The following is a 72,089-nucleotide window of genomic DNA, read 5'->3' as shown; positions in this document are numbered from 1 at the left end:
TTCAGCAACAAATATAGCGTGTTGTCAAATTATGTGTGCAATGGCTCAAGTCCATTGGAAGCTGACCATTTGCCCTCCAGAGAGCATAAGGATGCATCTGTTGTGTTTCTGGTGCAGCAGGTATGTTTTCTTTCCATCTGTGCATCTACCGCAACCCAGATGGTTCTCTACCACTTGTCAGCTGCTGTAAAGTCTTGCCCTGAAGAAAACCAGAAGTAAAGCTAAGCAGTGTAGTCCTTTCTCAGGAAAAGTACCATAAGACTACTGTTCATGTAGGAATTAGCAGAGGTCTTTATCACCGAAAAAGGGAGTAGGCTGTTGATCTGTTTCTGCAGCAGATTGTCAGCAGTAATATATCAACTACTCACCTGTCCTTATGCTTTTTCCTACTCTTACCATGCTCTTTTCTGTTAATCACACATGCTTCTGGAATCTGAGACTTTTTTGAGATAGAATTCATTCAGGACAGAATGGAAGAGGGGGCTGTTACCCTTAATGAACAAACCAAGCAGCAATAATGACTGGGACCTTGAACTCAATTTAATTTCTGTCTTAACTACAGAATTTTTAGGAATATGTGTATTTTTTTCTTCCCCCATCTCCCCCCTCGCCTTTTTCCCTTTTTTAACTTATACAGTCTCTAAACTTCCAGTGGTAAAACAGTAAAAAAAAAAAAGAAAAAGAAAACAACAAACAAACACAGAAACGAAAGACAAAATCAACAGTGAGCCTATTAGTATGCAGTTTGTAATACAGGATGAGTAAAACTTCTAAAAGTTATGGGAGTTTTTTCTACATTTTGGTAACAGTATCAGCCTTGCTGGGCTACAATGGTTGTGAGATTAGCAAGGTTGCAGTCTCAAGGATGAAACAGGACAAAGACTGTGTGCTTGTACAATGATGAGCCCCATGCTGCTCTGGTAAATTACTCCTTGTACTCCAGCTGATTAAGTGAAAGCAGCAACAATAGAACAGCATTGACCAGTTCAGTGCTCCCAGCTTCATAGTCCCTTCTATCAGTGAGGTGGCCCATTGACTTATTAGCCTCATGTATTAAGCCCATTTACCTTTAATATGCTTAGAGTGTCAAATAATTCATGAACAGCTCCATCCCCAGTGCAGCGGGGACAGGATAATTGGAGGCAGTAACTTATTTAACTGTCATAAGCCACGCTGCATTCAGCTCTGGGGTGTCCAACATAAAAAGGATGTGGACCTGCTGGAGCAAGTCCAGAGGAGGCCACAAAGATGATGAGAGGGCTGGAGCACCTCTCCTATGAATAAGGATGAGAGAGTTAGGGCTGTTCAGCTGGGAGAAGAGAAGGCTCCAGGGAGACATTCTAGGAGCCTTCCAGTACCTAAAGGGTCCTACAAGGAGAGAGAGGAACATTTTACAGCAGAATGTGGTGACTGGAAAAGAGATAATGGTTTTAATCTGAGAGAGAGTAATAGGAAGAAATTCTTTACTATGGGGGGGGTGAGGCACTGGCACAGCTTGCCCAGAGAACCTGTGGACTCCCCATCCCTGGAAATGTTCAAGGCCAGGTTAGACAGGGCTTTGAGCAATCTGATCTGGTGGAAGGTATCCCTGCCTATGGCAAGGATGTTGGAACAAGATGATCCTTGAGGTTCCTTCCAGCCCAAACTATTCTATGATACTCCTTCCCTTCCTTTAGGACCTTTCAGTAGGTGCAAGGACAGTCAAGAGAACACACATAGAAAAATGTTTCAGACACCTGAATCTCATTAATATGTTTGCTGCCCATAAAACAATTCACAGGATTGCAGATCTAAATGCATTTAGCTCACAAATGGTTTTATACAAAATGTGGGAAGCTTTACAATGTTATAGACTGTGACTCTGACTGTGACTGTGACTATCAAAGGTGACTGTGACGTCATGAGTGCCATCAGAAGGGCTTCTTCCTTTATAAACAGGCACATTTTGGAAAAGAAATGGTTAACATTCATTTTTTCATAGTATCAAAAACTATGACCCATAATGACTCATGTTGACAAGTAGTTATGTCGTTCTCCAGAGCACTGATTTTTATGCAGCTTTGAAAGCTGTCATAATTTGCAAATTTTGCACTAATGTGAAATAAAGTAACCAAATCACTCCTAACTACAGACACTAATACTAAGCTGAGTTAATGCAATTAACCTTACAACAGTAATTTTTTTGGATTCAGAGTATGATGAAGCATAGGTCAGGGATTTACGGCCTTTGCCCAACCAGAACAGGTCAAGATTTTATTTAAAAAACCTATTAATAATTAATATTAATGTACTGGGCATTAATTTGTTGTATTAAACTTTAAAATCAGGGTAAATTTAGCAGATGCTCTCACAAACATCTGTAGGTCTTGTTAAAATAATAAAACAAAATTGGTTTTCTTGGAAGGTCAGCCTAAATGTCACCTTCTGTCTGCCTTATCCTTAAGGACAGAATTTATTTAGAGAAACAATTCATATGAAACTGTTTAGTGTCATAAATTCCCAGTCCCAAAGCTACCAAGAGTGTCTCCTGGCTGAATATTTTACCTGGCTCTCTTACAGCTTTTCTGGTTTGTCTTATTCTTTAGAAGGAGCTCAGTGATTGTTACTTTCAATGTCTAAAAAAACCCCATCAATACTTCTTTTTTTAAAAAAGTGAAGGGTGTGCTACTTTGAAAAAGAAGCACTTATACTGTGCTCTGCTTAAATGTATTGTGTCTAATGAAAAAACACAATGTGCAAAAAGAACAGCTTGGGTAAGGCTATATATACAAAAGTGATTTTCTTGTGGCAGCATAACAGTTTATTGCCTGTTAGTCATAAAACTAAAGCAATTTACTTCTCAGCTGAAGACATCTAGCACTGGTTATCACCACCCTTCAGCAGGCAGGTAGAAACAATAACAACCAATAATTTTTAACCGTACAACCAGACTTTCAAGAATCTCGGCACAAATTCTGAGGCAAGGATTTCTGTGATCTCAGCATCACACCTGCATTGCACTTCTCCACTGAGTGTAGAGAAAACAAGACATCTTGCCTGCAAGAAGCAGTCTTGTCACAGTAAATCAGAGCTTGACACAGGGTTATTCTTCCTGTGGAGAATCTGAATACAGCCTTAGAAACAAAAGAAGCAGTGAAAGTTCAGATCTCTTGTCTAAATAACACTGGATGTTTTGAGGATCCAGACATACGGGGTAGGTCTAGAAAAGTGAATCTGTACAAAGGATAGTCACAACCCTTTGGATGCCAGCAAGTACTTTTTTATTTTCATTCTTTATTTCATTGTTTTAATTCTCCCATCCTGACTATGATGTTAGTTTCTGTTTGATTTATAGTGTTTTTAAAATGTCTTTTCATATAAAGTATTTTAAAATACTTCAGATTATGCCAATGGGACAGTACAAGAGGAAAAAAAATTCTATTTTGGTTCTTACTTATGTTGTCAGCTTGACGGGGAAGAAGGAAGCATAGTACCAAGCCAATAGGGATCCTGAGCTAATCAGAGGTTAGTAAGCATTATTGATGTACAAATAATGTCTGAATGTCTTTGAAATTTTGTAATGGCTATTAGTTATTTTGTATAATAAAAGTCTTAAAAGACCAAATTGACCAAACTGACCAAACTCAGCTATTTTAGTGTCATTGGTAAATGGAAGAATGCAACCATGGATCCATTACCAGTCCTGTTGTAGTTCACTGCTGCAGCATTCCTACTGAAATTCACAACTGTTCAAAGACCTCAAATATATATTCCATTTCTGTCATAGTTTGTAAATCAAAATATTTCTAGCACTTTCATGTAACCTTTTGAACGGAGCTTACAAAAAGGAAATGCAGTTCCAAAAACATCTTTTGTCCCCAGTACAGAGCACATGCTTGGGAAACACCTTCAGAATTCACTTTGAGCAGTCTTTTTAAATACATAACTCCCAGCTAATACCATGATGGAAGCAAAACTGTCAGTGTGAAGCATTCTGAGATAATGACTTAATTAAATACTTCAATTTCAACACAAAAAAAATACTTTAATAACTATTCATATCAAATAGTGATGTATAAATCAGGGCATATAGGACAAGGGTCTTATAAGCATTAGAAATACATAAATAAAACACCATATCTGTTTCTCAGTTGGTATAACACACAACGAAATATGCAGAGAAAACAGAAATAAGGATATTTACTAATATAAAGTAAGTGAGCCAAACAACAGTTCTTTATCAACTTCATTATTTATTTCATTGCAACCTACTAATACTCATCTCAAGTGCTATATATCTACAACACAAAGTCTAGATTTGGAGTAAGAATGAGAGCTCTATTTTAAGGCTTGATAGTGGTATGATCCCTTGTTTTGGGCCTTCTGTGTTTAAGGGGTCTGGATCCCTTTCCCCCCGTGGTGTGGGGCGGCCCAGTTCTAGTTCCATTTCCATCTGAGGAACCATTCCGACGTCTTGAAGGATAGGGAAAGGGAACTCCAGCATCAGGGGTTTCTTCAGGCCCTGAGCCTGGAGGGGAGAAGTGCCCTCCCCTCCTTCCACCCACGTGGTTCCATGGCCGGCACGGAGACAGCACACCGGGCGTGGAGAGGAGGCAAGAGAGAGTTATTGTTGGGGATGTTACATTTATAGGGTTAGGAAGATTCACAGGGTAACCAATTACAGGTCGCAGGAAGGGGTTAACAACCAATAGGAAGGGGTTAAAAGGGGCCAATGAGAACACCTCAGGATATCTTCTCAGGACATTCCTGCATGGGATAACACTTGTGGGGGGTGTTGGGGAGAAGAAGCATGTGTTGCAAAGAGACCACCAAAAGCCATTTTAAGACATGTTTAAACAACAGTTTTCCCATATAATGCAGGTTTAGTGCCACAAAGGGGTAGTATTTTCTTTGGCTATAACATCAAATAACCAAAAATTAGTCCTCTGGCTTGAAATACAAGCATCACCATCAGTGCTAGCATTTACTTTGCAAAAAAAGGAATGGAGGTAAAAGTGATAAGAAGTACAAATCTGACTTTAGGGTGATGTGGCACGTTTACTTCGTGCCCTTCACAATCCTCACTATGGAGAAGAGCCAACACAAAGCATTCTCAGAGTATAATTCAGCAGAGGCTTTTATACAGCTGCTTATTTCTGGCATGGTAGGTTGAGTAGTATGTCAAACTAGCTAGCTGCAATTCACTTCTATGGGCTCTAGGTGATAAATTATCATCCACTGGTATTATTCCAACTCAGTGTGAACAACTTTGCCCAGAACTTCTTCTCCCCTCTGCCCACGAATGCATCCTAAATCATCATGAGATTATCTATCCTTAATGGGCAATCTGTTGACCTAAGCAGGCAGCATGCAATTTGTCTGCATAATATTCTTACCCCATCTGTGTGACTAATAACATGAGCTCTTCAGATTTTTCCAGTCTTTTCTTGAGTTGTTTCATTAAAAAGATTCAATGATTACAAAGAAGTAGAATTTAAGACACATACACTATCTTGCTGCCTTTGTTAGGTGAGGAAAATTTAAAGTTTAGAAGGTTTATCTGTTGAGTATATAAATGACATTTTACTTGGCATATAAAATATAATGCAAGTTTGTAAAAGGACTAAAAATATTTGTAATTATATTAACAGAGGCTGATGATATTCAGTGTCCAGGCAGTCGCTTATCCTTTTAAAGTTCTTATTCAGAAGGCATCTTTTAATGGACAGCTTCCTAAGCATATTAGAAAGAATAAATCCAACATAAAATCCTATAGGTAATTTGTGCTTCCTTGGAGATGTGAGATTGGCACTGAACCTTGAATTCATGAAAAAGATCATATAAACCCAATAATGATTAATGGTCTATTTGTCTTTTTATTTTTTTCTTCATTGATCAAAGTCAGTCCTTTTTGCAACTCAGAACAGCATGGATTTTGACAGGTTCACAACAGAAAGTTTGATCTGTGAGGTTTTCATAAACTCTGCTTGACATGACCTAGTGAAACAATCCTTTTCAACTGTGGTACCACTAGTCAAATGTGCAAATAAAAGGACAGCTGTGGATACAGTTCCAGTTTAAATAAGATGGAACCAAACCAAATATCTGAGCTCTAAAATCAAATAGGAGCTAACCAGTACAGCTTAATTCATGGAATATTTAGCCTGCAAAGATCCATGATCTCCCTCAAATCTTGAGAGAATTCTGATTTCACCTCCTGAGCATACTGCAGATGAGTCCTTCTGGGGCCAGAATCACCAAACACAGATATTATTTCTAGCAGAAACTTGGAAACGCTGGTTCCTTAGTTCTGTGTAATTATTTAATGTTTTTGCATAAGATGTTTTTGGTTCAGTCTCTGAGATGTCAGTGCATATCATGGTAGTCATGCATTCAGTGTAATGGAAAATGAAGTTAGGGTCAAACAGAATACCTCTGTAGTACCTGTTTGATTAATTCAGAGAGGACAAGTGAAAAAAGGGCCCGAGTGTTAAGTAGCTAACTGCCCAAAACACATCAACTTATCCATTTTTGTTTTGAGGGTGATTTATGGCTGTGATTCTTGCATACCGAGTAAGAGCAATACTAGTGCCCTAGGCACTATGTTATGAGATATAAAGAAAACAAACCTATCCAATAGTTGTATTCCACTATGTTGCACCACAGATGTGAATTCTATAGCAAGATAAAATACATATTAAGACATACAGACTTAGCTATCTCATCTCCCCTCCTCCTTTTGGCCTGCTACTCTTGTTTCTACTCTAACACTTTTTTCTACATTAAAATATGGAAGATGCTCAGCATCCAGAATAGACAAGAATCAAACCCAGAATAAGTGGCGTCTCTTTCATCCTTGATGCCTTTTCCCTGAAAAACAATTCCCTGTGCAATTGCAAATGAGAAACTATCTAGCCATACCATGGGAAAAATGGTGATGTCCAGCTTGCATCAAATACGGGAAGTGAGTCCCTCAGTCTAGAAGGTCCTGGAGGGGACTTGAGAATTTAAGTGGGTTGTGGAGGTGTTAAGAGCCCTCAAACAGATCAGGCTTCCCATTGTGGTAGGTGCCATTTGCATGGCAAGCATATATCTCTGCTGGAAAGAGTCTACAGTATTAAAGCAATATGTGGCAGACATCCTGTTCACATCTGCTTTCCTTCCTCTGTAACCCCAAGAGAGCAGAGTGGGGAAAAAGCAGGAACTTTCAAGGCAACCATAAGCATTTCGGACAGCGGTTGTAAATCTTTATCTTTTATGTGCTTTAAATGGATGGAGTTTAAGTTGACTACTGTGTGGGATGCGCAGAGTGAATCCCTCTTCACAGAGTACAAATGTAGATTCCAAACAAACATACTTAAAATTATGCATTATAAAACTCAGTAGGAGTGTGTTTGACTGACCTCATACAGCCCTTTTCCTAATATGGGACATGGAGCCTTAGCTCAGCAATTACAGTGTGGAGGCGTAAGTGATACGGGAAATATTTATAAGGTTTATGAAGTGACATTTACTTCTGTTGTATCTCTGCTGTGGATGAGATTGCGGTTAACTTATTTGGTTTTCTTGGTTAGTTAAGCTGCCAAGAAAAAACAGTAACATCAAAGTCCTTCAGCACCTTGTTTAAAGATGGCTTAATGACTCAGGAAGGATACCAAACTGTTCAGCAGACTAATGGCAACAGGGTATGTTCCTATTTAAATGAATTTCTATTGCACTATCTAAGTTTTCTTGAGAGCCTTATTCTGCTCTTCCTATATACAAATACATTTATACAGACAGATAATTTCTACAAAATTTGTCCACGCACAGCCAGGTTAGAAATCACTAGAATTACTGGGAGACTTGCTTTCTTGCTCTATGCATATGGTACAAAAATTATAATCAACATTGGATGTGTTAGGCATCTTCAAAGGGCTCCATAAGCTCTTTTCATAAAACCACTAACATTCTGTCTAAAATGATAAAATTAAGAAAACTGTCACTGCCTGCTATGGATCAAGAAGTCACCTGATGACACGAGACACGGTACCTGAAAAGATACCATCAGCGTGTAATACTTGTACTGAATGTGCAAAAAACCTATATATATATATTTACCTATAAATAATATGACTTCTCAATTTCACTTCCTTACAACATTCTCTAGTTATGATATATAATAATGACTGGAATATTAGATGCTTCCCTGGCCTTTGCAGAAGGATCACTGGGTTACACTGCTATAAATCAAGGGCACAGCTGAAGTGGTAAGTGGGAGGAAAACACAGCAGGTGCAGAAGACAGCAGAGCAAGAGGTCTAGGACTAAAGAAAGCTGTCCTTGTCCAGAGAAAGGAAGCAATTATTTTCAGCACTCCGCAGACAGACAAAGCACTGTTACAGTGTTGGTAAGGCTCGTTTCCAGTTCCCTAGAGATAAAGATTCATTGCTCAGTAGAGACAAGGCTATTGAAACTGGTTTATTTGTAAAAGTAACACTTTTAAACTGGAAACAGTAGAAAAGCTAGGTAGCTAAAATACACTCAACATAATAGAAAACAGATGTTTCCTATTACAAGACCCAGCTGTGAGATCAGGGGACATCACCTACAGTCAGCACTGCCAAGTTCATGTAGTTTCATGTATTATCTTTAAATTGAATAGTCAACCAGCTGTCTCTATTGTGCTTAGATTTCTAAAAATTATAATTTGGTAGATAATATTAATTCTTAAAATAATAATTCAAGCTGGAACTACTTGTATGTCCGTAACACGGAGCCGAAATAACAACAATAAAGGCAAACACCAAGAGATGCTGTTCTGTCTTTTATTCTTATTGCTGGTGTCCCTCACTGCAAGGGAGATTCAGTGAATGTCTTCCAGGTGTCCAAGCTCCACAGTCTCAGCTACTTTCAGTACACAGTTATTAGTTGGTTCTTCCTTGAGTCTGTTACCCTAAAACATGATTCTGTATGCACTATAAAGAGAAGTTACCTCCCTTTTTTTTTAGCTAAATGGTGTGCAAAGGCTTCATTATTTCTTTCATCTGAGAAATAGATTTCCAAACGTATCAGTATGAACCATGACTCAGAGATTTACTTTCATTTATTGTTCTAAAGAAACAAAAATAATGTAGGAAGTTTGCTTACGTTCTTCTAAAATACTTATAGAAATTGTTTAATGTATACAATAGCCAAATTTTGAGACAGCAGCTGACCACTATTTCATAGAGCCCTAAGCTATTTAGTTCTGATGCACAGTGTTGATTTTGCAGCAGATCCACAGATCACCTTTGTACTTCATGGGTTTCAGAAAGCTAGTAATGATCCCAGCTCTGTGAATCCATGATTCACTAATATAAACACAGGTTTATATTAGTTCAAGCAGTAGCTTTCTTCTCTCAAACTGATGAGAGTAACCCATCAGTTACAAGATACAACAGTTATATCAAAATAAGTTCTGTCATCAAAGGAAAAGACTTTCAGCTTTGGAAAGTGAGAACAACACACAGCTGGAGACATACCCAGATTCCCTTAGCAGAAATTTAAAAAATAATTTCCCAGACAGCCTTTTTCCAGTAACCAAGTATGACTTGGAAAGTGGGCAGTTCTTCTGGTAAAGAGCCCCTTCATCTCATCATCTCATCTCATCTCATCTCATCTCATCTCATCTCATCTCATCTCATCTCATCTCATCTCATCTCATCTCATCTCATCTCATCTCATCTCATCTTATCTCATCTCATCTCATCTCATCTCACTATTTTGAACCATCACCTCCCTCATTGTTCTGGGGTTGGGAGGTATCCTTTGGAGTGATATGCCATGCACAGCCAAGGGTATTTTTTTTGTCCCAAGCACACGAGCCAAGTGGTGAATTGCATTTAACAGATTCCAGCCCTTTGCCATTTCATTTGAAAACACATGGGAGTTAAGAATGGAAGTCCAGATTTTTCTGAATTGCTTTGGACTACAGCAACACTAGGGAGCTGCAACTTGGAATCATATTCTGTTTGTGTACTATACAAAATTATCATCGCTCGCATTCAAGTATTTTATGAGGTGTGCAATCCATAGGTGTCTTCACAAACCAGAAAGTTGGAGGAAAACTATAGGTTTCATTTCTTTTAATTAGCATTCATTGCAAATCAGTAATCCTTCAGAGACTCCAGTCTAGCTGTCTTAGAGCGAAAAGAAAGTTCACCGTTTCCTTTAGTTCCCCTTTATACTAACTTTACTTTTACTTAAGTTCTGTCCTAAGCACAGTCACCCCTGGGATCTGCTACTCCTCTGGAGAAAGGTGACAGCTCTGACAGTGATGAGATACTTCATACAAAACCTCAACATCAGAAGAACATCTAGGACCTGGAGGTGTGGCTGCTAGAGAAGGAATCTGGGAACTCTACCATGTCTTGTCTATTTTCACATCCAGGTAGTTTCACAGAACCCCAGAATATTCTGAGTTGGAATGGACCCGCAGGGATCATTGAGTCCAACCCTTAACTCTGCACAGGATCATTCCTAAGAGTCACATCATGCGCCTGAGAGGCTTAATGCTGTGACCACTTCCCTGGGGAACCTGTTCCAGTGCCCAGCCACCCTCTGGAGGAAGAACCTTTTTCTAAAACTCCCCTGACACAACTTCAGGCCATTCCCTTGGGTCCTGTCACTGGTGACCAGAGAGAAGAGATCAGTGCCTGCCCCTCCCTTTCCCATGCATCATTTCTCCAAGACTATCACCCAGTCAAAGAGAAGAAGAGTTTATATATCCTAAATACTAAAATAAACCCCCACAAGAGGAACTCTGACCTTCAGGAAGATATGTTATAACCTGAAATTCAGAGCTAAAACTAGCATCCAGAAATTCAGTAGTTGTTCAGTTTTTCTTGTTAAGCTAAACATATTAATAAGTAAATATTTAAATCAAAAAACCAGCCTCGGAATATGTTTCAGACCAGGGAACTGCTGAGATAAATGAAGTAAAGAAAACTAATTNTGAAATAGTCTAGGTTTGCACCAGAGATTAATTCCACAGTAGTTAACTTATGACCATGGCAAAAAGCAGTTTCAAACTCTGCCAAGAAATTTCAGAAATTACTGACATCCAACTCTTTCTATCCTATTTAGCAAGAAACCAGTTTTAACCTTGTTTTGTTGTATAAAATGTTCTTTTCCTAGTTTAAGGGTTATAATAATATTTTTATTTTACCTTTGGACGACAATTCAGCTAGTAGGTGATTGCCAAACTCAAGCATTAAAATAGCTCTATAAGTCAGCTCCAAAGAATGTAATGGGAGAAAAAATTAATTTAAAAAGGAACATTTTTATATTGAAACATCTAAGCTATTTTGAACACACTTTTGAGATTTAATCTAGAAACATGGAGTACAGTCACTTTTTTTCTTTTTAAGGGAAAGCTACATTAGAATTGGGAATTTTACACTGAGCAAAATTATATTTGTTTAATCAAATTCAACAGCTGACAAATGGTTAGTATCAAATTCCATGTAGACTTTCCACGGCCAACCATTTCTACCATCACAGGTCATTTAAGTCTTAATATATTTATCCTCTCAGTTTCCCCTTTGAGGCAGGGCAGTGATTACATCTGAGTTTCCCAATGTCTCAGAAGTCTAGGAACAGAAATCTGGCACTGTTTGCTCTGTCGTAGTAATTTCTTTGCGAGAACAGTTTTTCACATTATACAGTTATTTTGTTTTCAGTCCCAAAGCACTGATAGAGCCAGACCTTGTTTACAGTTTATTCATCAGAACTGTTGAAACCAAGACACAGGAATAACTATTCAGACAAAACAGTCAGAACCAGATCCCAAGGACCTTGCCTTCCATACGTGCATTTTATCTTCAAATCTAGCATCCTTCTTGCCATAAGAGGTAATAGAAACCTCCCAAAGCAAGATATGCCTTACTAAAATACCTGTTTGTAAATAATATCACTAAATAAATGAGATGATTTCCAGCTGAAGAGCCTGTTGATATTACTCTGTATAGAAATAACTGAGAAAATGGAAGGTATTTAGGGAGATGAGCAGATATCTAAGAGACATTGGCTATAGTCCTATGTCCTGTACTAGTGTAGCAAAGCATGCTGACTTCTTGGTGTTTCAATTGTCTCTCCCAAAACAACAGGAATTGAAAAAGTTGTCTGGCATTATGAAGTTCTTTGGAAGCTGAAATTAAAAAGTGTCATACAAAGAAGACCAGTGTTTTCAATTAGGAAGCACTTCCAAGAAAGAAATGTACTGAATTTGGAGATGGGAAATACATATTTTAAATCAGTCAGTCCACTTGCATTGTCCTGAATTTCCCCACATCTCAAGCAACTTTTCTAATCTCCAGATGAACAACTTTATCCATAGCATTATTATTTAAATTGAATTCTGGAAATGAGAAAAGACAGTTTTATTGAAGCTAGTTTTTCAGAAAAGTACTAGTTTCAGACAATAAATATTTCTGGTTCTTTCTCTTTTTACACTTTTATTACCTTTACTGTCAAAAAGAGCAAACCTTACCCCATTGTATAGCAACAGCAAGTGACTAATTTCTAATGATGACAAGGGGAAATACCTCTTCTCAGAAGGCCACTCGGGCAGACACCAAAGTTTAAGTTAGTAATACTAACGATAACACTAACTTCACTCTCGGACACCTGGAAGGGTTTGATTCCATCCTCATGCAGTTTCTTAACAACTAGTTTTCTGACAATGTTTGAGGATGAAACTTTAGAGCTGTACTTCAAAAGCAAAAGTCAAAAAAAAAAAAGTTTCACTGTAAGTAGCTGCTTTCAAGAGCAGGGTATCAAATTTATCAGTAAGAGAACTTCCAAATCACACCTACAGACCTTGAAAGTCTTTCACTTCTACTTCAGTAACTCAAACATACACAGGAACCAAAGCAGAGATAGCCCCAAACTGCTGCCTGAATTTCTAAGCATACATGTGTCCAGAATAGACATGCAGGGAATGCATCCTCAACTTCTGATGAACAAGAGTATTCCATGATTGTCTGTATGCTTTCCCCTCGGAAACATCTACACAATGCAGAAAGTTAAGGAACTATTGATTCACATCAGCCCCTGCTGTTACACAATCTAGTTCATGTCTGCACTATTAACATATGTTTGCTTCAGCTCAGAGAGACCTTAGCATCTCAAATCAGCTCTTAGCATTGCTCCCTGAAGAAGAGAGTTAAGGCAGAAGAAACAATGTGCTAAAAACAGCATTAAGATTTTTAGGTTTGTGCACTGATTTTTTTCAAACTTGAGTATCCATTATCTTACTCTAAATCACCAAGCACATCACCAAATCAAGAAGAAAAGCAAAGTAAAAATGAACTAATGACTGCAGCAATATTTTATGCACAAGAAATCCAAATATCATCAGAACATCAGAGAACTATAAAGTATTGTTTTCTGTTCTGCAACTTTCCTTGCCACTGAAATAACAAACCTACATTGGAAAAATATTTTAGGACAATACAGGAGATTTGGTTGTCCTGAAGAAATACAAGGAAATTATGAATAATTAGTTAGGAATAAGGATTAATTAGAATAAATCCCTTGCTTTATAAAACAGATAGGCCAATAATGAGGAAATGTATCTAGACTATTCTTCACTGTGGAGACAATAAAGAAATTAAAGAAGAACACAACAGCTGAGTTTTTAAAGAGAAAGAAATATAGCACCTGGTCAGAAGAGCCAGTGAGAAAGCATGCGTTCTTAGAATCATTAAAACCTCTGGAAAACAAAGAAGAAAAATCAATAATAGTAATATAATCCAATGAAGCATAAAGTCTAATATTAAAAAAAAGTAGGGCAATGTTATAAGAAAATAGAAAAAAATCTAGTTACAGTTACTAGCAGCTTCTTGGGGATAAATACTATCTTGTTGGAATATAAAAAAATAAGAAGGAATACTATCATGCAAATGACAGATGAGTGGCCTATCCTTATCAAAGAACATGATAATATAAAAAGAAAAGATAAGACAGAAATCAAGCACAAATTGAACAAACGCACTCTTGGGAATGAACTAAGAACATAAAAGTGAACCTAGAGGAAAGGGATCAAAACCATCTCACGATGGATGCCTTTAGATATGCACATCCATTTCTCTCAGTAAAATTCACAGGACAACTCTCCTCCTAATATTCTGTTGTGACCAGATAAACACAAGTATCCCAACTCAGTAGAGCAACTTTCTTCAAGGCAATTGAAGTACACAGGAATCAGTGCTAAAAACAGTTTCAAAACAAAGGAATGTTTATCCACAGCTGATCTCACTCGAGACAGAAAAAGTGCTACCTACAGCATTGCAATTCACCTGCTCCAAAGATCAATAGTGCTCATATTCATATTCCCACATATAAGCTGCCCAGCCCCTCTCTGCTACAAAGTGAAGTGCATAGGGTAGAATGCAGAAAAAAGGAAACACTGTCAAATTTCTCCCAAGGTCCATCTCTGTGTGAGGATTTAACAGTGCTTAACACTAACACATCTTTATGCTTCCTGTGAAGCTGCTTTCTGGGGAGAACAGGATATAACAGAGATTTTCTACATAACATCTAGCTTAAGGACTTGGCAGCTTATCTGGAATAAATGTCATCTCTGGTCCTGTCTGAGGGACAGTCTGATCAACAGACTGCTTTATCACAGAATGTAAAACTCAGCCTGGAAACAGAGTACAGGACTCAGTCACACTGCCACTAACAGAGAACATCCCATCTATTACCCTAACCACACCAAGACAACTCGAGATGTTAGAAAAATTACCTAAGTGAGGACACATATTTTATTCATTGGAGAACATTGTTGCAGAGTAGGTCTCAACTTAAACCAAGTTCTTTGTCTAAAATCTACCAAGCAACAGCTCAGAAATTTTTCTATCACATTGTTTCAGTGTGCCATTTGTCTATTTTTTTTTAAGAATTAAAGCCTGCTCTTTTGTTCAGGTCAATGCTGGCAAATAAGATATGTGTCTAGACACCTCAGCTCTTTCTAACACTATTAACAACAGGCATTCAACACTGTAGACATCCAAATTCCTCTCACTCTCATTCTATGAAAAGAGCTTGCGATCTAATTGATACCAATTCTAGGAAGCAGAGAAGAAAAGGATATGTTTTCATTGTGTTGTTTGTGAATTCATTTGCAGTAAGCGCATCAAGTTGCTGTGAAGATGTCTGTAAGAGCTTTGACAGCAAAAAAACCTGCAATATTGCCCTGAGAGTACCTTAAATGAGGCAAAACTGACACATCTTGTATAAGGTTCTGTATATGAACCATCAATGTCAAGTACTGCTCTACAGTCAATATTCACCGCAGAGCTGAAAGGCTTAATTACGTAGAAGTCTATTGTATTTTGTGTTTGAACTGAAGAACAACAACCATCGATCAGAGTTGTTTTAACCACACCATTACAGACTGGGCTAATAGAAGGACAGTATCAACACAAAGTTCTTAAACAGATGCACAATGAGGAACAGGAATGGGCTGAGGATGTCTTTTGCTGTTAACCCAGATGACCAACAAGGAGAAGTTTGTGCCAACAGTGACTAGCTTGCTGGCCAAGTGAAGCTTATATTTACATCAGATTTTTGCCAGCAAAAGAGGATAATATGGCTCATATTACCAAGCAATAGTCACAGCCCCCAAGCTGGAACTGGTTCGGATCCACTCTCAAGGATCCAGCTCTCACTGCACTTAATGGAAACTTTGTCTCTGTAATTGTACCAGTGTAACCAGTTACAGAATTTGACTTCCAGCCCACGGTTTCAGTGGATTATTTTGGCTGTGTTTAGTTGACAGACTATGGTACCCCTAGTAGTTCTGTGTATTTGAACAGACTTATTAAAAGAAATAAAAGGATATCACAGTAAGGTGATACTAGACTACTAAAATGCTATTTCAGTAACAAGAAGTAGCATATCCCTTCATACAAGTACTTTGTGTTATATTAATCTAGAATATTAGTGGGCAAATCAAATTAAACCAGAGTCAGTCCTCAGATGAACAAGTAAGAATTGAATTTCATTTTGTTCCCATCAAATCTCTGGGTCTGTATCTCTGGATCTCCGGATAAACCCTTTACACCATGGTAAACAAAAGAGAAGGCATGAAAGAGAAAAAAATTGGTTCTGGATGAGCCACATATATTTAATTAAAAAATCAATCTGACCCCTTGTATGTAGAAGTAGAATTAATTTTAGATTTTTTTTCAGATATCATCAAAGAAAGGACAATGTAGGGTCGTATGGGTTTGGGGTTTTTTTTTAGATTGCCTGCAATAGAGATGTTTTAGTTGTGGTCATTCTCAGTAGAAATAGCTTATTGTTGAGGCCATAATGTCTTGCATGAGACCACACAGCATCTTTTTTTCTCACCCCTGTAGGAATGCACATTCCAATAGGACCCAGACAGCTCCACAGTAACAATTCTACAGCCCTGAAGCTCCCTCTGCTCTCCCCACTGATGTGCAGACCAAGAAGACATTGCACTGCCTGGATCTGATGTACCAGCCACACCAGTGATAGCAAGATAGCTCCCTTCTTTAATGGTACAAGAGAGAACATCAGCTACGGGATCTAGGGAGCTACGAAGAAATTAACTGATTAACAAAGTTCATATTTGAGTAAACACCATGCTGAGGACTGATCTGGGGATCTTCATCCTCCATTCTGCATCATTGTTTGGAATTCTGAGGTGTCTCAGATTGCCAGCAATCAAAATCACCTGTGCATATCCCAATCAAGCATGGATTTAACAGCAATACTGTTTTGCCTTTCATAATATTGTGTAGGACAAGCCAGTATCATATCACTCTATCAAAATACTGCACTGCAGATAAATTTTGTCCTAGCTTGTCATTCGGCTATCTGATCTTCCAAAAACACAACTTTCTCAATTCCTGCACTATGAAATTTCACAATCAAGTGATTAACAACTTTGACTGTATTTCCAGAAGTAATAAAATTAAAGAAAGCATATTTGTGTGTCTCATTTCTGGTTTTTTTTGTTTGTTTGGGGTTTTTTTGTTTAGTTTTTTTTGTTTGTTTGTGAGGAATGGGGTTTGGGGGTTTTTTTGTTTGTTTGGGTTGGAGTTGCACAGAGGAAATACTGTGGTTAGACAGAAAACAGTCATTGAAATTTCTGGATTATCTGAAAGTTGGGAATTTAAAAAGCAGCAAAACAACTCATTTATTTCTAGTCATTTTCTTTCAACAGCTAGTAGTAGACTGATTTACTGACAAAAGCGGCTATTTCTCCCAACAGCCTGATACAAAATAAATAAAGCCCCTTTACAATACAATGCATAGAATTGAATGTAATGCTACTGAGACAGAGGGCACCAGATGTTGTTAGATCATGAAGATGACTGAGCAATATACGTTAGCACAGTTCTCATTTAACTGTTAGCGGTCGGACAGAACATCTGGTGCTGGGAATTCATCAGCTATTCTTCATCAATATGCTTTCTAACAGACTGGTTTAGGGGTGACTGTGAATGCTGATCGGTTTTCCCTGGATTTCAGGGATATCACAAGATGTAAGCAGAATATAAAGAAGAAGGAGAAATAAGGCAGGGATCTGAGCAACATAAAAAGAACATAAACAAACAGGTGAACAGAAAAAAAGTTGTTGGAGGCAGGTAAGAGGCAGGTAAAAACATAAATAAATGTATTTTAAGGTTAGAAACCCTAAACTGTTATGAAAAAATGCAAAATCGTTATATGAGCTTCTTTTGGCAAATAAAGTTCCACAAACAGTGGTATAGAAGCAACTACATTATAGCAGACTTGGGATATGCATGTATTTTTACCTGTGCAAAACTTTTATTACTGCATTCTATTCTGGAAGCCTTGCAATCAGTGTCTTAGCAAAAAGTCCAGCACTGCCTCCACCTTGACAAAGTATGGATAAAAAACAAGAGACAAATCTCATACTGAGTATGCTCATGTGCTTGAGCAATGAATTCCTTTCTTTTCTACTTAAGCTTTAAAGAAGGCATGAGAATTACCACATTTGTGCCTACACTTGCTTTTCACTGTAAGAGGAGCATTATAGTTTCTTCATTTGGCAAATCACCCTGCAACATTCTAAGGTTTTGCTACAGGACCTCACTCACAAGGTTGTTCCCACACAATTGGTGACTGAAGAGTTTATTTCTAATTGTTAGTCCTCTCTAGGAGTTCATCACTCTGGTTCAATCATCCCTCTCACAGGAATTAAGACTTTCAATGTTGGAAGTAGTTTGTTTAATAATTTATATTCCTGCATCAAGACTTACCTCCCAGATTAATAGCACTTGCACCACCTAACATGAAAATGTTTTAAAACACAGATAGACTAGAATAAAAACAGTGGGCACAGACCCCAGATCTGAAAATGCTATATAGCATCATGTCCACTGCTGCAGTGATTTGCCTAGTCCATGCACCAGTGTAGGTATAACAACAAAACTACCAGAAAGAAAAAAAACCTGCAAATGTCTAAACTTCCTTTTGATAAGAGAACTGTGAAATTATGATACTGTAATCTTATGGAAAGCTGGGCATCATGCAGCCTTAAATCTCTTTGTTAGCGAAAGTATTTTCCTTCTTCCTACTGACTCATAGGAGAGATGCTTCAGTCCCTTCATAATTTTCATAGCCTTTTACTGGACTCTATCCAGTCTGTCTGTGTCTCTCTTGTACTATGGAGTCCAGCACTGAACATAGTACTCCAGGTGCAGCCTCACTAGCGCTGTGAATAAAGGGGAAGAATCACCTACCCCAGACTGCTGGCAATACTTTGTCTAATACCACTAGTGTTCTTTGCCACAAGGGCACATCCACATTGCTGGCTCACATTCTTGGCATTCTTGAGATTTCAAGTCCACCTGAACATTCATAAATTCTTTCATTGTCAGTTTAGCTTTACAGCCCTTGGTATACTTGTGGCACAGATCTCAACAGGTCCTCCATCAGCTCAGAGACAGCTGATTCTTTCCTCAATATTTATGCTTTGGCACGTTTTAGTTAGTTGACTTTCTACTGCATGCCCAGGACCTGCATCATTTCTAGACCATTTCTAGACCAATCTGAGAGTAATTTCTTCAACTTTATTAGGCTCAGGTGACTTAGTTTGTCCATTTAGAAATGCCTTCAGACCATGTCATTTATTTGTGCTACAATGCTGAACTAAGAAAATAATCTGTCTTTAGGCATTTTTATGTAAACTGGGACATTCTGACCTCTGGACAAATGACCATCTCTGTAAGATTTCATACCATTACAGAAAAGAATATTGAAACAGTGCATTTCAGCCTACCCAGCCATTTTGCATTTATTGTTCTAAAGAAAAGTATTCAACTATATGCCTCTTCCCCCTCTTCTTTATGATAATAAAAATGCAAGGATATTTGGATTGTATTTGTTCCACATTATTATAGGTGGGTACTAGCTCACAGCATATCTTCTTGGTTCTTCAGGTTACTATCCTGACCAGAAAAAAAAAGCTAAATTGGCTTTTTCAAAATCAGGTAGAATCAGAGATTCTGAAAAAGCTAGATGACAACATATGTTTTGATGCTACTGGTGATTTATAAGCATCCAAACCCTCTTGAACACAAGAGATAAAGACAAAAGAATACAGTTTTCTGACCTACAGAAAACATCTTCCCAGCAGCCTTCTAACTCATTCTCCATATTTCTACATTTAGAGTGATTCAGTCTTCCAACCTCAGTTCTAACCTTTCTTTTTTTCACCTCGATGTGCATCATGCTCACCAAATATCCTTCACAGAGGTTATGCTAACTACTGAATTCCATTATACCATCTTCTTTTTAGGACAAAATACGTATTGAACTGTCTTCCATAGCAATTTTACATGGGAAGAAATTATTTAGTAATGTGTGTCTTTAATCTGTGTTTATGCAGCAAAATACTCTAATGCAGAAAACTTAATAGATGCAGTTCCAACTCCTATGTATTTTCAATTAAGCTTTGTTTACTGATCGAAAGATATTTCTGAAGCACAACACCGTAGTGAGAAATCTTTTTTTCCCCGTAAAATTGCAAGCAAATGCCAGGTCCTTCTAGGAGGCACCAGACAAAGCTTTCACTTTTCAACAGAACCCCATGCTGTTGAACTCAAAATGGGTGCTGTATTTCACACAAAATATCAAATGTGAGGAAAGCAATGAATATGAGGGACCCAAAGATAAAATTGGCATATCACCAATCATTCCACCTGGGATATCTGTCTGTTAGAATGGCTACCAAAGGGCAATAATACAGGTAATTGATGCTAACAGCCTGCTCAAAAGAAATGACAGCTACTTCATGCCCTCTAAAGCACAGAAGACGCAGCTTCACAAGGGTGAGGGCCAGCAGAACCTGACTCCGAATATACTAAATTCATAATGCAATTGATGCATCATCTGGGAATGCCTGTCAGCCTTATCTGGAGCATCACTTTTTTATGAAGTTCAGTGACAGTTGGTTTGACCGAGTAAGCACAGCTTCACCTATGCCCGCATTTCAGTTTTTCTTATAGATGAATCTGGGAACATTCCATTCTTGAAGTAAAGACTATCATCTATCACCTATATCTCTTCCAGGACACTTCTTTACATGTCTGGTATGGAAAGTCACTGAATTTTCCACATGGCAATCTAGAAAGGATGTGGATAGCTGGAAAAGGTTCAGAGAAAAGAGCTAGTAAAAGACAACTAACATTTACTAGAAGAAAGAAAAAAAATAGATTTTTTTTTTAAGAGAAGGAGGACTACTGAGACGTATTATCTTTGCAAATATTTAAGAGGTAGACACGGAATGATAAAGGGATAAACACCTCTCTGTGCCTACCATAAGACCAATATTAGTGTTTATAGAAGTAGAGCTATTGTTAGCTCTACTAACAGCATTGACCAGCATTGGAAAATAAAAGCTTTCTCATAATAGGGACCACAAAGAACAGGAATAAGCTGTCAATCAAAGTTAGTGGAACCTCCACCATATAAGATTTCAGGAATTTATTGGATAGGCACCTTTCAGAAATAAAATCAATTCCATGTACACCTACTTTATTATCTCATATACATCTGATTCATGTATACTGTCCTTTATCTGTGCTTCTTTGCACTCTGTTTTCTATGATCAAATCCTCCCTTTAAGTCAGGTTCAGAGAGCTTTTTCTGGCAGCCCAATCCACTTCAGAAGGCACTTAGATATCTCTCTATGACTTTTGATGTACTTCCAGCTTTAAAATTTTCAGATAACGCAAAGAAGCGTTTCAGTTGAAGATTCATTGTTTGATGTTTAAATCATGGATTTTTCTATGGCTCTGAAATGTGATTGCAGACTCTTCAATATATGTCATTTATTCTTTCCAGACATTTCCATTGACTGGATAGAAGAAGATAGCTATAGAGTTGCAGCTAATGACTCTATTCTGCTACACAGATAAAAAATCTAGGAGGGGTTGTGTGATAAGTGGATTTTAGCACTCTGTTAGTGCCAGGCCACAGAATTTTGATTATGCCTGTTTTATTTCTTATCTTGCTTGCCAGATTTTTTGCTGCACGAGATTCAAATATATCTCTACTGAAAGTCTTAAGAGAGAGAATACTGATAGAAAACTAAATAACTGTTTATGGACTATTCTGATATGGAAATCTCAAGCTGCCAAGATTCATCAGAATCAGTTCTGGGAAAAGAGCAAGGCTGCAATAATATTATATTTTTCTAGTTCACTTGGTGATTTATTTCATTAACATCACAATTTGCTCTAGACCCTTGAATTATGGCTGTAAAGTACAATCAGCCACTGTTGTGGTTAAACCCCAACCAGAAACTCAGCCCCACACAGCTGCTCACTCACTTGCCTTCAGTGACATGGAGGAGAAAATAAGAAGAGTCAAAGTGAGAAAACTCGTGGGTTAAGATGAAGACAGCTGTCACTTGAAAAGAGGGAGATTTCCTAGACCCTCAGTGATTTATTTGTCTGTCAGTGCCCTGGGAAAGCTGAAACCCTTGTGTCCGACCAGTCTATCAGCATCCCGTTATGGGGACCCTTCACCAAACAGTCCCACTGGATCAGGGAGTGATTTGACTGCCCTTTTTGGGGGAGGGGGAAGCCAACAGCATAAAGGAGACCTGTCAGCTGGTCTTCTCACTTTATTTGAATGTGCTATCCTCTGCTGGCAGCTGCTAGTATCAGTAAAGGACTCACTCTAACAGTTTATGGAATAACACTCTTTATTAATACAAATTGTGACAGGTTAATGAGGTTGAAGGGTTGCTGGTGATTGTATCTGACTGCAAAACCTTATTTAAAGCAACCAGCAAGCTCTAATCCTAATAGCAAAATTTAGTGTACATAGAGTATTGTTCTTACTCAGTAGGTGCCCCTATAGGGCGAGAAGACAGGTTCAGCGCATTTGACTGATCCCAGCAGTTTTGATGGAGACTTCCCAGATTTTCCTCCTATTCTCAATTTACTTTGATACTGTTTCTTGATGTTTAGGTGGAGCTTGAGTGAGCTTTTTCAGTCAGCCTGGATGCTTCGGATTATAAGAGTTAGGAAGTTTGTCAGTGCTGTTTTCAATTGCAGATCGTGTCAGTCTTAGACCCATCATATGAAAGGGATCCAGTGCAAAATAGCCCTAAGAGCAGCTATGAAAGATCTAAGGGGACAGTGAATGTGCAGCAAGTCTGGTGACTTTCTGTGGATGCAAGATTTCTGCATGAGGCTCCTAAAGCCCCATAATCCTCTCTGACAATGTTGGCCCCACCACCAGTTTGTCATTGCAGCAACAGATTCACCTGGATATATATGCATTAAGTATATGATACCTGCTGCTTTTGCCATGTTGAGAGGCAGGAAAGGGCTGTGTCAATGACGGATTATCTTTCCCACAAGCAGACAGACAGAGATAGCATCCTTGGCATTCTGGAAACAGAAAGAGCACACAGCGTATCACACGCTGACACTCAAGTCCAATAAGCGTCTTTGTCTTGGGTTTATTGAAGTTCATCATCAGTTCTGCTCTCTGCACTTCTATAAGCTTATTGCTTCATACTGGCACTGTTTTTGTATCCACTCTGCCTGATGCCATCCATCAAACGTGCAACAGAGACTCTTCTTATTTGAAGTCTTTCCCTTACATTCATTTTAAGCTCAGGAAGAGAAGGCCAGGCCTCAGGATTCCTGCTTCAAATTATGCAGTTTACTTCAAATAAGCTGGCAGTAAAGTTCTGGACATGCCCTTCAGCGACAGACATTGTTGCAGAAAGGACTGCGCCCATTTCAAACTGTGAATGAAAACAGATTTCAGATGCTTGGTCTCTCATGAACAAAATCATCATCATTTATTGTCTCTTGACACTGTTGAGTCAATGTGCATAGCTGAACCCTCGAGATGCATGAGGACAGATGATGGTAGTTGATTAAGGTCACAGAAATGTAACCCAACCATCTGATAACAAGGCAGGTTTTAAAAAGTTGCAAACAAAAAATAATACGTTTAATTAGACCACTCAAAGTGAAAACCTACAGAATGAAGATGCTGGTTGAAACAGCCTAAGATTCAAGCACTGAGTCAACCCTTCATTTCTATTTAATTTTTAAGGAAATTGGGCAGAATAGTGAAGAGAAATTACTTCGAGAGAGGCATAAAAAGGCAGCTGCTTAGTGTGATACCCAAGACAAAAGAAAAAAGGAAAATAACAGAAGAAAGCAGAAATATAAACAACAGGTAAATCCAGAGGCTAGCCCTCTTAGAGAAGCTCATGGGTGTTTTTCACCCCTCTTTTGGCAAGAAAAAGGGTTTTTCATTATGCAGGGCAACATTGGCACTTTACTGTCCCTAATTTCTTACCAGTCAGCGTGCCTGACTGCCCAGAGAAGAAAAAATGTTAATTAAAAAACTAACTCAGTCCAATAATAATTTCTTTCCACTTCTGCTACCTTCTCTAAAGAGAGGGATATACCACATCTTTTCAAAGTTCACAAGGGACTGATATCACTAATACTATTCATTTCAGACAGCTACTGTAATGACAAGTATAAATGTCCTGAGAGTAAAGGCTGTTGGCAGCATGAAATATTATATTTGAAAATCTTTTTCAGACTGACCTGGCTTTCAGTTAGTGGCAGCTTTAATCATAATGGAGGCTTTGTGACAGAGTCTTCAAATTTAAACTGCTCATGAGGCACACACATTAATCTTGGAGAATAAAGGCCATTAGTCCTGCTTTTCAAAAAGGCTTTCAAATCTGACCAAACTTTTATCTAACTTGAAAAAAAAATCCTTGTGAACCCTAATAATGGGAAGGATAACCCAGACCATGATTTACAGGAAAACATAAATTTCCTAATATAGAACTCTAATCCCACAAAAAAAATTCCAGTTTCTCTGTTGAGAGCAGTGATTTCACTCATATTATGCATTTCTACATTTGAAGCACTACTGCTGTTACAAGTGAATTGCTCATTTGTTCCTTAGTAGTTTCACTTTTTGGCTCTCATCCTAACACAGAACTGCAATTTGCAGGGTACAAGAACTGTTCAGGAAGTTGCATTCTAAATGAAACAAACAGCTTCGCCATTATTATTTAAAAATCATCCAGGAAAACATATGCATGTGATGTATATCACCAAATTTAAAACTTGAATTAATAGTGTGACATGAAACCACACCATCTTAAGATTTCTTCATATATTCTGAGGGTTTTTCCGGCTACCTTAAAATAAGTGCTAAACAAAGAGGTGTAGCTTTACTTTCAATACAGTTTGAGATTTGTCACTGACTTTAATAAAAGCAGGACTCAAGTCTGTAAACATTATTTAAACAAAATGAAAGAAGAAAGACATCTAACCATGCAACTAACTCATCTCAAATAAATGGTATATGATTTTGAAACTAATCATCATCTGTCTTCACATCATTACTTGAAAATATTTCAGTTTGAAAGGGTTTTGTCCAAATATCACTACTCTGGAAATAATCACAAAAGGTCTTCTGAAAGCATGACACCAGAATATACGTCCGAAGATCAGCAGACATTTTCTATGGAAGATACACTGAGCAGTAGTTTTGAGGAGAGGCTTATCATTTAATAGTTTTCTATTAAACATAAAGGACCAGATACAGACTAGAGTGCAAGCAAAAAAAAAAAAAAAAAAAAATGTTTTAATTGAAAAAAAACAAAATTACAGATCAAAATGCCTTGATTCTCTATTTTGTCCAAGCAGAGCTTTCACACCTGTGACCTGCCCTCCAGTCCTCCAGCCCCAGTACCTGTGAGTCAGAAACAGCTACCAGAAAAAAAAAAAATAAAAAAAAAAAATGTTTTAAAAGGGGAAGAAAACAAAATAACAATTACTCAACAAACTTAGTGATTGCAAAGTTATCTCGTTGGTTTGGATTTCCTACCTACTCGTGATGCATTGCTGGGTGGTGGAGCTGGAGGTGGCCAGAACAACGCCAGGATAAAGGAATGACTCGNAAAAAAAAAAAAAAAGAAAAATGTTTTAATGAAACAATGCTACATTACTGCTAGACATTGTGTGAAGAAAGATTACATTCAGGAGCAGTATTGCTGCCCTAATGGTCCAGTGAATAGGTTACAGAATTGAAAATTCCTCTAAGGAGAAAAAGCAAAGAGTCTCATGGCTTTAGTCTTATTTTTAACTAAAAAGAGGTCACACTATGAGGACAAGGAAAGCACATGAATATATAGAGAATTAAAAGTCAAATACTGCTGGTTTTTTCCCTGAATAATTTGAAAAATGAGTAAGACTATTCAAAACTTATAAATATTATGGCACAAATTTTTGGCTAGAAAGGGATTGATTTCTCATCCTCCTGATATAAAGTTTTATGATAGTGATGTTTACAGGATCACAGAGCAATGGAAAGCAATTGCAACAACCTAAGTAGATTTGCTTACCTAAAAGAGAATGGGACCTCATTTATAAAATAAAGCAGTCTGAGTAGCTGTCAACAACCTGCAGAGACAACTAAGTCATATTGATGTATATTGCTGAATGATGGGTAGAAAGTGAGTAAATATGATGCAGGTAGGGGAAGCTTTTTTGTCTGAGTGAGGCAGTGATGGAGATGGGATAGAGTGGCCTGCGTAGTAGAAGGAAAAGATGAAACATCACAGCATAGTGGGTGATATTCTTGTTTGAGACTCCTTCGCCTTCTGTTTAATTGTCTTTTATTTCATACAGAGAGGAGTCTACGGATCACAGTACCCTGTGGTATGTTAGAAAGCAAGCACATGCATTAGCTAGAAAACAGATACTCACAACAGCCCAGCATTCCTTGATTTAATGTCATGACAGTGCTGATCTCTTAACTTCATAGCACCATTCACATCCTCCAGACCTTTGGTCTGTTTAGGGTTTCAGAGCATCATGAGTATTTAGATCTATGTCAGGTACTCAACAGGGACATACAGAATAGGGCACAGACTATTGGTCACGAACATTTCAATGCTTTCTTTGAGATATTACATGAAGAAAATGCTACAGTCCTTTAACAAAACTACCCTTCAAATTGTTCTGGGGTGAAATTTAAGATAGTGGAATAGCCAATCTCTTGTTGATCTAGTCTGTTCAAAAGCTTTCAACCCTTTCAGCTATGTCCATCTCATTTTCTGCCTCCTCCCTTTATTCCAAGCAGTCTTTCTTTTTCTAGCTTGATCACTTTTTCTCTTTGCTCTACTGTCTTCTACATAGTAGTAAGAGTACAAATGAGGGAGAAAACAAGACCTGTTTCATTATAATATTTTTTATTTGAAGACTGTTTTATATGTTTATGTGAATGAAAATGAAATGTGAATAAAATTGAGTGTGTTTTATTTTAAAGAAGAATGAGTCCTGAAAATAACAGTTCTGAAAATAACTATTTTTCAGTTGACATAAGCAGTCAGAACCACAGATCTCAGGTTTTCAGATGCAAACCTTCACACACCTCAGAGAGAATGATTTTCCAAAAGCAGATTCAAATGCCTGTCTGCAAAATGAAAGGAACAACAGCAAGATAAGGTCTTTTGCTTTCCCTCAAATTGAAATACTGCAGTAACTGGATTTTTTCAAAGTCTTAACACTGGTTTCTATTGCAGTTGTTAGATAACACTCTCCTCCAACATGCATTCCAGTGTGGCATATGAGAAGCAGGCAAAGACATAACATCTATATTGTAACAGAAACAGTTGACGGGGCTGTAAAGGCAGAGGTATTTTCATGTGATCTCAGGAGCAGTACCAGCATTGCTCACTGGAATATAAGCAGATAACTTCTGTAATAATAACAAAAGTTCAAGATGTTTCTATTCTAAAAAAAACCCAAATATGCAAGATGGAATTTCCTCATGTATGACATCTGGTAAAAATAACAACCAAGCTCTTTTGTTGCCATGCAGCATGAACATGTCAAAAAGGTCCAAGAGTAGAGTCTCTTGCACAATCAGTTCCTGAAACTGTAGGATAAAGACAAGAACTAATAGTCACATTGAGCTTCAAAAACATTTTTCCTGTTTAAAGCGACTGGCTGGTGAAGCACCATAACATCATCCTTACTGATGACTCAATTCACAAAATGATGAAGCATCCCAACAGCCCAGTACAATACCAGATAAAAAAGTTTGCAAGGGCACTTTATCTAACAGAAAAAACATATCTCCCCCCCCCAGCCAAAGCATTTGGAAATTTCAAGGGTCTTTCATAATGTAAATATTCCATAGATAGCACAATTTCAAATGCATTTTTAAAAAATAATACAACTCTGAATTTTTAGCAAAGAGGACTGGCAAGTAATTTACAGTTCCTGCACTGCCCTGTAGTCTATGTTGTTCTTAAGTAATAGCAATATAATATGTTTGGTTTTTCCTGTGTATCTGTGTACTGAAAGTGAAGAAGTCTATAATATAGCAGCTATTAGAGATCTATATATTATACAAGTTATATGCTAGGAGGGTAGATTTTATCACTATTGTAGTGCAATACTAAGTTGGATAAAACCAATTTTTTTATTATGAATCATGATATTGTTTCACAGCAGTGAGGGTCAGTTTTATACTTTCAGCTGTGTGAAATTGCCTTTTTGTTTGTTGGTTTGTTGGGGTTTCTTGTTTGGTTGGTTGATTAAGACATTGGGAAGTCTCCAAAGCTCTAACAGAAATGAACAGTAACTTACCTATTCAAGACCCATCACCTGATCTTCGAGACTGGAAACAGAAAAGCTCCAACAGTTTGGGGTATCCATGTTAGACGCAAAACATCCTGAAGATATAAGGTTGCAGCACTTTTCGTTTTAGTGAACAACTGGCAGTTAATAGTCAAAACAAAAGCTCTAACAGACATGTTCTTTGACATTACCTAAACTGAAGACAAATTATGACATTGACTTAGGACATGAGTAACATTCTTTCTTTCCTAAGATGAAAATAAAAATAGTATTGCCAGCTTTACTTTCCAGAAAAGAATGAACAGTAACTGCTGAAATCCTTCCCAGTCTACACATGTGAAAGTAGGTCAGGAAGCAGTCAATGGTAAAGCCTTTCAGAAAAGGTACCAGCAAATGATATGTGTGGGAAGTAAAGAAGTGGGCCTGTGATTTCTCATCTGTTCAGCCTTCCAAATGTGTAGGATACCGTTTAAGATAGAACTGAGGCGAACAGCTGCTTGAAAATCAACTTCATAGCCATCTTCCTTTTGAAGACCAGTCCTGAGATCAAAACCAAGGATAAGAAAACTGGAATAGCTGCTCACAGAACCAAGAGTGTAGCCTGCTTCAGCCTCTTGCCTCCTCCTTCAGCCAGTGTGAAAGAGAGAGGGCATAAGCACAAGGGACCCACACAAGTGGCTCTCACTTTGTGCTCCTTCCTAGGTACATCGAAGTGCATCAATTTAGATCATCATAGCTTCCTTCCTGCTAACTGATATAATATGTTGGCTGCAACTAGCTGACTTGAATTGCATCCCACCACCATGCTACAACTTTCTTTCAGGTCAATAGAGCAAGAAAAGAGCCTGTAGCACTGCACTTCAGCTACAGATTTACAATCCAACAGGATCCTGTTAAACAGCACACTGTCATGCTATGAAACATTTTGATCTCAGTACTCTAATAAAATTTTCCATTTGAGCTTGTACATGCCTTGATTTCCATCAGCCTGGAGTAACCTCAGAGTTGTACTAGAGCCTGCTGAGACAGGAGCTTGCTGGTGACCAGGATGTCATGCTGGAGAGTGATTAGGTTTATCTATAGAAAAATAGTTCTGCAACAGGGAGGAAACCCTCCCTTTGTTCACATCACGTGGTGACTGAAGAAAGGAAAATTACGTTACTTGACTTCTTACTTTCGCAGCCTACACAAGTGCAAGATTCCCCAGTCATTATCACATCCCAACCATGCAAAGAGTTTCATTTTTTTATTTTCTACAGATGAAAAACACACACCTCCTACCCTGCACCATTCTAGACTAAAAAGCAGTTTGGAGAAAGTTCTAGCATAATTTCTTGTCCTCCAGTCAGCCATGCAACACTTTCTTTTGGATTTAAATATCATTTGAGGCCTGGCCTCTTCTTTTTTTTTTAAGGAAAAAAGGTGTTCAAAAAAACAAATAAAAATCCCAGAATCCTTTTAGATTGATATCATTAAAGTTGGTCAAAATATAATTAGGTAGAGAGAACCATTTGCTGCCCTTCCTTGCATCCAGAAAATCCAGAGAAACTACACTAATACAACAAGATTTTCTCTGAAAATAAGCAAATGTCATTTTTTTACTGGGCCTCATTTTGTTTAGTGCTCATCTCTGTTACGCATGGTCCCTCCCAGGCCACCCAGTCAAGTTATCAGCAAGAGTACTAAAATGCTTGGGTTTTCTATGTTCCCCAAACCTTACCAGCTCAGAAAAACTCTCACCACATAGGCAAATAAAAGCCAAATACAAAGAACACATCTGTCAGCTCACAGGAAAAATCAGTTTCCTCTGTTGCTATTCTTTTGTCCTCTTTGGGTGGTAATTTCTAAATTAAGTAGCCACTATACAAAAATTGAAATCAGTTCTAAGAGATCAGGAAAAAAATAGGCTTAAGTGATATTGCTTGTTCAGTGAATGCTATGGTGCTAGTAACCCAAAATACCTAGGATCTCTCTTGCTTCTGTCTTGATAAACTCTGCGATCTTGGTCATTTCCCTACATATTGTGGTGATAACTCTCCCACGCTATTTAGACTGTAAAACTTCTAACAAGGTCCCATCTCATGACAAATTTGCACATGGTCCAGTCTAGCAGAACTCCATCTCTGCAACATGCTGACAATCATCTCTGACTGAAAAATTTAAGCATCTGTTTTCAAAGTACCTAAGTCAGACTTCAACTTCCATGTTACTGGTGATGTCAGAGTGGAAGAACTAAGATATTTCTTAGCACTGGTATACAGGAGTGTAAGACTGTGCTGAAAGAAGGAAATGGCATTATAGCTGGTTCCTCACAGGAGGAATACTCCAAGTAAGCTACAGTACTTCCATGTCTCCAGCACAGTAGGCATGACAGGGCATGAAAGAAGACATAAGAAGGAAAGAATGAATGGGGGTGAAAAAAGTTGAACAGTCTCTCACCGAATGTATGAGATTTATCAAGTGTCAGTGCAGTCAGTAGGCTGCATGACACCAGATGCTGTCAAACCAGGGCTATTGTTTTCACTAGCTTAGGCTAGTATAACTTGATTGAATGTGTATCATTGTCCCTTTCCACAAGTTGAGGACATTACCATACCTAATCAGACCAGAAAAAGAGCTGTGAGGATAATGTAACCCTCAAAGAATGAATTTATTCTGAGAATTTAAGTGCATTACATAGGCACATCTTTGCACACATGAATTCAGTAGACCAGATTCCTCACTTTCTCAAATTGTAAATGCTGTGGTTGCACTTATACAAATCAATTATAAGTGGAAATCAGAAGAACCACCCCTGCGATGTTCAATTTACAGTTACATTTCTTTTTGCTGATTTCCTTGAAAGCAAAGCAGCTCTGTCAGACTATGGTCTCGGGTCATAGAAGTTATATAAATAGGAGGCGAGTATGCTCCAATCAGTGGGCAGTCTGGGGTTGCCATCTGGTGGGTAAATGTAAAAAGTACAGGAAATTAAAGGAGTATTTCCATCTCTCAGTCCTGCTTTTTTAACAGCATTTTAAAAGAATGTGCATGTATTATCACAGTTCCTTTTATTTCAGAGTTGATAACACGTAGAAGATATTCCAAGATTCATTACTTATATGTGTAAGTTCTCAGAAATTTGATTCCTCTCTTTTACCTTTTGCTTCCAGAAATCATCAATTATTGTGTTTTCTCTCACTCTCCCTCAACTTATGCTCTGCAGACTTGCTCTAAAAAGCTCTGAAAAGCAGTTTCATGTAGAAGAGCAAGAGATTCTCATGTGGTCCTTATAATTTGTATAGTAGAACACCAACCCTTCAGGCATTGCTTCCCCCACCACCCCTCTACCAGCACATCACCAGATCCTAAGGAATCTAGACAATATTGTCAGCAAATAACAGATGGTGTTGATTGCTTATGATGTCCAGGAGCCTGATACTGAGAAGGTCAAGAGCACCAGAAGAGGGACTGATGGTATGCACATTGTGAGGAAGGCTAATGACTGAGGTTTGATGCTAGTTGGGATGCAATTCTACAAAGTTTATGTAGGATAGATTGTTCACTTTTATTTTCCCATCAAAACTCTTGCAATTTAAGGCTGTTCCCTTTACTTTTTCAAAATACCATTTATTCTCTCCAGCTTCCCTATTTCCGTGCTGTCTTTTCAAATTACTTTGGGTTGCTCCAAAAGGAGAACAAGATGCTATTGGCAATATTTCGTTTTTGACCCCTCCTTCTATAGGACTGTCTAAACAATTCACCCTGGTGTTCAGAATGTAGAACACAATTTATCCAAGGACTCAATGAAATACTATATTAAGTCTAACTGCCTTTATTTAAACTCTTTGGGTGAGGGAGAAATGATTACACATTTTGGTAAAATACTCATGTAAAACCTTCAGTCAAACATGCATGGTTGAAGTGCCGTATTTCACAGGGATCCCTACATATGTGTAGCAACAGTCCCATCTGAGTCTGTAGGTGCCCCTCTAACATAAATTAATAATATAGCATATGAAATCTCATGTATGTTCTACAGAAAACGAATGTAATTTTATTCAGACGATCACATTTATAGATTTGGATGCTCAATGCACCCAACCTTATCAGTGTCTTCAGAGCATCCAAGAAAGATCTAGTAAGTTCTTATCAGCTTGTGTGTTTTAGTAGTCTTTTAGCAAAAAAAACTCTAAAGTCTGCATCAAGTTCACTGACCATCAGCAGCTGCTGAAGGGCAAGATGGTATATGTTTAATTCTGTAACACTAAAAACTTTGACAGTAATCCTATGTCACCAGTATGCTTCAAACAGGACATACTGAACTGATCCCCCCACGTACCTACTGCCATGTATCTTTTCACTTCAGTCTTTCACTATGGAGTTGCAGGGAATGTGCTTGGTTTATACTTTTCACATGCATGAAGAGATCTTTCTTCATGATAATGATATTCAGCAATGAAAATGGACCAAGACATGAATGGGAACTGGCCTCTTGAGTCTGTCATTCACACACAAAGAAACAAAAAGGTAGACATGGCAGGTCTCCTCAGAGTCACTATTTTCATTTACCTCATACTTGAAGATTGAGAGGTAGATGTAGTTTTAGCTGAACCACCAAAACATTGGAATTATTAAGTTATCTCCTAACAAGAGAAGAAGAAAAGGCTTTTATAGCTGAAGTAAGTAATCTTGTAGTAACTGAGGGAAGAAGTATACCTCACAGAACCAATTTCCTTCATCCTGCAAACTGCCAGACTCTTGTTTCAGTCAATTTAATTTAGTGTTTGCTTCAAACTCCACTAGAATGATGCATTTTCAACATAAAAAGGCTCAGTGGAAGAAGAGTTTCCTTACATTGCTGTATAGGACAGCCAACGTGACTGAATTCTTGAAGTGAATTTCTTTCTTCAAACAATATCAAATTCACTGACTGAACATGGAAAAACAGATGTTAGCACTTCCTTTTCACACAGAGTTTCAGAGAACTGATGATTTCTCTTCAGAGGTCAGGGCAATAGAAAGCATTTTTCCCCTTACACTGCAGGAGTTTCACAAGAGTTATTTTAAAGAGTTGTTTATTTCTTGCCTCGCCTTTCTTCAGCTTCTGTCTTTAATCTGAACTCTGTCCTTTGCTCACAATTTTTTACTACAACTGTATATCCTTTTATTGCTCTTCCAATTGCTTTTTTTATCAGGAGGTTGAGTGCACTTCAATTTGTCCTCTGCATGGTGATCACACAAAGTTCAGGAGTCTGATTTATTGGTGTATCATTCCAATTTCACGCCAGTGCGGTCTCTTTTTAAAGAGTCTAGAGAGTAAGACTGTTGTGCTTCAGGCCAACACTAATGATTTGCATGCAGTACTGAAAATCAGCTAAGTATTTAGGTGTCTGTTTGGGGGACAGTTCCCAGGCCACTGGGATATTCTTCAAGGAAAGAAAATGCTTGAAATGTACAGATGGGGGCAGGGAAATCCTCCTCAATTTTTACTGACAGTAGAAATTATGGTACAGTAAGTGGAACTTTCCCTGGCAGTCTTTAATTTTTCTACATGCACACAGTGCATAACTATCTTTGTCAAAACAACTTGCTTTTGCAGTAGCAGCAGTTGTAAATACTAAGAACTAGTTAACTCATCATCTGAAACATGAGTGTAGACTTAAGGAATACTACAGGCTGCCTCTGGAATACTGTTGTCCTGTGGCCAGGACACAGGGCTGAGAAGTCAGAGAACTTCCTGTCTACTACAATGACCTCAGATAAGTCAGAAAGACTCTGCACTTCAGACTCTCTGAGGATTAAAAGAAGTACCATGCATAAAGTGTTTCAAACTACCCAGGAGAAATGCAGCTGTCCAAGGCCAAATATTCCAAATTCTGTGTATAGTAAAAGAAATAAAAAGAAATAAAAGAACATGAAATCTTCAACCACAGAATTATCCTGAATAGGACAAAAATTGAAATAGACATTGTAAATTTCTTGAGCAAATACTTATGTCTTACGTCTGACCACAAAAATCCCACTGGGAATTATTAGCCTCTCATTTCTGAGAAAATGAAATTCACAACAGGAAACTATTAAAAAAATAAGCTTCATATTTTACATTACCACGCAATCACACAACAAACACAAATGTCCATTACAGTGGTGCCTATTTTTAACTTGTTTGTACAAGTTAAATCCACTGTGTTCACCAACAGAATTGAAATGGTTCCCTGCTTCTGACTACACATACTAAATCTCTTCCAGCTGCAATAGAAGATCTTAAAGAATAAGCAGCTAGGAGCAGACAAATTGCCAAAACTCATACAACAGTGATAATTACAGCAATCCCACTATTCTGTAAAATTCCAAGAATATATATTGGCTAACTGTGATTCACTGTAAATAAAGAGGGCTATTTAACAGGCAATACAATTTAAGTCTGTGCAAGTAAGCACAAAAAAACCCCTCTTATCCTTTGCTTCTGTAACAAGCAAAAGCTAAAATATTAGTAGCCTTCAGAGCACTCCAATGCAGGTTTGAGGAAAGCAAAAATGGTCAGGATGTTCATCTTAAGGCAGCTGCAACATGGCTAAACTGCAGTTTATTGCTTACTCAGGGAGGCACATATTTTGATATCAATTATACTCTAACATTTGAGGGAATTTCCATATGTACTTCAGTACTTAAAGGAGGCTTATAGGAAAGATAAGGACAGACTTTTTAGTAGGGTCTATTCTGATAGGACAAGAGGTAAAGATTTGAAACTAGAGTAGATTCAGACTAGACATCAGGAAGAATTTTTTTACAATGAGGGTGGTAAATACAGGCACAGGTTACCCAGAGATGTGGTGGATTCCCCATCCCTGGAAACATTTGAGGCCAAGCTGTATGGGGCTCTGAGCAACCTGATCTAGTTGAAGATGTCCCTGCCCATGGCAGGGGGATAGGACTAAGTGGCCTTTAAAGATCCCTTCCCACCCAAAATATTCTATAATGTGAGGGTAAATAAAAACAGGTTTTTTCGAATATATTAATGGCAATATGCAGTATAGAAATGTCACTGGATGATGGTGGTCACCTCACAAACAGGGACAGAGACAAGGCAGAGGTGTTTAATGCTGTCTTTGCCTCTATCTTCAACACAGATGACCTGGAGGACAATAACTGCAAGAATTATCAACTCCCAGTTAACCCTGAAATCGTGCAGGATCTGCTGCAAGCTGGATCCCTGATGGGATTCATCCTAGAATCCTCAAGGAGCTGACTGATGTCATCGCACAATTTCTTTCAATGATTTTTGAGCAGTCTTGGGAATCCGGAGAGGCCCCAGTTGAATGGAGCTGGTGAACGTTGTCCCAGTTTTCAGGAAGAGCAAGAAGGAGAACCCCAGAAACTAGAGGCCTGTCAGTCTCACTTCAGTGCCTGGTAAAATTATGGAGATTATTCTGGGAAGTATTGAAAAACACCTGAAAGACAATGCAGTCATCGATCACAGCCAGCATGGCTTCATGAGAGGAAAATCCTGCTTATCAAACCTGGTTTCCTTTTATGACAGAGTAACCTAACTAGTTAAGCAAGGGAAGCCAGCTGATGTAATATTTTTGGATTTCAGTAAGGCTTTCGATACTGTCTCTCACAGGATCCTCCCGGACAAAATGTCCAGCCCACAGTTGGATAAACACATTGCGGGGGGGGGTGAGCAGTTGGCTCACGGGTTGAGCACAGAGAGTGACAGTGAATGGTGTGACATCAGACTGGCTACCTGTCACTAGTGGGGTTCCACAGGGCTCCATCTTAGGCCCTGTGCTCTTCAACATCTTCATAAATGACCTGGATACCAGATGGGGAGGGTTACTGAGCAAGTTTGCAGACAACACAAAACTGGACCTGTTGACTCTTTCAAAGGCAGGGAGGCCCTGCAGAGAGACTTTGACAAATTAGAGGACTGGGAAATCACCAACCGTATAAAATTCAACAAGGCAAAGTGCAGGATTCTGCACCTGGGCTGAGGCAACCCTAGATGTACATACAAACTGGGGAATGAGGTGTTGGAAAGCAGTGCCACAGAAAGGGACTTGGGGTCCTGCTCGATGGCAAGTTGAATATGAGTCAGCAGTGCCCTGGCAGCCAGGAGGGCCAACCATGTCCTGGGGGGCATCAGGCATAGCACTGCCAGCTGGTTAAGGGAGGTGATTGTCCCACTCTACTCTGCACTGGTGCAGCCTCACCTTGAATATTGTGTGCAGTTTTGGCACACAAACATATGCAGTACCATAATGTAAGAAAGATATCAAGCTATTGAAGAGTGTCCAAAGAAGGGCAATGAAGATGGTGAAGGGCCTTGAGGGGAAGCCGTATGAGGAGTGGCTGAGGTCACTTGGTCTGTTCAGCCTGGAAGAGACTGAAGGGAGACCTCATTGCAGTCTACAACTTCTTTGTGAGGGGAAGAGGCACTGATCTCTTCTCTGTGGTGAACAGTGACAGAATCTGAAGAAACGGGCTGAAGTTGTGTTAGGAGAGGTTTAGGTTGGATATTAGAAAGAGGTTTCTCACCCAGAGAGTGGTTGGGCACTGGAACAGGCTTCCCAGGGAAGTGGTCACAGCACCAAGTCTGCCAGAGTTCAAGAGGCATTTGGATGATACTCTCAGGCATATGGTGGGACTCTTGGGGATGGTCCTATGCAGTGCCAGGAGCTGGACTCAATGATTCTTCTGCACCCCTTTCAACTCAGAATATTCTGTGATTTTATGATCCCATGATTCTATTGTTGGTTAGTGCTTCAAGTAGGCACAGCGACAGCATTCTGACTTCTTCATACAGACATTTATGATGAGAAAAATATTAAGAAAACTCACGTTTTGTTTCTGGTACATAGCCCTATGTGGCACCTTGCAGAATGGGATGTTTCAGAAGCACTGTAGTGACTTGTGGAAATCAAAAGCATCATGGTTTCTAGGCACTGTAAGAGTTTTACCTATTTAATTTTTAATGCAAATACAATGTAAAGGGGAGAGGAAGACATGAGTTATAAACCTAGTTATTATTTGCATGCCTTATATGAATAAACAGTGTGAAGCTAGTATTTTGAATTGTTTGAAAATATGAAGCTAGAGTAAAGTGTATGAAAAGTTTTCTAGGTGAAAAGTCTACTAGGTTTCATTTCATGCTCTTCTATTGACATTTTTCAACAATATACCGAATTTAATTTGCTCATGAAGTATATAAAAATAACTTCTATCCAAAACACCTAGAAATTCATTAGCGAGCATTTCTATAGCATAATAGATACTTGGAACTCATTAATTTCTTTACTTTTTTTTTAATAAATTATTTAATCCTACAGAAGAACACTTGGGAGCTAGGCAAGTCTTTTTATTTTACTATCTGTATCTCAAATTTTTAACAGAGAACCACAGACTTTAACATTTACAAAGCAGAGTACATACTAATCCACAAGCAGCTCTCTATTAAAATCACAAAATCATAGGAAAACATTAGAATGGACCCTAGGAGGTCAATTCAGAACAAATCCTGCTCCCAACAGATCTAACACTCAAGTTAGATCAGATTGCAGAGGGCTTCGTTCGGGTGTTTGGAGAATTTTTATGCCACATCTTTCGGCAGCCTGTTCTAGCACTCCCATGCTGAAGGACCTGTAATTATGAAACAACTTCTAGTTGTTCAAAGAAGGCTTGATCCATTTTCTTATCTTGATGAAGCAGTCAGTAGCAGATGACCCCCATGCTGTCCCCTTGCCTACCTCCCTTTGAACACTGACACATAATTCCACAGCAGAACTCCACACATTTATGCATCTCCCTTTCATCCACTCTCTCACAGTTAGAACTGTAACAAAGATTGGCAGTTGTATGAAAACGCATCTTTATTTTACACATGATAAAATCTATCCTCAGACACTACAGTAGAGTTATCTCCATGCTAAATTGGCTGTTCCTCCAGCAGGTTTTAAGTGACATAGCCAGTTCCACCTTCTTCACTTTATGCCCTAAACAAAAGAATCTGGGAGCTTCTGTCCCAATTATCTGTCAAACTAGCTTTGTGACTCAGGGGAATGAAAGGCTACTGCAAAAACCATCACTGAGACAATTTTGCCTCACCTTTTTCCAAGTCCCAAACCTAAGTAAACTCACAGCATGCATTTAGTAGTTAGAACAAGAAGCCTCCCCACAAATATTTTCAAGTGTTATTTTCAGTAAATTAATGTGACAATATTTTGACATGCTGAAGGGTTAGCAAAGAATAAAACAGTTATCCTGCAGGTATATAGAAAGAAAGTAGCAGAAAAGTTGAACTTATTGTATCTGTGTTTGAACAGGACCTTAATATACAAATAGGTTCCTCAACACTTTGTAAACACAGATCCTACCACTGATTGCAGTTGGACCAAAGGAAAACAGTGTAATGATAAATTATATATATAAGTGATAATCTTAACCAAAACATTTCCTAGAATTTGCATCACAAAACCCAGCAAGTTTGTTTCTTCAGGTGAATTAATTGAATTCTTTATCATACATTTCTTGCATCTCAGAGATAAGAAAAAATAATTTTTAGTACTTTGATTAGTAGAAGATTTTTCACTGAGACACAGAAACAGGAGAAGCATTAATTTTTTCTACTTTTGGTTTAGTGAAACGGCTTTGCTTGCAAAGTTATTTACATGATTCTGTACAGGAACAAGCATAATATTTTATGCATTTATCATAACTGCAATTTGTTCTTGAATAAACCTTTCTGTGCCCTTTGGCTGCTGCTATTGTATACTTAAGGTTCATAATGTGCTGCCCAAGCTGCAGGCACACTAGAAGATGTAAAAGCAGTAACTCAGAGCTTCTAAGTGGTGTGGGCAGGTCAATTAGTTTTAAAGTACTGAACAGCACCAAACTTTTGACGATATTCCCACCTCAATTTACTCACTGCTCCCTTCTTCTTCTACTTGAGTAACTGTGGTCATAAACCACTGGGATCGATTAAATCCCTCTGGAATATTATTTGAGAGATATATTTTTGCTCAATGCCTAGTCCCATGGTGCTTCATTAACCTAATTTCTAAGTGCGCCAAACAGAAATTAACTATTCCACAAGCTCTTCCAAGTTCCTCATGCCCAAAGGTGCCCTGGCCATATTAATCTTTTTAAGAATACCAGAAGACATGTCCATTCTTCATCCTACTTAACACTGCCTTGTTTTCAGCATCCATCAGTGAGTAATGGAGGAGAAGCAAACACAGGCACATTATGCACCTTTAGGTGTAGGATAGGAAAGGAAAGCAGACGGTGGGGTAAGGATCATTATAAGCAGGGCTGTTGCACAATAGGGCCAGACTGTGTAGAATAGTATAAAGTAGGAGACAGGACTAATAACACAAACACAGGCTTTTTTTCTTTACTTTCTCTTTGGTCATTTTTTTTCTCGTAAATTTTCAAAGCACACTACTGCTGTGTCATTAGTGTATTGATCTTTGAAACCAACACTTCTGCTATCCACAGGGTCTATCTAGTGTTCTTGTACGAAGATTTCCTAGTGCAATAGGCTCTGCAAATGAGGCCAGGTAAAGTTCAAGGTCTGTAATCCATCCTAGATTCAGTTTTTATCTGAGTCAGCACATAGTGTGGCTCAATAGGAGCAGTCCTATAGAGTGCACAATCCCTGCATCAGCTGTTGAGAACAGGTTACCTGTACTATATGTGGACATGAGCACAATATAACTACAGCTGGCACCTGAGCAAAGGTTCTGAGGATGAAAATTCATGCAGAACCTGTGAGGTCACCTCTACCAGCAAAGTTCCTGTCTGTTCATGGCCCTAAAGGTACAGTCTTATCCCAAATGCAATAACTGAATTGAATGGGGATTTTTTCCAAAATCATACAGAAGAGATTTTAAGAGGTGGAAAAACAGTCAAGTGTGTACAAAGTTTCAGGCTTGTCCTCAAACTGGCAACTGAGTGCACACACTCTCCTTGGGGCTGTGTTTCCATAAAATGGAAGGAAACACAGAGCATGAAGATGCACGATAATCAACCTATCTCCACAGGGGCACACATATCTCTGAAGAGTCTTTATAGCCTGAAAGTGTGCTGGGTACTGGAGTACAATATTTCTTAAAATATATCTATTAAAATAATGGCTTTTACTTTTTTTTGCCCTCAGGTTTGCCCTGTTGGTGTTGCCTGGTGTGTTGTCCAGTGTGTGGCCTGTGGAGGATGGTATGGCACAGCACAGTGAGAAATCCATGGCAAACCAGGTGTGGAAGTCATTGCTCTATGTCCTTGCTGCACTTTGTAGCAAGTCAAAAGAACTGTGTGCCCAGGTGGCCAAGAAGGCCAATGGCATCCTGGCCTGTGTCAGAAACAGGGCGGCCAGCAGGACTAGGGAAATGATTCTCCCCTTGTACTTGGCACTGGTGAGGCCACATCTCAAGTCCTGTGTCCAGTTCTGGGCCCCTCAATTCAGGAAGGACATTGAGGTGCTGGAGTGGGTCCAGAGAAGGACAACAAAACTGGTGAAGGGTCTGGAATGCAAGTACCATTAAAAGCAGCTGAAGGAGCTGGGGGTGTTTTGCCTGGAGAAGAGAAGAGTCATGAGTGACTTTATCACTCTACAACTACCTGAAGGGAGGTTGTACCCAGGTGAGGGGTGGCCTCTTCTCCCTGGGAACCAGCGACAGGACAAGAGGACAGAGTCTCAAACTGTGCCAGGGGAGATTCAGTTGGACATTAAGAAAAATGTCTTTCATGAAAATGGTGACTAGATATTGGAATGGGCTGCCTAGGGAGGAGGAGAAGTCACCATCCATGAAGGTGTTTAAGGAAAGACTGGACTGGACGTGGCGCTTAGTGCCATGGTCTAGCTGGCAAGGTGGTGTTCGGTCATAGGTTAGACTTGATGATCTCAGAGGTCTTTTCCAACCTAATGGAGTCTGTGAAATACGGGGTAGCAGGATATGTGAGGAGACTGGCAGGGATGGGCACGCCTGGACCGACCGGCAGACCTCAGCAAGCGCGCAGCCCAGCGCCCGATCAGCAGCTCCGGCCGCCGGAGCCCGGGCAGGATGGCGGGAGGGCCTTGTCCCCGGGCGGGGCGGGGAGAGTGGAGCCCTCCGGGGGTGTGTGCGGGGGCCGGGCGGAGGCGGGAGCCGCGGAGGGCACTGCGGGCGGCGGCGGAGGCGCTGCCGGAGCGGCGCGGACGGGCCGGGCCGGCAGCGATGTGGACATCGCTCGGCGCCGTCTCGGAGCCGGCCGGCCCCAGGGCAGCCAGCGGCCGCTTCTGGGCTGCCATCCTGGGAGCAGCAGCGGGGCTCTTCCTCCTCGGGTTCCTCATCGGTACAGTGCAGACTAACCCTCCCTAGCGTTGAGGGCTCTTCCGGCCGCCCCCGGCCCGTCCAGCCGGGGGAGGTGACTCGGAGACGGGCCGAGGAAGGGCCGGGGGCGGGGAGGAGAGGGCGGGTTGCCAGCGCCCGGGAATTTGTGCCAAGGGTGCCTGAGGTGAGTCCGTGCTCAGCCGGCCGACACCATCCGCCCTCTCTGCCTACTTCCCTGCCTCTCTCCGATCCTCTCTTCAGACTGGCCAGGTGCAGTCACCGAACCCCTCTGGGATTTCCAGCTCTGCCCCAGGAGGGTCTTTGTATCTTTCACTTTGATTTTCTATTTACTTTTTATTAAAGTAGTCATGCATTGGCAAGAGAGGAGGCGCTGGGTTTGTGAGGAGAGCACAAAAGACAGACCCCTCGACCCCGCTGCCCTGAAACCGCAGCAGCCCCAGCTAGAACGGCAGGAAGATAAACACGGGGCTGGAGGTGCGCTGACAGGAGGGGAGAAAGAGTCTTTAATTTGATGTCCCACCTCCTCCTCGTCCTAAACAGGCATGCCTGTGGGTTGCTGCCGCAAGAGATTTCCCCTCCCTACCTTCCTTTTAGTTTCACAGATGAATCAGGATCAGCTTGAGGGAGGAAGGAAAACAAAAGAGCCACTTGTATTTTGCACTGCCATTTGGTATGTGCTCGGGGTTGGTGCCATTGGGAAGCTTGAATTGACTGAATTGCTCTTTCACGTGGAAAGAGCCTTTCACTGTGCCAGTGACCAGTGCCTCACTGGTACTAGCTTGTTACCTGCTTGAACACATCAGCTCTCTCATTCACACTACCCATATAGCTGCTGCTGCATTTACACTGAACATGTCCAGTCTGACTTAAAAACAGATGTCAGAAACACTTATCTTCCTAGCCAGGTGTTCTTCTCATCACTTACTCTGCTAATGCCTGCACAGTAAGGGAAAGATTCCAAAATAAGAGCCAGACAGACCAGAGAGTGAGAAAGGAGTTACGAGACATCTGTTCCTTACAAAGAGTGTCTGTGTTTCTATGCATTTTTGTAAAGCTGCTGCCTTATTACTAAGGTAACTGGTATGACTGACAGCATGATGTTCTGGTACTCAAGGAAGATAGGTAAGTGTCTTTAGCACCTACAGGAAAATAACTGTGATGAGTAAATATAGTATAGTATTTTATATCCCTCAATATCTACCCATGGAAATAAGTTCTCTTACCATTTGTGGGACTAACACTGCCATCACTGTGCAGCCTACATTAGGTTGTGGCTGCTTGTATGTGCTGAAGTAAAAACAGTTGGAAAATGCACAGTGAAAAGCTTATGGGGAGACCAAAGAGAAATGGTGTGTGTCATGGGAATATTGCTCTCATGTTTTTGCTCTTGTATTTTGCTGTGTTGTACAGGCTGGTTTGCAAAACCTATAGAAAAGAAGACATCTCTGAGTACTCATGAGGACATGAAGACAGCATTTATGGCTGAAATGAAAGCTGAAAACATCAAGAAATTTCTTCAGTAAGCAGTTTTAGACTAGTCAGTTCAGACAAGGAAAAAAATTCAAGCTGGAAACAGCCCAAGGGTCATAGAATCACAGACTGGGTTGTGCTGGAAGGGACCTTAAAGACCATCTAGTTCCAACCCCTCTGCCATAGGCAGGGACACCTTCCACTAGAGCAGATTGCTCAAAGCCCCATCCAACCTGGCCTTGAACACTTCCAAGGATTGTGAATCAACAATTTCTCTGGACAACCTCTGCCAGTGCCTCACCCCCTTCACAGTAGTGAATTTCTTCCTAACATCTAATCTAAATCTCCTCTCTTTCAGTCTAAAGCCATTCTCCCTTGTCTTATCACTGCATGCCCTTTTAAAATATCCCTCTCCAGCCTTCCTGTAAGCCCCCTTTAGGTACTGGAAGGTGCTTTAAGGTCTTCCCAGAGCCTCCTCTTCTCCAGGCTGAACAACCCCAAGTCTTTAAGCCCGTCTCCTTGGGAGAGGTGCTACACCCCTCTAATCATTTTTGTGGCCTCCTCTGGACTTGTTCAAACAGATCCATGTCCTTATTTTGGGGCCTCAGAGCTGAGCACAACACTTCGGGGGGGGTGGTCTCGTGAGAGCGGAATGGAGGGACAGAATCTGCTCTCTTGACCTGCTGGTCATGCTTCAAACAATTCAAAACAATGGAACATGACAATTTAGATACTTTAAAATCTATTAAAATTTAGTTACTGTAATTAATTTCTCAATTTCAGTGACTTGGAAGCTTTAAATGCAAGTAAGCTGATGTACTTTTAGAAATCTTGTAAATGGGTTATTTTTCTCTTAGGAGAGTGTAGTATTTGTTAAAAGCTTGTATCTATTCCAGTCAGTAATAGACCAGAAGTCATAGTTTCTTGATAGAAATTTACTTTTTGTGTAAAGAAAGAGCATCAATTATTGTATGAGTAATCAATACATTTGGTTTTGCCTCAAATTCCCATCCTGATTAGATAGCTTAAAGTTGTACAAAACTAAATTACTAAAACCCCATTTTTGATTGGTACAATTGTGGCAATCCCACTGATTTAATTTGAAGTGCATTTGTCATGAACTATTGCAAATAAATTAGCTGGAAAGTATGTTCTCTTTACTACATAACAGTCATGCCATGACTATAACATAAACATTTAAAATTGAAGACTTAGGAGTTTTAAGAGCCTTAATCTGTATTTTGGCTCCTGCAAAGTAGGTGTTGTTAAACAGCTCTGTGAAAGGACCTCTTTCTCCCCTCTAAACTCCCTGCCTCTATGCAAACAGAAAACACTGTACCTCGTTTACTGTCATGTGGCCAGTTCTGCAGTAATATATGGCAGATGTTTAGTCACTGCTCAGAACTACCAGTACAGGCATTTAACAGCTTAGAAGAGGAAATGAAGAAAAACACAATATTCAGTTAAATGGGAGGATATTTTCAAATTTTCATGAAAATGTGAGACTTAAGCATTTGTAACTCTTACAGAAAACCGCCATTGGCACTAAAAATAACACTTAACCATGCTCTTGGTTCAGTATGTCATCCAGAAAATGGTGCTGTCACTCTAACAGTAACTTTTAAGACAGTGTTAGTACTAGATATTGACATTATCAGACGAACATGGTTTTATCTAGCAGCATTTGGCTACTGAGGACTTTGGGTTTGTCTGGTTTGGGGAAAAACAGGCTGAGTGGCAACCTCATTGCTCCTTACAGCTTCCTGAGGAGGGAAGTGGAGAGAGAGGTGCTGGTCTCTTTTCCCTGGTATCCAGTGATAGGACATAAAGGAATCGTTCAAAGCTGCACGAGAGGAGGTTGAGACTTGACATGAGGAAGATTTCTTTACTGAGAGGGTGGTCAAACCTTGAAAGAAGCTTCCTAGAGATGCTCCAAGCCTGTTGGACCTTAACACATGCAGTAACTTGATCAGGCAATTGGTCTTAAATAATTGTTGTAGATTCCTTACAACCAAACCTATTCTATTCTATTCTATTCTATGCTATGCTATGCTATGCTATGCTATGCTATGCTATTCTATTGCTCTGTGTATTGTTCTTTCAAAGTGCTTTCTTTGATGGCTTTGTTCTCAGTGGAACTCTGGAATTTAAGGTTTTCCTAATCTCATACCCCAGCACCAGCTGGTGCCACACAAGCATCTATGGCGTGTTAATGGCGTGGTCATATGACAGAAGGAGGAAATCATGATGTCAGCCTCATTCAGCTGATGGTTTTTTCAGCTCACTTCACCACTGGGCCTTCTCAGTGGTCTGAACAATTTTTTTTTTTTTTTCAGACAATGGGCTGTTCACTATTTATGTCTCTTTCATTGTTTGTTATTCATGCTGCCTGACTTTTAAGTCACAAACTGTTGAGTTTTTCTGTTCCTTGTTTATAGTTGTTTACAGCAATCAGAAGTCAGTCTCTCTTACTTGCCAACATGGCAAATTCAGTGAACTTTCAGACAAAGCAGTATTTGTGCCAAAATTAATTAAAATAGTGGTATCCAAGGAGAATATCCAGTTAATTGCAGGTAAGGATCAGAGTAATTATGTACATTTCTAGGTTGAATACACAAAGATAATTATACTTATTTCTTTTATCACTTCACGATGAAAGTCTCATTGTGTATAGGAGTGCACAGGCCTAATGTTACTCAGAAGACAAGGAGTAAAGAAAGGACAAGACCCTGTATCTGGTGCCATCACACCATTCTTGCTAAACCATGCTGCAAGGAAGATACAAATACCTGTGCTAGCTTTGGACAGCCTGAAACCCTTTACCTCAATTTATGTATTATAAAGGCAAAAGTGTAGAAACAGAGAAGCCTTGGTCCTTATTTAACCTGGGTATATCTGATCATCTCTAGAGGGTTTATTTTGAGCTAGGCTAAGAGGAGTTCTGATTATAAGCTGCAATACCTGACCTGATTGTTTCTTTCTTTTTCTCTAGCAATTTTACACAGCTTCCTCATCTAGCAGGAACAAAGGAGAATATGCATCTGGCACAGCAAGTCCAAGCTGCGTGGAAGACGTTTGGTTTGGATTCTGTTCAGTTAGTTCATTATGATGTCTTACTCTCTTACCCTGATGACACTAAGCCCAACTACATCTCAATAATTGATGAGCATGGAAATGAGGTACAGAAAACACCAGTTTTTCCAACCAGGGAACAAAATCACCATCATACACCTGGGAAGACTGTGAGGGAAAGCTGTCCTCTGTTCAGTTAATATTGGGCCTGATACAAAGCACACGGAAACTGGGGGTTCCAGTTTGCTTTTATAGTTAGCATCTTTGTTTCATAATATATGTGCTAGGAATACTAATATTTACTCTGATTCATATAGCATACTGACATATATTGATTAAACGTGAATTATGTAAGAGAATTACTTCATGTGAGTCAATTGTTTTAAAATTTTTCTGTTATTTAGGAAAGAGGAGAGAAACCATGGTCAGCACCATTCTTTGCATTGATTCATTATAGAGTATTGATGATTGTGCTAAATTCAGTTTCTGCAAGATTAGCGTTTAGGCCTCAAATCACAAGAGACATGAGTTCATTATAGAATAGCTCTAGTGCATGTAGAAGCTCCAGGGATGAGCAGAATGCAAGCATTTTTACCACTATGATCTGAAACCGCTTTAAGGGACCCTGTGTTCATTTACGCAGGACTCTGTGTGAAGAATGCGGATGGGATTTGTAAGATCACACCTTGAACTTGCCTACTGAAAAGGCTGCCCAGTGTTTGCTAAAGTTTTGGTCACTCCTCATGTAGAGCTCTAAAATCAGAGTCCTTTAAACTGCAAGTACTTGTGAAATGTGTCTGAATTTTTCTTTTTTTCCATATCACCTGGTTTATGTTATTCCTTTTCTTCTTTCCCATTAGATTTTCAACACATCATTATCTGAGCCTCCTCCTCCAGGATATGAAGCTGTTAGAGATGTGGTGCCACCCTACAGTGCGTTTTCAGCCCAAGGAATGCCTGAGGTAACAGTAGAAGAGTGAAAGAAACAAAAGTAGAAGCAGAAAGAGAAATAGAAGTAGGAAGAGAAGTAGAAAAAGAATCAGAGACAGAATTAGAAATAATAGAAATAGAAAAGAGTAGCATAGCACAGAATTGCAGATAGCAACACAGAACAGTGTGAAATTCCTTAGGCTTTAGTTCAAAATCTGACATATCACCAGTAGGAAATATGACCTAGCTCTGATGTTTTTGGGATTATCGCAATGGAACAATGTTCAAATTAGATGGTCATACGTATGTTTAATTTTTTTCTCTAGTTTGTATCAGAACTGGATTTTATTTTTCCTTTTCCTTAAAAATATGATAATAAATATTTAATATCAGCTGCTATAAGCTTCCCCAAGCATTTCTGTAACTATGCATTATTTTCCATCTCGGTAAACAAATAGACTGTTATATTTACACAGGCAATGAGCCAAACCTCACTTTCAAAATGCTGCTTGCCCAAGACTTACACTGACAGGTATAGCTGCACAGTGTTGAGAATGCTTGAGAAAGGCTTTTGTTAGCTTTTCTGGCTATAAAAGTGTTGCTGTGGTCTGAATTTAATGCTAATCCTATTTTCTTGTACCGGTGGTACCAGCTGATGGACTTTCTTTCATAAAGCTGGCCTGTGTAATAGGAATTTTCTGACCTATGATCATTAGGGTATTTCAATTAATATTTTGTAAGATTAGAATTTTTTGTTGTTGTTCTTAATATTTTTCCTGTCTGAAAATAGAATAATTTAGGTTGGCAGAACTCTCTGAGGTCATCTGCTCCAGTTTCTGCTTTAAAGTTCGATCTGACTTGGAAACCTGCTAATGCTTCTACTCACACAACCCAGTGTATATCAGTCGTGTACTTTCTAAAGTTTGTTAATAAGCTGCCCAAGTTCAGAAAACAAAAAGTATCCTGTATTCATTTGCCTCAGATACTCAAAGGATGCTGGAGAACCAGGCAGATAATCTGTACCCTAGGATATAGGAGCAATGAGTGTTTCAAGAATTGCAATGGGAATTTCGGAACATAATGTAAGATAAAATTCATAGGTTTTGACCTTTTATCATAACATATTCCTGAAGAAAGATAGAACAACCTCACTGCTTTATTTAGTTTGTGGAGAGCTACAGTAAGTGATTAGATATGGGAAATGATAAAAAAAAATTTAGAAAGCTTCATCTTCCTTCTTTAGAAAATGATTTTATTTGAATTAAATATATGAACTTTGTTTCTGATGAAAACAATACCTAAAGGCAGATTGTCTTTTCAAAATATGATGTTTATGTTCACTTTATTACATAATAGTTTGACAAAGATTCAGGTACTTAGCTAGCACTGTTAGGAATAGCATTCTCCAGTGAGCTGTTGTCTGCATCTGTACTGTGAACAGCACAGGAGGGAGCATGTATATAACTCAGCAGTGGGAACACTCGGTGGATCCATGACTCTTCTGAGTTTTTCCAGGCCGGTTTCTCTATTTTATGTTAAAACCCATTCTACTAAAAACTAAAACTAATCTGTGAACTCTATTGCATAAAATAAAATTGATCTTTACCGTGGTGTCTGTGTCCAAAATACCTCTAGCTATCCAAGACTGACTCCAGTTTTAAACAGACTGTGAAGAGAAGTAAATGCCTCACTTTGAGCATTTAAGCAGAAGTCGTATGTGAATATTCTCAGTTGTGCACAAAGTCTGACAGCTTTGGATGGTAGGAGTCTATTAAAAGTCACTTGCCTACCTAGTTGCCTCACAATCAAAGAATTCATGCTAGAGCCAGTCCTGGAGATCATTGTTCCAAATTTATAATCTTACAAGATCACATCCTCCTTTTGACATGCTCTTTGACAGTATTATTTCAAATTCTGCCTTTTTCTTTCAGGGTGAGTTAGTGTACGTGAATTATGGCCGCACCGAGGACTTCTTTAAGTTAGAACGTGTAATGGGAATTAACTGTACAGGAAAGATTGTTATTGCCAGATATGGGAAGATCTTCAGAGGAAATAAGGTAATTCCTGTATATAAAAGTGTTACTTGTGCTGCCCTTCGCTTGTTTTCAAGAGACTGAAACACTTACCTAAAGAGTTCTGTAGATTTTAGTGTAACTGAGTTTTCATAGAGCTGTGTTCAAAGATGATGTTTTAGTAAAAGATAGCAAATATGTATTTCATATGTGTGTAATACATTTCTAGGATAAAATTAAATAAGTTGGAAAGTGTTTCATATTTTTATATGGCTTTGCATTTTATAAATTGTTCCAAAATATCACTAACATTGTTATACGTTGTATACATTGTAATACATTTGAATTCTGAACCAGCCTGTTCTTCCCTATTGGTTCAGCTGTTGTCTAAAATGTCTATATTGTATTTCTTTATAATGGTTTCTGTACACTGGGCAGAGACTATAACTATATGGAGGCTATTTTAAATTGTGTATTTGGTTATTCAATATCCCTGTCATAGAAATATTTTTAAACTACAGTTTTCTGCAGATTTCCATGACCTGATAGTAAAGGACATAATCCTTTGCATACTTCAGGCATACACTCAAGTTTTTTTCCTCAACAGGAATGTAAGAAGAGAGTCTATTTTATGTGTATTTGTTTCTTGTACAACAATTAGTTTGACCCTAATTTGAGCAGGACTATAGTCTGTATTTGTCAGTTACCTAAGGATATCAAACACTGAATCTCCTCACTGGAATGCCATTTCGTATTATATGCTGTTGACTAATCTTGTGTGAAGCTTCTAAGTAGATAACTCACTGGTTTACGTACATACCATTTTCACCAGTGAAAAGTGACATATAACTCATATTCTGGGTCAGATAATATTTTCACTAAATTGTTTACCATGCCTAAAAGTAATATCACCTAAAAATTGAAGGATATTACTATCTATGAATCTTTTCTTAAAATGAAGCACAAATATCTCAGAGTTACTAATATCTAGAGGGGCAGTTTTCCTGTGGTTTGGAAATTATATGCCCTCATTGACACAAAGGGATATGTTCATTCTTACAGTAGTATTTCTTATGATTGTTTATATACTGGAGAATTTGATAGCCTGTATAAAATCTGGAGAACTATACTGTCATTTCTCAACTTCCTAATGGTGTGCAAGAATAAGATAGATGATGAAGGCAAGTACTGTATTTCCTTAAAATAAAAAAAGGGAAAAAAAGAGAGCTGTGGTGTTTCTGAATTAAATACCCAAATTTAAAACTGTTGAAGATTAGTTGTCACTCAGTCACTATCCATCACTGTCATATCTAGTGGCAAACCAGATTGGGATGTCAGAATGACATATATTATACAATAATAAAGTCACACGAGAACTCTTTTAAAACAGCATGCAGGTCAGTCCTTTTTCCATAATAAACTATGCACTCTGGAGTTAGTCTTGTTCACAGCCAAAGACAGTTTTAAGCTCTCCAGTAATAATCTTCCTCTATAGTCTGAAACCTGAGATACATTCAGAAGATCATTTAGGTAAATAAGATAAATAGAAGCCTAACTGAAAGATATGGTTGTATAGATGTGATACAGTTTTTCCCATCCATGATGTGTACATTTCAATAGTCAGTTGATTGTATTGGCCTGGATGACAGAATGCAAACTCAGGTTATGTAGCAATACTGTAAAGGATGTTTTCTATGTCATTGATGTTATCTCCTAACTAAAAGTCAAAGCAACAGCAAACCTCTTATTTTCATATGGAACCTGATATCTGCATATATATTTTTCAGGAAATTTTATGGCATGAGACTTTACTTAAACCAAGCACTGTAAAAGACCCTGAGGAAAAATCACTGTAATTTATAATACTTTCTTTTACCCCTTGAACTCTGTGGTCAATCTATAAAGGACTGGATAGGGACCAGAGATGTGCTTTGCAGGTGAAGAATGCTGAATTGGCAGGTGCCATGGGAATTATTCTGTACTCTGACCCGGCTGACTACTGTGCCCCAGGAGTAGACCCCTATCCAAATGGCTGGAATCTTCCAGGTGGAGGAGCCCAGCGTGGCAATGTATTAAACCTGAATGGGGCAGGAGATCCTCTGACACCAGGTTATCCTGCAAAAGGTGAGTGACTCTAGAGAAGGCATGCTCTGAGGGTCTGATATCAGGAAAGGCAGGGGGTGGGGATGTTCTTTCCCTTGTAACAAAACACTCTTTTTCTTAGTCTTTGTTGCTTTGTTTGGGTTACATGTCAGTAGGCCAACTCTGTAAGTGGTGCATGAGAGGAAGTGAGGGAACGTTAAGCAAAACCATAGAGTGCTCACCTATATTCATTACCTTAATCTTATGCCTCCTTAGCTGCTTGAGCTGTGCCTAAGTTTTTTCATTTATCACCTAAACCAGACCATTTTGACTAAAATTCATTAAGAGCCGTTCATGCCAGCACTTGAGACAGCATATCTAAGAGAGGCAGTCACCTCAGGAAAAGGGGTCCTTAAATGATGGGCAATGTTGCCTCTAGCCAGCAGAACTTGAGCTGGAAGGGGATACATGTTCACAAGAGCAGCACAGCAGAGCAGACCATAGGGAAGATTCCTCGTTCCTCATGCTAGAGTCACTGATCTCATAGATGAATCCCTGTTTTCTTCTCTCAAAAAGGGTCCCTGTGAATGTTGTATTAAAGAGGAAACTATTCTTTTCTATATATGCTTTTGTCCACATTGTAAAAATTAAGTTTCTCATTTGTAAAATACCATGATTTCTGTTTGAGCTTTGTCAGAATAAAACCTAGATTTCATTTTGTTCACAAAAACAGCAAACCAGAATATTCAGTAGTCCAGTGTATATGATTTTATCTGCAACTTGTTATCAACTGGCAAATTTGTTTTAGTTTCCAGCAGAATGTTCCAAGCATCAGACTAAGGACTCCCTCTTTGCTTTTATTCTTTATCTTTAGCTTAGTCTGAACTTCTGTGCAAAAGGGTTTCAACACAAAAAATTAACACTATGGGAAAACCTTCATTAGTATCTCTCTAAAAACATGCAATTAATGGCAGTCCTATATCCAGGAAAGTAAAAAGATTATCCCCGACTCCAGCGTTAGGATGGTGCTATGAACTGTACAGATTCCTTCTGAGAGTTGCAAATATGAAAATATTTGTCTTTTGCTTTCAGAATACACCTACCGATTAGACAAAATCAGTGGTGTAGGTCTCCCAAAAATTCCAGTTCATCCTATTGGCTATTACGATGCAGAGTCATTACTGCGGTAAGTGCATGGGTGACATGAACAATTTTAAGAAGACTGTATTTTGAAAGTTATGGGAGTATTTGAAAAGAGAGGAAAGACTTTTGTACTGTGCTCCTCCTGTAGCTGTTGAAATATGTTTTGTTTCTTATTAAGTTCTCTGTAGGAGGTAAATGTGTTATTTATTGCTACATATCAGATATATGCAGAGTGATCTGGAAAGGACCATTTGTAATATATTATGGTCAGTCAAGTATGCTGGAGTTATAAAGTGCCTCTCAGTTTGAATAAAGGTAAAAATTTTCGAGGCTGACCTGTCATGTGAAAAAGATCAGAAATTAAGTAATTCATTTGTCCAGGGAAGTACTTGCCATGAATGTTTGATGGGACAGTATCTGTACTGTCCTCTATTAAATGAAAGTGTATGCTTTCTCTCATCAGGTGTGTTATGTTGTTTAAATATGATGGTGGTGAACTAGTATAAGCACACTGAGGAAACTCAGGAGTTTCATAGGGGATTTAATAGACATCTGCATGTAAGTTTACTTACTAAGTGGGCAAGTGGCATGGAGACAGGCTACCAACTTGCTGGTGGACAGCATTAAAATCCATAATTATTTCAGCAAACCAAGTAAGTTCAGTAAAAAACCCCTAAGATGTGATTGAGTTAGAAAGTGTATCATTCCCCTAGAAAATGTAGCAGTAATCATCTATGTCAACTGTAGAGTGGCAAAGCAGGAAATGTCAGGGTTGGCAACAGTATGATGGATAAGTGTTTAGGGCAATAAGTGAATATAATCTTGGGTATGTGTTTGTACAGGAGTTTTACATCACATGAGCAGTCATTCTGCTCAGTTTGATGCCTCTGTTTGAGTACCAAGTCAGAAAAAAAAAATCTGTCTTGGTTCTCTATGCAGATTTCTCCTGAAGTATTGAAGCTATTTATTTTTATAGGAGGCAGAATTTTACTGTCTTTGGTAGTTTTGGATACCTGATGTTCATTAACACTGTCCTAATGTTTTTCCTATTTCCTTCCAAACTTCTAGGGACTAATATATCTCCAAATGCTCTTTTCTTTAAAACATTCCTATTATCACTTTTATTAAGATAACTGCTCATAATGAGAAAGGTATAAGTTAAAAAACCTCTTTTATCCACTGCCAACTAGTAGTGGTAGAGCAGATTAATATGTATAAATATGATGTAGCTAGATATTTCTCTTCAATAAATTGTAAATAATTCTGGAACTTGTTTTTAATAATTATGAATGAAATCTAAATCTTTTAAAAATACTTTTTTTTCACATTTGTCTTGAGACATCATAACTTCTTGTTATTTCTGCTATCATATTTTTATATAAAAAATTTACTGAGGACTTGAAGACATGCTGTAGTGTTCTATGGAATAAAGCTTGACCGAAGCATGCATTTACAGTAAAAGATATGCTTTCTTTTACAATAAATATATTTTACTTTCTAAGAACAGAACACCCATCATACTTTTTAATATTTTCTTTGTTTCTCACAAGTCCATGTCAAAAATATAAGTCCTTTAGGTGAATACGTCTGGGTGATTGCGATCCACTGAATTACTGCATTCCCAGTTGTGTTAACAGGGAAAACATTGCCTTTGACAATGGAATAAGATCACATTTCTTCAATGTTAGCCATCTTTGACACACATCAACTCTGCCTATGCTACTGGATTAAGCAGTGTCCAGGGGTAGGCACTGGAAGACAACTGTCTATGCCGTTAAATTGTTAGAATGGCCCAAGTTGCTCTCTGCTAATTCAAATGCAAATGCAGTTCAAGATACTAGAATGTTCCAGGGACCAAAGATGCAGTTTGTATGCACTGTGGTTTTTGTGTGGATGGGACCTAACAAAGTGTGATTTCTGTTTCTTCATTTGTGTTTGGTGCTGTTGTAAGATTTCTGTAACTAATAATGATTTTTTTTTTCATAATAGTAATATGGGAGGACATGCACCACCTGATAGTAGCTGGAAAGGAAATTTGAATGTATCTTACAATGTTGGTCCTGGTTTCACAACAAGTTATTCTACAAGGTCAGTTTTGTTTCCTAAGTAAAGTATGCTTGGGATCAGAGAAAAGACAGGTAGAGCAATAGAATTTGACCAAAGATGGAGTATTGGGTTTATTTGCATCATTCCCTTGATTTTGACAATTTCTTTGGCTGAAATACTGTCAGTGCAAAGCTTCAGTACATTTACATCTTGACTGGATGGATATGACCTACTTGCTTTGGTTTCCAGCTAGTCTTGAATCAGTTTCCTTTGAAAAGCATCTAGCCTTTGACAAACTATTTGTTAAGACTGATTTTTTTTTTTTTTGAGAACTTTTGTTGTCTTTTTTAAATTCACATGAGTCTAGCTTCTGCTCTTACCTATTGACTTATATAAAACAGTATTAACCTACAAGTTAGGTTTTCCAGAAGAGCTTAAATTGCAACATCATTTTTATTGCTTCAGATTGTTTTTAAACTAAATTAGTAATTACAGTTTAGGACTAAAGTCCAGGTGTTTCCATATTGTCTGAGTACAATGTACTGACTTGTTATAAAGTGTTTGACTCCATATGAACTTCATATGACTGTTGTTCATACTGAACTTCATATGAACTCTTTAGGCTGAGTTGTTGCACCTCCAGCTGTGTTACAGGTAAACAGCTCTTGATGTTGTAGATTAAGTCTCCTGATGCAACTGGTTGTCTGATTTTCTGCTGCCTGAGGTGCCACAGCAGTATTGACTGTGCTGAAGTGTGGTGGTTTTGACTGGGGTAATTTTCTTCACAGTGGTTGGTATGAGGCTGTGTTTTGGATTTGTTATGAACACAAGGTTGATAATAGAGATGTTTTTGTCATTGCTGAGTAGTGCTTGCACAGAACCAAGACCTCTTCTGCTTTCTGTACTGCCACACCGTTGAGGAGATTGGGGGTGCAGGGGAAATTGAGAGGAGACACAGCCGGGACAGGTGACCCCAACTGACCAAAGGGATATTCCATACCTGTGGTAGTTTCAGCCACATTAGAAATCCAGAACCCAATTTCCAGGCTTCCCTCCACCCCTTCCCACAATTTATCCCAACACCGAAGAGAAAACTTTCAGGCCAGAGGCTTCTATAGGGGAAGGGGGAAGTATATACATTTATTTACACAAATAAATACTATACAAACTAAAGGCAACTATATATATATATATATATTACACTTTTATCAGTCCCTTCGAAACTTCTCCCTTTTACTCTAGTCCAGGAAAAGCCTTTCAAGGCTGATATGTAATGCAGTCTCTCTCTTGTGGGAGTGTTCGGGGCCCCTGAACACTCCCCCCCAACCAACCTTCAGCTGTTTGCCGAAGTCCCTTCTTCTTATGAAGTTCAAGAAGGTAGCTCTGAGTCCTTTCTCCTCGGTCCTGTGTCATTTCTGTTGTGTGATCTCTCTTTCTCAGTCTCATACCTCAGTTCGTAGGCTGCTGCAGTGTAGTTCAGCTTATCAAGCATCCTCTGAGTCAGTTTTCGGCTGCCCCCAGTCAAAACCTCAGCAGGGCAACTCCTGAGCTCTTTGACCCATCTCCAATTCTTGCCTGAAGTTCTTCCAACATGTTACAACGAATCACAACTGTTTCTTCTGGCAATCGAGCCTCCTCTGGCCCGTCTCTTGGCTCAGCTTCAATACTAAGCCTTGCATCCACTCCCACTTAAACAGTGAGAGAGAAAAACAGCCCCCTTCTGCAGCCTGGCTGCAAAGGGGGGAAGAAGAGGGCCTGGCCGCAAGACCTGCCTCTCGCTCCTTGCTTACCAGTTGTTTTGTGAGTCCCTCACAAACACTCACTCACTCCAATGCTGTCTCTAACTCTGGCCTAGGCAGAGTTGGGGGGCCGCAGGGCTCCCCTGCCTCCCCCAGAGGGGGGAAGAAGGAGCCCAGCCACCCCCTGGCCTTCTACGCCTACACACAGCAGACACCAACAGAGAGATATGGCAACAGCTTCCGGTGCGGTGTATATATGATTTTGAGCAGAAGAGAACAAGACGAGTGGTGATTGGCTCTCCAGGGAACACTGCCCTGGCACCCGATCACCTCTGAGCCCCTGACTCCCGGGGAGGCCATCTCAAACCATGACAACACCGTATGGCATCATGCTCAGTATATAAAGTGGGGGGAAGAAGGAGGAAGGGGGAGGAACATTTGTAGTGATGGCATTTGTCTTCCCAAGTAACTGCTACACACGATGGGGCCCTGCTGTCATGGAGATGGCTGAACACCTGCCTGCCTCTGGGAAGCAGTGAATTGATTTCTTGTTTTGCTTTGCTTGTATGCATGGCTTTTGCTTCCCCTATTAAACTGTCTTTATCTCAACACCTGAGTTTTCTGGCTTTTACCCTTCCAATTCTCTCCCTGATCCTGCTGGTGGCAACAAGCAGCTATGCGGGGCTTGGTTGCTGGCTGAGGTTAAACCCAGCAATGGAGTCAGTCAGTTCTGATTTGCACCAACCTCTAGAATACTGGAACTATTTACCTTTTCAGCATTAGATGGTTTTCATTTTTCTTTCACTCTTCTAAATTTAAAAATTAACTGCTAGCAAAAAATCTTTGAATTTGGGGTTCTGATCCTGCTTGTCTGTATAAATCTTATTGACATTAGAAATATTACATAGCTATCAAGGGCTGAATGCTCTTCTCATTTGCACAGGTATAAATCCAGAAAAAAAACTCCACTGAAATATTTTCAGACCTACCTTAGTTTAATAGAGGTTAAAGTTGGTCAAAATACTTTCCTTATCATTCATATTTATACTTTTGAAAGGTGTCAGGATGTTTTATTGTCTAATCTGGTGGATTTTTCTCTTTGTATTTTCTTCCCAATACACTAGAAAGGTGAAAATGCACATTCATAACAACAACGAAGTAAGAAGGATTTACAACGTGATTGGTACTATCAGAGGCACAGTGGAACCAGGTAAAATGATTTGTCTTCAGCATAATGTGAGTGAGAAGTGACCTCTACATACACTTCACAGTTACAAGGGGGATGTGAAGAATATAGTTTTCTCTGAAATATCGCACTACATGGTCATTGGTGTTGAAATGTTTATTGCACCAGCTTTCATATGGTTCAGGGTATGTCAGAACTTTCACTGTGAATGCTGATTTTCAAGGGAGAGTCTAATATGGAAAATATTTGTCTTCAGGCAAATAACTTTGCAATTGGAAGAATATTCTTAAGTGGATATTCTTCCGTACTAAACACAGGAACGGATTTTGCATTCCATCTGAAGAGACTATATCCACCACTATTGACTTTTTGTCTGTCCTATAGTCTCTTGTAACCAGTGTGATTTTATACTCAAAAAACCCCCAGATGGATAGATATCCCTAGGATGATGATAACAGCATTTATCTTGTAACTGCAGCACTCACCTTGTGCCTGAAACACAACTGTTAACCATATTATAGTGGCACAGAGATCTATTCTGACTTTGATCTTAATAATCACATCTCTGTCATGATTTGAACAACACTTTTTATGATTGATTATATAAATTCAGAGAAATACTGCATTCAGCACACCCTAATGTTTTGAATTTGTGTGCTGTACAGATATAATTAGTGGATCAGCTTCACCATGAAACATGCTACTGTAAAATGCGGAAAGATGCTTCTATCTTTAGAGAAAAGCTGCAGTATTTCTAATAATAGAAGTAATGCTATGGAATTTAAGAGGTTTTAGTCTTGTGGGATTCAGTTATTCTACTTGACAAATTCTCTAGCATTGACTGAAAAATACAGAAAAATGTCTTTGGAGATTTAAAATGTGTTTTGCCTTTCTGTCATGTATATTACAAATTATTAATCTCTGTTGCCTGATACATATATGGAAAAGAATTACTTCAAATTAACAGCTCTATGGCAAGAAAAAAGTTTTCTTAAGCAAACCTCCAAAATAATTTCTCCAGACAGATATGTCATCCTGGGAGGCCACCGTGACTCGTGGGTATTTGGTGGCATTGATCCTCAGAGTGGGGCAGCTGTGGTTCATGAGATTGTGAGGAGCTTTGGAAAACTGAAAAAGGAAGGTAATAAAGCTCATCAAAGTAACTGCTCTCAGCAGTGCCTATTGATTTCACGGAGATTTAAACATATGCTTAAAATTAAACACGTCTATCTCACCGATGTCTAGAATAAACCATGCTGCTCTGTAGATGTTATCTAATTCCAGTTACAGCTTTGTTATATGAGAGGTACTTCTGCTCAAAAGAAGTACACCCAGAGGGAAAGAAAACACAAAATGGGAAATGCTGAAATAAACATGATGTTCAGGTACAATTGATTACTGTGTATTTGGGGATGGTCAGACTGGATGTTTCAATGGTCTTATAAAACTGATTCAGTCATGGACTGATAAAGGCTTCATGAAGGCAACACTGAGAGCTTTCTCAGCACTTAACTGTGGCTTACAGACAGACTCAAGAATAAATAAAGGATGTCTGTCTAATACAGAGAATGAGCTGTGCAAACGTAGTAGGAGGTAATGATTAAAAATACCTCCTGCTCAGTTGCGTTAGAATAGGAACAAATGTCAACTACACCAAGTTTCTGCTCCTGTCAGAGCAAATGCTGTCTCCTTACCTGACATTCCATGGAAAGAAACTCTGACAATGCAAATACCGTGCTAGAGAAGCGTTCCTTGCCTACACATTACTCTTAAAGCTTATTGACATTTAGTTTTCATTCCATTTCTCCTGGTTATTGGATATCAGGGGAAGCTGTCTTTGGAATTCAAACTGGAAAAAAAATTAAAAATTAAAAAAGAAAGGAAATAACAGATGAAAAGTTTCCAGTAGCTTCAAAGAAAACTTCGGGCTGAGATACAGAGGTGGGGCAATAGAGCCTATTCTATTTGTCCTGAGTTTAAATCAGATGCAGAACTTCAAGTGAAAGATCTTTCTTTTGAGGGTGATCTTTCAAAGTTACAGGGAATTCCTTAGGTTTTAAAATCTGGCATTTGGAAGACAAGTCAAAGAAATTCAGTAATAGATATGAAAACATGCCACTTTTCTGTCAAAGTAGACACTGGTATACAATGTATACTAAACTGAACAGAGCAAAAAGAGTAGAAAATCTTTCTTTCAAGAATTTGTGCACAACACATTATTTTTCCTTGGTCAGAGTTTTAAATTTTAGAAAATTTTCTTGAAATTAAACTGAGAGACAAGAAAGAATACATTGGCACAATATTGAAGTAGAGGTGAGATTGCTACAATAACGAATCATTATTATGTTAGGTTACTGAAGTTGATGTTAAAATTCCTTAAACATATCTCTTTCCCCACAGATCGTGATACAAGATGAGACCCCCCCCCAAACTGGCATTTGTTTTCACATTAGTTATCATGCAAAAAACAGCCTTTGTTTTGTTAATATAGTTTTCATGGTCTTTCATTGTGCAGGATGGAGACCAAGGAGAACAGTGATATTTGCAAGCTGGGACGCAGAGGAATTTGGCTTGTTAGGATCAACAGAGTGGGCTGAGGTAAATCAGTAGTGTTCAAAAAGAAATGTGCATGATGTTTGCTCTTTGAGAAATCTGTACTAGAAAGCAGCACTTCTTTCCTCCTTCCCCCTCTTTTCCTTGCACACACATTCTCTCTTTCTTTCTTTCTTTAGTTTCCTTTTGAATGTATATGTACTGCTCCATGTAGTATATGATGTCTTTCTATGAAACAGCTGTTTGTTTTGTGAGTGGGAAAAGAGTTCTGTGGGAAAAAAGTTTGTTAGCATTTTCTTCCTTTTTTCTTTTTCATAGGAAAATGCCAAAGTATTGCAAGCACGAGGAGTGGCTTATATCAATGCAGATTCTTCAGTTGAAGGTACATGGTTTAGACTTGCATTTTATAGAAATAGTGATGGTATGACCGGGAGGGATTTTGCCTGGAGATTCATTAGACCTTCAATGTGATCATTTTGTTGCATTAATTCAGAAGTGGATATGGGGAGAAACTGTCACCTGGGATCATAAAGTATCCTTCAAATACTCCTGTTTTTTCCCTTACAGTAGCTACACTATTTGGGAAGTCATAGGGAGGGACAAAAAGTGTTGTGGCCCTGAGTTCTATGGCAACTCTTCAGAGTCAGCTTCTCCTCTTATAACATGCATAATAATCACAGGGACATAAGAAAAACTCTGAAGAATTTCTTCAAAAGCTGGGCTGAAATTCATCATAACCAATACAAATGCACTGACAAGATCACAGGAAGACTCTTCTCCCAGGCAACCAGCAGTAGGACAAGAGGGCATGGTCTTACGCTGGGCCAGGGGAGGTTTAGATTGAATATTAGGAAAACATTTTTTACAGAGAGAGTAATCAGACATTGGAATGGGCTGCCCAGGGAATTGGTGGATTCACCATCCCTGGAGGTTTTTCAGACGAGACTGGATGTGGTATTTAGTGCCATGGTCTAGTAACCACGGTGGTGTTGGATCAAGGGTTGGACTTGATGATCTTGGAGGTCTTTTCCAACCTAGTTGATTCTATGATTCTATGATTCTCAGCTTGCTCCTCATTAATACTGTAGCTCTCCAGTCCCTTACTTATTAACAAATAATGGCATGAGGTTTCAGCTGAGTGGAAGTTCCTTCTTCAAATAAATATTTTTCCTGTTTTTCAGGAAACTACACACTGCGAGTGGATTGCACACCACTGATGTACAGTCTGGTGTACAGTCTGACTAAAGAGGTAATATCACTTGAAATTTTTAGCCAGTATGTTCAGTGCTCACTCAGTTGATGGAGCTCTGTCTATAAAATGTGGTGTCAGATATTTCTTTGGCTGCAGTATCCCTTTTAGGTCAATAGCTAAATAATTGGAGCTTTTTCCCAGAAGGGCCAAGGGGATTTCAAGCTTATATCTTTAAATTATTAGCTATTTGGGATTAAGGGATTTTGCCACTTCTGTGAAAGCATTCCTTCTATGAACAAAAGAATGAAAGAATGCTGTGAAAGAGAGGACAGAAATAAGCACAAACCTGGCTGCCCAGATCAACTACTAGAGTGCTCATGGTAATGGGAGACTCTGACCCCCTTTAGGCAGGGGAAGAAATTAGTCCTACTACTGTATTGTTTTTGATATGACATGCCAGGTTTGGTCGGTGTGCTCAGCTTCAGTGTACCCTGTTAGTTATTCATTGGCACTGACCATGATGCTCTCACACATATTTGTGTGGCATATAAAATTAAGAGGTAGGGACCTTTCTCTTAATAGGTAGGGACCTTTCTCTCTAGGAAATAGCCTCACCATCTTACATGTAAGATGTTCCTTGCTTTGGGAGTGGGTCTTAGAAGCTGTCATTTTGTTTCTGGGGTGTTTTTCCTGTTCAACTATATTAAACAATGAACATTTAATTGGTCTTTTTGTGTGTTTAAATGCATATATAATATACATTCATCTACTATATATATTCTATAAATCTACTTTATCTGTCTTTGTCTGCTGTATATATTTAGTCATCTGGCTTTTCTAGCGTTGATAATTAATTGTCTCTTGAAACTGGCATTAGACTACTACAAAAGTAAAGAAAAGGTAGTAAATCATTATAGTAATTTTCTGGCAATTAAAGTACAACAACTAAAATGTAACTGTTAAAATCAAGTGCCCAGATAAAGGTATTTCTGTCATAAACTGCAGAAGAGCTGATCACCTGCAGTTCCCATGGTAACCTGTGCTAAATGCAAGTCTTCAGAACTGTCAGAAAATCAGGTCAGTAGGGTCTCAGTTTGGACAGCAAGAGCCATCATTAGAATGTTGACCTAAATACCGGTGAAAATGGTTGCATTGCATAACCCTTCCTCAAGCTGGGAAGCAACAACAGAGGCTGATGAATGCATATAACCACAGCTTGTTGGTAGCTGGTGTCTGAAGAGAATGCTGATCAGGAAGCATGTCCCATGTGATCCCATGCAAAGTTAATCTGGTAAAAAGTCTTATAACTGTTGTACAAACAATTAGCTTAACAGACACAACTCCAAATATATTAGTTTTAATTTGGTTCCTATTTTTAGGTAGTTTATATATATTAATAGTAGAAGAGATATTAATAATCTTTAATAGATTCAAGATAATAAAACCTCAGCATTACACTGATACAAAGGAAAGATGATGCTCAGTTACCTTCAAAGTAGTCAGAGTGATAGGAATGAGCTTTAGGATAATTGTGATTTATATACCTCTCTAGCAGCTATGATGACATAAACACCAGGTACTGTGCACTTTTCCCTTCTAAGGTTGCTTCTGCATTCATAAACATAATTTTTGTGAACTAAAATGAGGTAGAAACAGTTTTGAATTAAAGTAAGACAAAATTGAAATTTCTTTCCCAAGTAAAGCCAGAAGATTTGTTCTGTGAGGGATTGTTTTGTTGAATATTCAAATTAAATAACTGAAAATCTCATAAAGAAACATCAGAGTGTAAATATTGACCTGAAATGTTTTCCTTTCCTTGTGTTTTCTTTCATCTAAAATTACTTATGTTTTAGAAAATAAATCATCCCTCTGGAGAATGCTATGCATCTGAAATGTTAAAATGGAAAGGAAGAAAGGTTGAGGGACTTATGACTGTGACTTAGTCATTGCCCAAAGTCTTTTGTGTGAGGACAGGTTGTTGGTTTGTTGCTTGGTAACATTTAAAATTGTACCCTTTGTCTTTTTCTAGATACCAAGTCCTGATGAGGGTTTTGAAGGAAAATCTCTTTATGAGAGCTGGTATAAAAAAAATCCATCAAGAGAATATAAAGAGGTCCCCAGGTCAGTGACAAAAGAACATAAATTATATACCAAACGTTATTATAACTTGTATAATGTGGGTTTTAAAGAAATACCCATTTGAAAAGCTGAGTGCTTAAAAGAAATGGTGTGTTTCTGAGCTGGTATGAATTTCAGAGTTTTATTGATTGCTATTGCTAGGTATGCTACTGTACAATAGTGTTGCAAACCTGCCTTTGTTGATGAACAGAAGGCTTTATATATGAAAAGTGTTCTTGTAGTTTATAGAGATTTAGACAAATAAGAGCAGTATGCACAAGCCAGTGGCAGGCACACAAGATGCTAACTCAGCAGCTTTCCCTTGCGTTTGCTTCCAGTCTCCTGGAAGGCCTCTGAATTTGGGTGGCTGGGGGGCACGTTAGGCAGGATTTTTACAACACAGTCCTTCAAATTTACCAGGGGGTGTCTATGGAATCTCAATGACTGATTTTATTCTATGAAGCCATGCTGATACTTCTGTGATTTCTCTCAGTTGAGAGCTTAGGATAGTGGAAGTTCAGCAGGAGGAAGGTCATTGATTCTTGTCAGTGATAAAAGACAGTGAGTGAAATTCTCCTCCTGAGAGCTGGATATTTCTGACCCTGAGAATGATTACTTTGCTATTCCAAGAATGCAACTGATGTGATGCATGTAATGTGGGGGTCAGAGGCAATTCATGGGTAGTGACAAAAGGAGCATACTAGGAAAAGACTGTGTAGTGTATAGTGACGGACTGCTGAATAAATAATTGACACAGTACTTGGAAGCAAACAAAAATTATACTTTAAGTATTGTCACTCAAGGTATTTTCCTCTTTCTTGTTAAAAGAATAAATAAACTGGGTTCTGGCAATGACTTTGAAGTCTTTTTTCAACGTCTTGGCATCGCTTCAGGCAGAGCACGTTACAGTAAAAATTGGGTAAGTCTGTGTCTTTGTAATTTAGTCTCCCCAGTAACTGCCTCAATAACATCACCTGTAGTGGAACCATTTAAACTGCCAGCTTTTTGGGCTAGTTCAGTTTAGTGTGTCAGAATGGTATCTAATTACTAGAACTCTATGTGCTACCTCAATACAAATATGTAATAAATAAGAATGTTCAACTTGGTATCAGACAAACTTGACTTTAAGAATTTAACTTTACTGTACCTTGAATCCCACAGCAAATGTTTACAAGCCACACTGAAGTATCCATAGCTGAATAATAGTCTTGTTTTGTTTTGGTATTTTTGTTTCAGAACATAGAAAAATATAGCAGCTATCCAGTTTACCACAGTGTCTATGAAACCTATGAAATTGTGGAGCAGTTCTATGATCCCACTTTCAAAAATCATCTGACAGTAGCTCAGGTACGGGGAGGGCTGGTGTTTGAATTGGCCAACTCTGTTGTGCTTCCTTTTGACTGCAGAGATTATGCGTCAGCTGTGAGCAACTATGCTCACATCATCTATAATTTGTCAAGGAATCATGAAGATGAACTGGCAACATACAACGTATCCTTTGGTACGTACAGTCTTTCATCACGCTCCTCCTCCATTAATGCTAGTATAGTAATGTATGTCTTAGTCATGGCCTGGTATTTACTTTGTGCTGTATGAACAGTAAATAAAACAAGAGCCACACCCTCCAAGAATTTGAAATGTGAATATTTTGTCACTAGTATGCCTGTGTAGAGAATATGCCACTGCCCAATAGAGCTGACACTCACAGTTACATGTGCTTTGACCTGTGTATGATCCACCAATGTTGACAACAATGTATCATTGTCTTGGTTCCTTAAAAATAATCATACTGCTTTGCAGCTTCTAGTGCTGGATAATTCTCTGCCTCAGAAGCCTCTGTTTTATTGACAACATAATATTGTATTCAGTTTAGGATTTAGCTGCTAATGACCAATATCAGCTACGTGCATGCACATGCACACACACCCACACATATACTCTGTCTGTATGGAGGGACATAACAGTAAAACACAGGTTGTTGGGGTTTATAAAATCTCAGACTTATGAGCAGTCTGGTTCTGGCAGTCCACAATCCAGGATATTTCTTTATATTCTTCAAGTAGCAAATAATAAACAATAGTCACAAAAGTGCGAATTTATACTGTCTCTAAGGCAGGTTTTAACACAGAATTACATATTTTTTAATGTAGGAATACGGGGTCATCTGATTTTCCTTCACCGACACTTAATAGATCATGATTACAGTGAAAGATAAAGCTTTAATTTGTAGAATGTTATTTGTTAAATTATGTCTTCAGAATATGAAGGTAATTGCTTCCTTCCTGCTCCCTCCAGATGCTCTCTTTTCAGCTGTGAAGAATTTTACAGAAAATGCTGCTAGCTTTCATGAGAGACTGCAACAAATAGATATCAATAAGTAAGTTTAACTCCTTTTTTTTTTCCAGTAAAATGCTGCATGTAGTTCTCTGAGCTCAGAGGACACAGTCACTTGGTACCACTTAATGGAAAAAAGATATAAAAGAAGCTGTATTTGAGGCAAGCTTTTTGATGAGCTATCAAGAAGTTTTATGTACCACCTATGCCAAAAGGCTTAATTTGCATTTGACTTAATTTGTAATTTATTCCTTGTAGGCCATGCCCAGAATGACAAACCAAGCTTCGTTTTGTATATACATATGTGTATGTTACAATTCTTGGGAAGAATCTAATCTAGCCATATGCTTACCCTTATGGAACACTAACTGAGAATAAAAGCCATCTTTTTAATGGCAGCACCTTTCAAGATGAGTTAACAATAATTTCTTATGTAAAAGATGACATTTATGACATGTGACATGTATGTGACATTTTCAAAATGGTTTTATTGGTGGATGGCCTAAATCTAAGTTTTAATTCAACTAACCAGTTTTAGTTTCAGTTTGCACCACTGTAAACTTGAAAAAAATTTATTGATGGTAATAGAGTTACTCCAGGCTTATGGTGGTATAAATTTTACCATTTTTTATTGATGAATGCCTTCAAAGCTCTACAATAAGTTCTGTGTAAACTACCGAGCCCACATATTTTCGGTATAACCTTCATGATTCTTTTATTTGTTAAGCATCAGTAGTATGCTCAGAGCTATTCAAAGTACACACACACAGATGGTCTCTGCTCTAGGGAATTTAAAATCTACCATCAAAAAATCACAATTCCTGGATGACTCAAGAGTTGGTTCTAACATCACAAGGTTACTTTTTTTCAGATGTTGTGATTTTGCAACAAATGAGATTTTATTGAAGTAATTTGTGGCTGGCTGGCTTTGTGGGAAATAGGGTCTTTAGAAAACTTTTGTACAAAAGAAGAGAACGGTCTGCTTAAGTATCCTCATGGAAAGGAGATAAGGGAGTAAGATGCAACATGAGAGAAAATACCTGAAATTGTCTTCTTTGACATTATTACTTGGCCTTTAAAAACAACTTTAAGAGACTTTCAGGTTGTGAACCAAACTGTCTCACAATAGATCAGCATAATTCTTCTTTGCAGGTTAGCTGACATGGGCTTTTTTGGGCTACTCTTTAAGTTCAACATCGTGGATCTGTTGCCTAAAATCGAAGACATAATTCTCTGGACAGTGTTAGTGTAGAAACACTGTTAGTATAGAACACTGCCTTTCATAAATCCAGAGAGGTGAATGCTGGGGCACAGGACTAAGAGCAAGTCAGTCTGTAGCTAACATAGTCCTTTTTTCTTTTTAGCCTACTTGCTGTCAGATCACTAAATGATCAGCTCATGTTTCTGGAAAGGGCTTTTATCGATCCTCTTGGATTACCTGGAAGGCCGTTTTATAGGTGAGAAATGATTACTTTTCACTTTCCTCCTGGAATACCCTATAAGAATTCTGTTAAGATTCACAGGTCTCTAAATAGAGTTATAATGATTTTATTCAACACAGTAAAAGTAGATTAAACAGAACAAATAAGGTTAAAAAGGGAAAACAATACTGGGGAAAACTTCAGTGAGATACATTATACAGAATGAGGAAGAGTCTTGTTGGAAACCTATTCAGATCATTTCTATTGACTTCACTGGCTTCTAAACAGATCTAAAGTTAAGCCCTGGACTCATTTAAAGTAATTTTAGTGGTAAAGAGTCTATAGGAAGTTCTTATTATTTGAAAGTGAAATACTGTATAATTCAAGTACTGCAATTTGATCAATTATAAGAGAACAGTCATGCTAGCAAATGCAGTGTGGAGGGCAGCGTTACAACAGCAGTGAAGGGAATTCTGTGGTCCTCTCATCCAGTTCAAGAAGTAAATCTTATTTGAGAGGCAGTCAGATCAAGTCTAGGTTTTTGATCCTTTTACCAGTCTGCATAATTCAGAACAGTAATCTTTCCACTAAAAAATTCCACTAAAAACTAATTGCAGAAGGAGAAATTAAGATCTACAATCCTTGTACCTCTCATAGCTTATGATTAAAAATATGTCGAGAACAGTCAAAGCATTGGCTTTCCTATCTCAAAGCATACCTGTATCTGTTGGAGACTGTGTATATCTTTGAGAAAATCAGCTGGCTTTTTTTTAATCTTTTAATTTCATCTAAAATGAGGGAAAGGAAAATATTTGACTCAATTTTATCTCAAGTAGCTATAAAGTTCTGGAATTCACATGGCATAATGTAGCTTATGTTAGTTTCTTGCTTCATAGACTATAGCTACTATTGCTGCAATAATCTTATTTATTTACATCCTAAGTGTCAAGAGTTTAACAGATGGTATAGAAACAGACTAGTTTTATCCAAAAAATTGTATGTTTTATTTTTCTAATGCAGAATATTGCTATTTTTCCCGTCATCTTCCCTGCAGACATGTTATCTTTGCTCCAAGCAGCCATAACAAGTATGCAGGAGAATCTTTCCCAGGAATCTATGATGCCATGTTTGATATCGAAAACAAAGCTGATCAACGTGAAGCCTGGGAAGAAGTGAAGAGGCAAATTTCCATTGCAGCCTTCACTGTACAGGCAGCAGCAGAAACACTGAAAGAAGTAGCTTAAATATCAACAACATAATCATCAGTGAAGACAAAATACAGAATTTTGCAAGAAGTTTTAAAAATGGATCATTGAAAAACTCTAAGAGGATTATTATAAAGAACACAAAATAAAAAAAATCTTGTTCTTTGCAAATAATATACCCAAGTGGAATGCATTTAGCAATGTTAACAAGGTAACGTACTCCATTCCGAGAGCTCTGGATTTAGATATCTTCTGAAGTGAGAGTGAAAAAGTTTCAGGTTTTCTCTCAGCTTTGTATTTTAAGAATTGCTAACCACTGGATTTATTTTCAGAGCTTTGAATTTTGCTAGCTTGATTATTATAGCAGTTTTCATAGTGCGTCAGGAAAACAGAATTAATTTCATGTTTCTATCAGTTTATAATTTTGTTGTTGACTTTTTATTATTTTCCTTGGGATTGTATCATTCTACTCCAAGACAGACATTTCAGCCCTCCTTTTACTCAAAGACTCATGTATGAAAATGGGAAAACTGTGACATACCATTTGCGGGATGTATAACGATCATAACAAGTTTTGGGCAGCCAGCCCAGAATACTCATCCATGACATTCTTCTTCTCACATGCTGAACCTTGAATCTGTTTGCAAATAAATTTAAGCAAGAAGCTTTCTAGTCACTGGAGTAAAAACAAGGCAGACATATAGTCATCTCACAAAATGTCTTTTGAGAAGATGACCTTCTTTTATCCAAAATCTACCTTTGCTATGCCTTGTCCATATAAAGTTGTTTTTAATATGAAGACAATTAGAAGCAAAAAAAAATTCATCATGTCCTTAGTTTGAAAGGATACAAAATTATTGCCATTTTGTAAAGTCTCTATTTCTGATTTTGGTGTGCTGCTTACTCTTATGATGGACTGCTTGAAAGATCACAGTGAGGCAACTGAGATCAGACAGAGAAGACTCAGAAAATCAAATCCCTTCATCCGACATTCTGCCCTGGAGGATTATTAACCTCTTGCACAGCTAATATTTTGTGTGATAAAAACATTCTACTCCCTAGATAATTTCTTGCTGTCAGTCTTCTATGGAGTCTAGATATAGCCACTGGAGCTCCATTCGTCAAAGGCTATTCAAGGCAAAAATAGCTGGTGTCATAACTGGACAGCAAATGCCAAAGCCTATGTAGCTAATTACTGAAGCTACCTGATTTTTAGTCAGCTATGCAAGCCATATGTCAAAATATATGCATGGATGCATATGCAGCTGTCCTTTTCCTATGTATGTCACTAGGATTATGACTTCTAAGCAGAAAGCATAAAATGAAAGAGTAGTTGCATATGCACTGAGAAATGTAATTTCACATGACTCAGTTACTAGAATAATACAAAGAAGTAAGGGTCATATTTCACATTTATGAACAAAATCAGGCCAACTGACATTTGTCAACAAATAGAGACATCTGATTCCTGCCAGACAAGTGGAGAACAATGGTTAAATAAATAATATGCATTCAAAGCAGACAGGTGGAGAATAATGGTTAAATAATAAGTAATATGCATTAAAAGCAGTGTTAATAAGTTCTTGCAAACTTTTTAGCTGTACTTTGATTCTTGGAGCTCAAAAAAACCATCTGAACTAGCCACATGAGCATGGAAGTGTATGCTTTGAAGGAGTTTAGTAAGGACAGGCCAGATACAGGAATAGCTCCTTTTTAAGCCAATGTATTTTTTGTTAGATCTGCCAAGATATCTCAGGGGCATAGATGCTACCTAACTCGATCCCTGAGTGTGAGATCAATTAAATTAAAGAATCTGGAAGAAGTGAAGTGAAGTGAAAAAGGAGCAGTGTTTTTTTTTAAGAAAGTATTGCTATCATATGATCACAAATTGGATACTGTTCAGGTTTTCCAAATAACTCCATACAATGATCATCCTGTGCACTAAGTATGTAAATCAAATGAAATTAAAACATACTCATGTGTGGAAAAGGAAGAAATTATACCTGTATTAAAATGAATCCTTGCTTTCATGAAACCAGCAATGTCAATGTTACTTTGGCTGGAAAGTCTGTTGACCTCACTGAATGATTTCTGAATTCCTCTTGTAGAAGAAAGAGTCAAAGTTTGCAATCTGGACTTGTCAGCTGCCAGCAATGTAAATTTTATTTTAGCTGGAATCTGATAATGGACTCATGAAGTTCAAGATAACAAAGACTCTGACTCAAAGCATCAACATCTACTACCATTTTAAACTGATAGGAAGACTGTAGAGGCCGTGAGAGAGTTCAGGGGTCTGTGCAACTGGCAGAGTCAGAAGGAAACTACTGATTTGAAATAGCAGTTGAGCATTCCCCTGTTGCCATTTTTCCTGCCAGGGCTGCCTTTCCCACAAACCAGGGCCCTTTGAATTCTCAAGCTACAAGTTCAACCTTTAGTCAAACAATAGGTCAGGCAACGCAATCAAGTAGCACGTCTTTCTTGCTGCAAATGTTAAGCTTTAGGACGCAGTTGCTGAGCAGCTACAACCTACAATTTACAAGCCCTGCCATTTTTCCTGTATGTTATGTGTTTTTATGCACTATTACTGGCTTTACTAATTGGCTGCATAGCATAATTATGTATTCAACACACACATGCATGGTAGTTTTGCATCTGGCATGTGTATCCTTGCCATTCTTTGAGCTTTTCTATTTTACTAGGGATTTACATATTTTGACTAAGTAGAACACGTGTAACTACCTGCAAGTTCTGATAGCTTCAGCTGAACATGAGGCTTGTTTTCACTCTCAGTGTGAGCAAAAAGTTAGGGAAGACTCCATTGTAACTGCTGGGATCAGTCGATGTGCGAACCTATTTTCTCTGCCATAGGGACACCTATTGGGTAAGAACCACACTCTATGTGCACTGAATACTTTTATTTGGGATTAAGCCTTGTCTATGTATTGCTTTGAATACATTCTTGCATCAGGTAATATCACCGTCAGTCTTCGAACCATAATTTTGTATTAATAAAGAGCATAATTCCATAACCCATCACCGTGAGTCCTTCACGGGTGCTGGCAGCTGCCAGCAGTAGGTAACACACTTGAATAAGGTGGGAAGACCTGCTGAGGGGTCTCCTTTATGCTGTTGGTGTATTTCCCTGAATAAGTCAGTCAAACTGCCCTCCAATCCAGCAGGACTGTTCAGTGAAGGGTCCCCATGATTGGATGCTGACAGACTAGTTGAGCACAAGGGTCTCAGCTTTCCTGGGGAACTGACAGACGAATAAAACACTGAGAGTCAAGGAAAACTCCCCACAGCAAGGGACAAGGAAATCTCCCCTTTTCACATGACAGTCATATATGGCAACTCTGGCATAGAGGAGTTGGGAGTGAAGGTTAAGCTAAAAAAATGGATGCAGTGGGGGAGAAGATGTTGTTTAAATTTTTGTCTTTGTTTCTCACTATCCAAGTCTATTTTAATTTGTAGTAAATGAAATTATTTATCCCTAAATGGAATCTGGTTTGCTTATAATGGTAATTGACAAGCAATGTCCTTGTCTTTATTTCAACCCATGACCTTTGTCATCTTATTTCCTGTCCCTGTCCTTTGTGGAGGGTATGTGGTTGAAGACAGATTTACACTGTATGTTATATTGCATTTAATTGTAACATAATATACTCCACCTGTGGCCAATCCATGGCATGTAAGAACATATCACAACTAATAACTAATATTAGGACTGTATTTTAAGTGATAGAAGCCACCTTGTTGCTGCTGTTATTCAACCTCAGCATTGCTAATGCCCTTGTCAATTTAAAAAGATGTAGGCATAGAAATAAATACATTTCAAACATTCTCACTGTTGCTATTTTTATCTTCTTCCTCTACTGATGTTATCATGTGAGGTCTAAGTTTTTTATCAATTTCCAAAAGCCCTTGTCATTTTACTGTCTATTATGTGCCAGTCCTACACCTGTGGCGCTATATAAATGCTAATAATACATCAATATGCTCATTCTTTATGAGTTCTGTAGGTGGAATTCCATCTGGTTTGTATATGCCAACTGAGATGCTGGTGTGAAATGTCATTGCTGTTCAGAATTTGTGATGGCTTATGAGCAGTTGGGAAATGACA

At 38.6% G+C, this 72,089-nt stretch overlaps 1 protein-coding gene across 4 annotated transcripts; it reads left to right on the top strand.

Annotated features, from left to right (window-relative positions):
• The first annotated feature begins 41,341 nt into the window (after positions 1-41,341).
• On the top strand, positions 41,342-71,807 carry LOC108499617 (putative N-acetylated-alpha-linked acidic dipeptidase). 4 transcript variants are annotated; one of them, XM_017819664.1, is made up of 19 exons: positions 41,342-41,467; positions 42,877-42,985; positions 45,929-46,115; positions 46,869-46,970; positions 48,870-48,995; positions 50,888-51,074; positions 52,125-52,218; positions 54,165-54,263; positions 57,085-57,170; positions 58,168-58,287; positions 59,662-59,744; positions 60,018-60,081; positions 60,881-60,948; positions 62,921-63,012; positions 63,838-63,928; positions 64,246-64,510; positions 65,305-65,386; positions 66,708-66,800; positions 67,819-71,807. In XM_017819664.1, the coding sequence occupies exons 1-19, from the start codon at positions 41,350-41,352 to the stop codon at positions 68,006-68,008; spliced, it is 2,256 nt and encodes a 751-aa protein (XP_017675153.1). In that variant the 5' UTR covers positions 41,342-41,349; the 3' UTR covers positions 68,009-71,807. The 4 variants fall into 4 exon arrangements, 3 of the variants coding, with proteins under 3 accessions (XP_017675153.1, XP_017675154.1, XP_017675155.1); XM_017819665.1 differs by lacking the exon at positions 41,342-41,467 and adding an exon at positions 41,603-41,629; XR_001875603.1 differs by lacking the exon at positions 67,819-71,807 and having other exon boundaries at positions 64,246-64,356.
• The last annotated feature ends 282 nt before the right edge of the window (positions 71,808-72,089 follow it).

This window comes from Lepidothrix coronata, unplaced genomic scaffold (assembly GCF_001604755.1).
Source record: "Lepidothrix coronata isolate B3197 unplaced genomic scaffold, Lepidothrix_coronata-1.0 Scaffold76, whole genome shotgun sequence".
NCBI classification, from domain to species: domain Eukaryota; kingdom Metazoa; phylum Chordata; class Aves; order Passeriformes; family Pipridae; genus Lepidothrix; species Lepidothrix coronata.
Note: the sequence above shows the minus strand (reverse complement) of the source record. Positions and strands in the feature narration are given on the sequence as shown.

Coding starts and splice junctions, on each gene's coding strand:
- LOC108499617 (XM_017819664.1), top strand. CDS start 41,350: ATGTGGACATCGCTCGGCGCCGTCTCGGAGCCGGCCGGCCCCAGGGCA. Junction 51,075..52,124: donor ACCAGGTTATCCTGCAAAAG/GTGAGTGACTCT, acceptor TTTTGCTTTCAG/AATACACCTACCGATTAGAC. Junction 60,949..62,920: donor TGTACAGTCTGACTAAAGAG/GTAATATCACTT, acceptor GTCTTTTTCTAG/ATACCAAGTCCTGATGAGGG.